At 41.9% G+C, this 61,406-nt stretch overlaps 1 protein-coding gene and 1 pseudogene across 3 annotated transcripts in view; both read left to right on the top strand.

Moving 5' to 3' along the window:
- FAM72A (family with sequence similarity 72 member A) overlaps positions 1–8,269 on the top strand; it is a 21,005-nt gene extending 12,736 nt beyond the window's left edge. For 2 of the 3 annotated variants that reach the window (XM_023186959.2, XM_023186960.3), the window contains one exon: positions 7,071–8,266. In XM_023186959.2, coding sequence (XP_023042727.1) covers positions 7,071–7,165 — 95 coding nt within the window. In that variant the 3' untranslated portion in view covers positions 7,166–8,266. Of the gene's footprint in view, positions 1–7,070 lie in introns of all 3 variants that reach the window. The other variant, XM_023186958.2, reaches the window with a different exon arrangement.
- A 17,650-nt stretch (positions 8,270–25,919) lies between these two features.
- LOC111522690 lies at positions 25,920–34,491 on the top strand (annotated as a pseudogene).
- The last annotated feature ends 26,915 nt before the right edge of the window (positions 34,492–61,406 follow it).

Genomic DNA, 61,406 nt, shown 5'->3' with positions numbered 1-61,406 from the left:
AAAGAAAGAAAAGAAAAGAAAAATCTGTTGTTTAGTGTAGCCACCTTCATCAATGATCTTAGCTAGATCTTCTAGATAACTTGCTGCAGCTTCTACATCAGTACTTTTTGCTTCACCTGCACTTGTATGTTGTAGAAATGGCTTTTTTCCTTAAACTTTATAAACCAACCTCCTTTATAAACCAAAGTTTAAGTTCCTTAAACTTTACAAACCAAACGTTCTTCTACAGTTTCCTCGACTCTCTTGCCCTTCATAGAATTGCAGAGAGTTAAGACCTAGCTCTGGATTAGGTTTTCGCTTAAGACAATGTCATGGCTGGTTTAATCTTCTATCTAGGTCACTAAAACTTTCTCCATATCAGCAATAAGGCTGTTTCACTTTCTTATTCATGTTTTCACTGGAGTAGCACTTCTTTTTTTTTTTTTTTTTCTTTTTTTTTTTTTTTGAGTCGGAGTCTGGCTCTGTCGCCCAGGCTGGAGCGCAGTGGCTGGATCCCAGCTCACTGCAAACTCCGCCTCCCAGGTTCACGCCATTCTCCTGCCTCAGCCTCCCGAGTAGCTGGGATTACAGGCGCCCACCACCTCGCCCGGCTAGTTTTTTGTATTTTTTAGTAGAGACCGGGTTTCACCGTGTTAGCCAGGATGGTCTCGATCTCCTGACCTCGTGATCCATCCGTCTCGGCCTCCCAAAGCGCTGGGATTACAGGCTTGAGCCACCGCGCCCGGCTGGAGTAGCACTTCTTATGTCCTTTAAGAACTTCTCTTTGCAGTCACAAGTTGGCTAACAATTGGGCATAAAAGGCCCAACTTTCAGCCTGTCTCAGCTTTTAATATGTCTTCCTCACTACGCTTAATCATTTCTAGCTTTTGATTTAAAGTGAGAGACATGCGACTCTCTTTCACTTGAACACTTAGAGGTCATTGTAGGAATATTAACTGGCCCAATTTCAATATTGTTGTATCTTAGGAAATAGGGAGGCCCCAGGAAAGAGAAAGAGAACAGCTGGTCAGTGGAGCAGTCAGAACACAGGAAATATTTATCGATTAAGTTTGCAGTCTTAAGTGGGTGTGGTCTTAAGTGACTGTGGTTCATGGCACCCTGAAACAATTATAACAGTAACATCAAAAACCACAGATCACCATAATATATATAATAATAATGAAAAAGGTTGACATATTGAGAGAACTATCAAAATGTAACAGACACAAGGTAAGCATATGCTGTTAGACTTACTCAATGCAGGATTGCCAAAACCTTCCATTTATATAAAGCCCAATATCTATAGTGTGCAATAAACTAAAACACAATTAATTGAGGTATGCCTATACTAATTATTTTAGCAAGGCCAGGCATGGTGGCTCACACCTGTAATCCCACACTTTGGGAGGCCAAAACAGATGATCACTTGAGGTCAGGGATTTGAGACCAGCCTGGCCAACATGATGAAACCCCCTTGAACCTGGGAGGTAGAGGTTGCAGTAATCCGAGATTGCACCACTGCACTCCAGCCTGGGCAACAGAGTGAGACCCTGTCTCAAAAAATATATATATATATATATTTTAGTAAGAAAGTACACTACCAATTCTTTTTTTTCTTTAGATTTTATTTTTAGTATAATTTTATTAATATGCACTTCAAATATACATTGAAAAGACATATAACAGATACACAAAATCTAGGCTTAACGACATGGTGATATTTTACTAGATTTGCTTCAGGTCTTTTTTATTCTTTTAAGATATCAAATTACCTACTAACTCTCATTATTTTATCCCTGGAACTTATTATTACCTTGAAGTCAGTATATAACATTCTATACATGTTTTTATGCTATTGTCACATACATATACTCATGAGCAACGAAAAATATTGTTCTGTAAAATTTAAAATACTACATGCATGGTTTTGCACTTTATGTATCATTTAATATCGTATATTAATTTACATTTTCAAATGTACTTACACTGATATATTTAATTTTTAAAATTTCTTCTAAGTATACTTTACTAAAAATTGCCCTCCAAAATGGCTGTACTAATGTAGTCTCAACAGTAATGTACAAGTGTCTTATTGTGTGGCAAGAGATTATGACATATTATACTAAGTCCTATTTTTTTTTCTTCTGATGATAAAGTTGGACTCAGTTTCCTAGTCTTCCTTGCAGCTAAGTGTTACCAAAAGACAATACTGGTGACATGAGAGTAGAAGAGATGTGTGGTCCTTAAGTTACAGTGACCAATAAGTGAATCTTCCCCATGTTTTATTTACCCATCTATCAACTGAATGGAGAGTTCTCTGAGGGCCATAAAGAAAGCTGAGCTTCAAGCTGAGAGAAACCGGGTTTCCTGAATGACCTCATCACTTTAAAAAAAAAAAAAAAATGACCTCATCATTTAAAAAAAAAAAATTCTTTTTCCTTGTGTTAAGGTGCTAAGGCACTGAAATAGTAAATCTTTTTTTTTTTTTTTTATGAGACAGAGTTTCACTCTTGCTTCCCAGGCTAATGTGCAATGGTGTCATCTTGGCTCACTGCAGTCTCCACCTCCTGGGTTCAAGCAATTCTCGTGCCTCAGCCTCCCAAGTAGCTGGGATTACAAGCATACACCCAGCTAATTTTTTTGTATTTTTAGTAGAGACGGGGTTTTACCATGTTGGTCAGGCTGGTCTTGGACACCTGACTTCAGGGGATCTACCCGCCTCAGCCTCCCAAAGTGCTGGGATTACAGGCATGAGTCACCATGCCTGGCCTGAAGTACCAATTCTTTTTTTTTTTTTTTTTTGAGATGAAGTCACTCTGTCACCCAGGCTGGAGTGCAGTGGCACAATCTCGGCTCACTGCAACCTCTACTTCCCAGGTTCAAGTGATTCTCCTGCCTCAGCCTTCTGAGTGGCTGGGATTACAGGCGTGCGCCACCGTACCTGGCTAAGTTTTGTATTTTTAGTAGAGATGGGGTTTCACCATGTTGGCCAGGCTGGTCTCGAACCCCTGACCTCAGGTGATCCACCCACCTTGGCCTCCCAAAATGCTGGGATTACAGGTGTGAGCCACTGCACTGGCCAAAGTACAATTTTTAAAGGGGATTTACATAATACTTTTTATATTGCCTGGAGCCATTGAGTTTTGTTATAAGACACAAGTTCTCAATGTCTAACATCTTTTTTTTTTTTAAGATGGAGTCTCGCTCTGTCACCCAGGCTGGAGTGCTGTGGCCAGATCTCAGCTCACTGCAAGCTCCGCCTCCCGGGTTCACGCCATTCTCCTGCCTCAGCCTCCCGGGTAGCTGGGACTACAGGCGCCGCCACCTCGCCCGTCTAGTTTTTTGTAGTTTTTAGTAGAGATGGGGTTTCACCGTGTTAGCCAGGATGGTCTCGATCTCCTGACCTCGTGATCCGCCCGTCTCGGCCTCCCAAAGTGCTGGGATTACAGGCTTGAGAATGTCTAACATCTATTTACACAACAGACCTAGTTGATTTTAAGGAACTTTTCCTTTTTTCCTTTTTTTTTTTTTTTTTTTTTGGAGACAGGGTCTTGCTCTGTCACCCAGGCTGGAGTGCAGTGGCACAATCTCATCTCACTGCAGCCTCGACCTCCCAGGCTCAAGCAATTCTCCCACCTCAGCCTTCTCAATAGGTGGGACCACAGGTGTGTGCCACCATCCCTGGCTAATTTTTTGTATTTTTTGTAGAAACTGGTTTTTGCCATTTTGCCCAGGCTGGTCTTGACCTCCTGTCCTCAAGTGAGCTGCCCACCTCGGCCTCCAAAATGCTGGGATTACAGGCCTGAGACACCTCGCCAGCCGACTTTGAGGAACTTGACAATCTAAGTTGACACTAGCATTCTTAGGTTCCTAAATGCATGTTTTAGTCTCCTTTAGAACTTAAATGTATTTTTAAATATATGATTTGCCTTCACAGACCAAAAGATCATGAATTGCAAGCTAGGTTTTCAAGAGTCTTTAAATCCTCCAATTATGCTTAGATTTTTATAGATTTGATTTTTTTTTTCATCTGAGATTCAACTGTGGCTCTCAATCTATCATTTATGGGGTCTTAATTTAAAACTTTGGTATGTTAAGAAGGCCATTTTCATGTAAGGACTTATCTGAACTCCCCTAAGTGGAACACAGTCTCCTAATTTAAGCCTCCAGTTTTATATTTGTATTGCCCATGGGACACATTAAAGGAAGTTTCTGCTTTGATAGTATTTTTCCTGCTTTACAGGATTCAAAACACAGGGTGGAGATTTTTCAAGTTTGATTTACTTTTTAATATTGGTCAATTTTTCAAAGATAAAAGCCCCGCATTCCTCCATTTGCACTGAATCTAATCCATAAGAAACAGATGTATCACAGGATTTCCTTCCTCCCTTCTTAACAGAGAAAGGAAGGTGCTGCTTCTGTCAGATCCAATCTCTTAGTTTATTTTTCCTCCTTTGAACCAATTGTGCTGAGCAGCTTCATGTCTCTGAGTACTGACTCCAAGAATATCAAGCTTCTGCTTTGTAACCCTAATATTGTGATTTCAAGCAAGATTTTCTAGATGCTTGGTATCAAAGCAAGTTTCTAATGGCGTCACAACTGTCCTTGAATCACCTGAGCCAGCAGTGTCAAAGGAATGCATAGACAAGCTTTATAAATTCTAGAATGTTTAAACTGAAAAGGACTCCCGGAGGTCCGTTTTCTAGGCTAGTCTTCATATGGAGACCTGATTTCCCAGGACTTTCTGGAGGAGCCTTGGGAAACCTCAGCTCAAATTTCCTGAAATTGGCAAATGCCCTCAGAGGCAAAATGGCTTCAGCCCTCCGTTTACGTTTATGGGTTCTAATTTTCACTTTGATTTTTGCCTCACAATTCCTTACAGCTCTTCCTGTCAGCTCTTCCATGACATTTACCAGGAGCAGAACACCATTCATTCTTGGGGTGGGGGTGGGGTAGCGTTTTTTATTATAAGCAATTCAAACACAAAAAGATTATAGAAAATAATAAGATACACATCTGTATCCCTGTCAGCATCAAATACATGCTAACTCCTTGCCAGATTAGATTACAGTATCTCCCTCAGTCAAGTTGATTATTTCTACTGTTTCAACAATGTCACATTACACATCCCTGTGCATGTCTCCATGAACCACCTATGCAAGATGGGCAACTGAGGAAGGGATGAGCAATGGGCTCTATTTGCAACATTTTTTTTAATTCATAAAATGCAATAATCTCCAGAAGTAAAAATAAATGAGCAAAATCTAAACAAGTCAACATAGATTAACCTCAAAAACATAATGAGTGAAAAAGCCAATTATAAAACAATGTGTAGTGTAATAACATTCTATACAAAATTTAAATCCTCAAAACAATAATATATATTATCTGTGTTACATGCATTTGTAGTAAAACCATGCATGGTGTACTAGCAGTGGTGAACACTGGATTCAAACCAAATCTCCAAACGCTGGCTCATTCCATTCCACCATGTGGCTGCTATCTCAATGTGTATGGAGTGGGTATCCTGAATTGCTGGGTCCTCTTTGTGCCCACACTGATAACTGGACAGCTTAAGATTTGTTTTTCTGGCCAGGCGTGGTGGCTCACATCTGTAATCCCAGCACTTTGGGAGGCCAAAGCAGGGGGATCACCTGAGGTCAGGAGTTCAAGACCACCCTGATCAACATGGTGAAACCCCATCTCTACTAAAAGCACAAACACTATCTGGGCATGGTGGCACTCGCCTATAGTCCCAGCTACTCAGGAGGCTGAGGCATGAGAATCACTTGAATCTGGGAGGCAGAGGTTGCAGTGAGCCAAGATTACTCCACTCGACTCCAGCCTGGGCAACAGAGCAAGACTCCGACTCAAAAAAAAATAAAATAAAATAAAGATTTTCTTTCCTTGTGAAGTTAATTGGCTATCCTAGAGGTCAGTTATTTTCCATTTAGTGCTTTTAACTTATAATTTATATATGCCCAGAGTAATAAACTTGTCATTATCCTCTACTGTATGTTTAGTCATTTACTGTATACCCGTGCTGCATTCTTCAGTATGAAATCTGACTATTCTTTCTCACTGAAGTTTTTGATTATTCTTTTGTTTATTATAGTGACTGCTGCAACCTGGCCCTAAAGTTTAGGTTACACCTCTGCCTGTGGAGGTGTATCAATAGGTGTATCTGCCTATCAAGATAGGTGTATCTGCCTATCTTGATAGGTGTATCAATAGGTGTATCTGCCTATCAAGGATTGCAGTTCATATTATAACTGGCTCTGAACCCTTGCTTTTTTTCTGAATCAGAAAAATGGCACCAGCTACTTCTCTGCTTATTGAAGGGATGAGGAGACTTATTCAGGACTTTTCCCTGAACCCTCCAAAGAGGCACTTAATCTAAAAGGATCTTGTGTGATCTCCATTCTTAAACATCATTAACATAGATCAGAAAATTATCAGTGTATAGTGATTATGGTATAATGCAGCTGGAGGCAGGGTTTGAGTAAATGGATTCCTGAGAGCCTTTTGAGCTGTAAAATTCTATATTTCAAGCCCTTGCTTAAAAGGATTTAAAGAATGTTTATGTCCTACCCCTTAAAAAAAAGTGTTTGCCAGGCATGGTGGCTCATGCCTGTAATCCCCAACAGTTTGGGAGGTCAACGAGAGAGGATCGCTTGAGCCCAGGAATTTGAGACTAGCCTGGGCAACATAATGGAAACCTGTATCTACAAAATAAAATTAGCCATGTGTGGTAGTACATGCCTGTAGTCCCAGCTACTTGGGAGGCTGAGGTAGGAGGATCACTTGAGCCCTGGAGGTTCAGGCTGCAGTGAGCTGTGATTGTGAACCATGATCCTGCCAGGCACTCCAGCCTGAGCAACAGAGAGAGAACTTGTCTCAAAATAAATAAATAAAGTTTATGTCCTAGATGGATAATATTAGATAATTTTATTTGCAGTACATTCTTTAATAGCTACTCTTTTTACTGCTAACACTATGGTTTACATAAGAATATTAACATGTAAAGTTTCATAATTTGTGTTCTGAGTTAGTAGTGAGCATTAAAGAATTTTATGACTTTTTATTTTCAGGTGTAAACGTCCTACTCTGGGGCAACTTGCCAGAGATAGAAGAGAGTACAGATGAAGATGTGTTAAATATCTCAGCAGAGGAGTGTATTAGATGAATGAAATTATGATATATATGATATACAGATTTTTTTCTATTTAAAAATATATTAATGGGTCAACTTTAAAATTGTTAGTTTGCCAGTGATCTTTTTTGGAAAACAAAAATGGGGTGTTTGTTGATTTATTTATTTTGTCTCTAATTAATTACCTCAGTTTGATTGAAGCCAGTGGAGTTGTGCTTTTCCTCTACTTCTAAACTTCCTCTCCCCCACCTTCTTCTGCCCAGTGTAGGTGTATTCTTAAATTCAGACAGGAGAGGATTCTTTCACATATCACTCAGTTACCTCCCAATCTGGGGGGAGTTTTTCTTACAACTTGATACCAGATACCATTAATTTTACATTCCCGAATAAAGGCCTAGTGCCCACGCATATTTCAACCATGCATATATCAAGCTCAACCGAATTTGAATAGGAGATTTAAAACACAAGCTGTTAGGTTTCCATGGGCACTGGTTCTCATAGGTTCTATTGGTGATAACTGCTTTAATATGGAGCAAGAGTTTGTGAATCAGGAAATAGAATAAATTAAAATTTAAAATATATGGAGGAATCCTCTTGACTGCTCAGCATGATGTTAGATAAATGAATTTGTCAGAAAATATCAGTGTACACTGTTTACCAATGTTATTTATTTACATTATTCTAAAGCCATTATGGATACTGTATGATGAGAGCTAAACCTAAATAAGTTATCCTGTTCCCTAGGACTTTCTCTGTAAATAGCAAATTTTAGATGAGTAGGCTGTCCTAAATCTTAAATCGAAAAAAACTAAAGAAGCGATTTGCTTAAGCCATTGTACATTATAAAGAGCTGTTTCGCTTTGCTTTGCTTTGTTTTGTTTTGTTTTTTTAAAGCTGTGCTCAGAGCCACAAAGGAATAGGAAAGTAGGGTAGTGTTGGATTCTGGTTTCATTTAAAGCTAAAATAAATGTATCTCTTTAATATCTCAGTTGTAGGGATTTTGTCAATACCAAAGCAGACTGAGTTGTGGTTTTGCAAATAAAGTTTTTTCTAAAAATGACCATTCTTCCTTTAATTTTTTATTATACCCACTTATCATATGTAAAAGTATAAAGAAATAGTACTTAAAGTATAGAATATAAGGCTAATGTTTATTGAATACTTACCATATGCCACATGCTGTTCTAAGTGCTTTAGACATTTAACTCCACACAACAAACCTATGAGGTAGGTACCATTATTAATCCTTTTTTTTTTTTTTTAACTGGTAAATCAGGTGAGACAGAGAGAAGTTAAGTAACTTGCTTAAGGTAGCATAACCGGTCAGAGTGCTCAGACAGAAGACTGACTCCAAAAGCTCCTGCTCATGTGAATTATTTATGGTCTTACATAGCCAGGATACCTGCTGGGTAACTAACTACATTGTTATGTGCCCTAGATGAGGGCAGAAGTGACTGATTTGAAGGTTGAATAAACTCATCAGGGTCTTAGGGTATAAGTGACCTGAGGGCATTGAAAGAATCATTTGCCACAAACCAAGATAAAAGGTGCTTCAGGAAATGCTATTACTCCCACCTGGAAAACTTTTCCAAAAGTCTTTCACACCAACCATTAACACTGACAGAAGGCCATCAAAAGAACCAATGAAATGAGTATGGAATAATTTGGTGATTTGGTTTTTTTTGGGGGGGGGTGTATGTGTGTGTGTTTTAACCTCAAGTTCTTAGGTGGGCATAATCTATAAGAGAAAAATATATATATACTTCTTTGGTTAACTTGTTCAACTAGAGAAGAAAAGTTTACTACTAGAATAGGAAATGTGGCAAGTTTAAAATTCAATAGAGTTCGTCTGGTTTCCGTTCAGCTCACGCCTTCAAAGGCTATGGTTGACCGAGGGTCTCTCTGAAGAGCAAAAGCAAGACAGAGGTGCACTGATTGAAGCAAGCCCCAAATGTGATTCCATTCCAGCTGGGGAATATTTCAAATTACTCAACTACCTTTGGCTAACCGGATTATGGGAAAGCCAATTCTAAACAGAAAACTGATTAATAAAGTTTTATCTAAAGAAATATATTCATGACACTAGTGTGGTTTGAGGGTTTTTGTTGTTATTGTTGTTGTTGTTTTCTTTAGAGACAGGGTCTTGCTTTGTTGCCCAGGCTGGAGTGCAGTGGTGTGATCACGGCTCACTACAGCCTCGAAGTCCTGGGCTCAAGCGATCCTCCTGCCTCTGCCTCCCCTGTAGCTAGGACCACAGGCATGCACCACACCTGGCAAAATGACACTGGTTTGTGGGGTTTTTTGTTTTTTGGTTTTGGTTTTGATTTTGTTTTTGAGAGAGGGTCTCACTCTGTTACCCAGGCTGGAGTGCAGTGATGTGATCTCAGCTCACTGCAACTTCCGCCTCCAGGGTTCAAGCAATTCTCATGCCTCAGCAGCACCCCTGAGTAGCTGGGGCTATAGACATGCACCACCATGCCCAGCTAATTTTTGTAGTTTTAGTAGAAGCAGTTTTGCCATGTTGGCCAGCCTGGTCTTGAACTCTTGGCCTCAAGTGATCCACCCGCCTCAGCCTCCCAAAGTGTTGGGATTACAGGCATGAGTGTGAATCCAACACTGCTTTTTGTTTTTGTTTTTTGCTTTTGTTTTGTTTTGGTTTTTTGTTGTTGTTTTTCGTTGTTTTTTGAGACTGAGTTTCACTCTTGTTGCCCAGGCTGGAGTGCAATGGCACGATCTCGGCTCACCACAACCTCCACCTCCTGGGTTCAAGCGATTCTCCAGCCTCAGCCTCCCAAGTAGCTGGGATTACAGGCATGCACCACCACGCCCAGCTCATTTTGTATTTTTAGTAGAGATGGAGTTTCTCCATGTTGGTTAGGCTGGTCTCGAATTCCCAACCTCAGGTGATCCTCCCGCATTGGCATCCCAAACTGCTGGGATTACAGGCATGAACCACCGCGCCCGGCCTGTCAACACTGTTTTAAATAAAAGCAAATTACATTCACTCTCGTAAGACCAAAGCAGAATCACATATGTGGATTTAGGATATACCTTCTACTCCCATTACAACTCCTAGGCCTAGAAGATCCATCTATTCTTTGGTCCTCTTTTAATATTTGATTCAATTCAACACACCTGTATTATTCTCCAATAGGGTGGCGAGAATTGTACAATGACATGCTCACACTTGCCTTCAGGGAGTACATAGTAAGTTGAGGAGAGGATAGAACTCTATGAGTCCATCTAATTCATTGGGTTTAGTGATTTAACAAAGGCTTGCTTAAAGTGCTATGACTCCAGAGATGAAAGAGCAATCATTCTGAGTAGCAGGGGAGAGTGGGAGTTGAGCAAGAGAGAATGGGAGTTGAGAAAGTTACTGAGAAGAAATGATACTTGAGGCAGGCTTTAAAGCAGTTAGGAGTTGCCAGATGGGATGAGAGTTTTGAGCAGAGGGAATAGTGTAAACAAATTGATGGGAATTTAAAAGTATCTTGCTTATTTGGGAAGTTCTAAGTTGTCCCCATATCTTCCAAGATATGTAATAAGAATTAATTTGGCCAGGCATGGTGACCCGTGCCTATAATACCAGCATTTTGGGAGGCTGAGGAGGAAGGATTGCTTGAGGCCAGAAGTTTGAGACCAGCCTGGGCAAGATAGTGAGAACCCATCTCTACCAAAAAATACAAAAATAAGCCCAGGGTGATGGCATAGGCTTGTAGTCCCATGTACTTGGGAAGCTGGGGTGGGAGGATCACTTGAGCCCAGGAGACTGGGGCTGCAGTGAGCCATGATTGGACCACTCTGCTCCAGGCCGGGTGACAGAGCAAGACCCTGTCTCAAAAGTTAAAAAATAAACAAATAAACTGTTTCTTAAAAAAAGAATTAATTACAAGGTGAGGTTAACAAGGAAGGTTATACGTTATGAAGAATATTCTATACGATTGTAAGTTTAGACTTGGTCCAGTAGCAATGGGGAGTTATTGAAGTTTTTAAGCAGGAGAATAAAATGATCAGATTGAGGATGATGGCTCTGATGGTAAAGTATAATCAAGTTTAGCTTTCCTAATGTCTTTTCTTTGATGCACTTAACAACTTGATCATGGAAATTAAACTTAACTGCCTTTACCCTAAGAACCCATGTAGTTCTTCAAGTTCTCGGAAATTTCTTGGGTTTCATGGAGCCTCTAGTCTGCAGTGAAGCATTGCCTTCCCCCCTCTCCCTTTTCCATTTTGTCATTCCTGCAGTTCAAGGAAGGGGCAGTGAGTCATCAGCTCACCCGCCATGACATTTCTGCTACTTTATCTTTCTCCTTAAGCTAGTTTCTCAACCTCAAACTTAGCCTCTGAGGAGGCATCTTGGGTGGGGCCTAATCTTAAAGACATAAATTTTATATAATCAATGGCTCTGAAAACCAGGTCCTTAAATATTAGTAATTTAGAGAGATTACCCAAGAAGAATGCTCTTTTGACCTCTGAGTCACATGTGGCTGGTCAAGAATAATCTATATTGTTTAACTTTAGTGAGGAAGCGACCATGATATATAAACCATGATCTAGAAAACAACTAACTAACCACAATGCAAATAGGGAGTGAGGGGAAGTAGGTGAGAATACGGATCATATAGTCTTGATTCAGTAGTGAATTGCTCGATGAAAGCTTTCCCTATTTAACATTCCTGCTTATAAAAGGAAATAGTTTCCTTTTCTGCCTTTTTTTTTTTTTTTTTTTAACTTTAAAAGCAGTCTAAACCATAGTTTCTTTCTTGCCTGGTATTGAGTGTATGCCAAATCTACCCTAAACTGCACAGATGGAAAGAATTAGTCTATGTCTGTGGTACCTCTGGGGTTGAATATTTTTAGTACTGAAATCTTTAGCTAAAGATTCCTTTTTCCAACACTCTCAAAGAATCCCTTTATTGTCATCCAATGAAAAAACTTACTGAGATATAAATTAGCAATATCATGTTTTTTATATATTCCTTTACGGTTTATTATGAGTTTTCACATACAGTGTCATTTACTCCTCAGAATAACCTTGGGAGCTATCTTTCCCATTTTACAAATTATGAAAGAGGCCAGGCATGGTGGCTTACATCTGTAATCTCAATACTTTGAGAGGCTGAGGCCAGAGGATCACTTGAGGCCAGGAGTTTGAGACCAGCCTGGGCAACAAAGTGAGGCCTAGTGTCTACAAAAATTTTAAAAATTAGCAAGGTGTGGTGGTGCATGCCTGTAGTCCCAGCTACTTGGGAGGCAGAGGTGGGAGGATCACTTGAGCCGGGGCATCAAGGCCGCAATGGGCTGTCATTGTGCCACTGCATTCCAGCCTGGGTGACAAAATAAGACCCTGTCTCAAAAAATAACAATAATAAGTAAATAAATAAATGAGCAAATTAAGAAAGAAAATCCTGGTTGCAATACCCAGAGAGTTGGAAAAATCTGAACTTCAATTAGGCTTCTCATCTTAGTTTAAGGTTCTCTTCTACCTCCCTCACTCTAAACTGCTATCTATTTTTCCCTCACTAGCTATGAAACTTAGGAAAAATTTTATTTGACTTTCAATCTCAAAGCCCAGTTATTTTTCATTAATCAATTAGTCCAACGAATATTTATTCAGTGCCTACTAGGGTCAAAATAGATGCTGCGGATACAGAACTAAGTAAAAGTCGCTGTTCTCACCTGGAGCCGACTTTCTAGTTGATGGTAAAAAAGAAAGTGAGTTACCATTGATAGAGCGTTTACTGTGTGCCAGGCATTGTTCCAAGTGCTTCACATTTAACCCCCAACTGATGGATCCTATCCTCCCCACAGAGATCAGGAAACTGAGACACAGAGAGGTTAAAGAACTTGTTCGTGGTCACCCAGCTAACAAATGACACCACTCTAAGATTTGGAGAGGCCAGAATTAAGTAGCTTAATGACTGTGCTTTCCTTTTCTTTTTTTCTTGTCTTTTTTTTTTTTTTGAGATGGAGTCTTGCTCAGTCACCTAGACTGAAGTACAGTGGTGTGATCTCAGCTCACTGCAACCTCCACCTCCTGAGTTCAAGCAATTCTCCTGCCTTAACCTCCTGAGTAGCTGGGTTATAGACACACACCGCAGTGCTCAGCTAATTTTTTTGTATTTTTAGTAGAGACAGGGTTTCACCATGTTGGCCTGGCTGGTCTTGAACTCCTGACCTCAAGTGATCCGCCCGCCTCAGCCTCCCAAAGTGCTGGGATTACAGGTGTGAGCCACTGTGCCGGGCTCTTTTTATTTTTCAATGCAGTTGTCTTCCATTCAAATAAATAAAATGAACTAATAAAAATTTTAAAATTAAATACAAACAAAATTTAAAAATTAAAGTTTTCCATTAGCAATCTTCCTGTACGCATCTTTTCCTATTAGACCTTAGTTGATTTTTGTTTTAAATTGAGATGGGGGCAACAACAAGTCCCTTTTCACTAAGGGAGATTCGGTTTATCTGTAAACAATAAAAATGCTAGTCTTATATACTATAGAGAAAGAAAAAAATTATGCAAAACTCCTAATTTGCAACTTTGCTGTTCTATCTAGAAACAAAGTCTTTTTTACTAGTCCAGATTTTTATCTTACAAGCAACAAAAGTTTACAGCAGAGTAAATAAGCTCTTTAAGCTATTTATATGTCTCAAATATTTCATAATAAAAAGTGAATTAAATGACTGCCTTTTGCAAATTGCTCTAATCTCAGCCTTCTTTATAAGCTTGAATTTAAAAATCTATTTATATGAAATTTCAGAAGCAGCCTTGCCTTAAATGAGCACTACTGAATCTTCCTAACAAGATTATGTATTTGTTATGTGGAAAGCAAAAATAGATATCTAATTCATATTCGAATTTTGCATTTTGAGGCTTACAGAGGAATGGGTCGACAAATAGCTGATGATTAATTGGATCTGCTAAATATGGGTACCATTGAAGTGTGCCCACCAGAATGCATCTCTACACCTCCGTTCACACGAATCACTTCCTCTGGAAAGGCGCCCATGGTAAAAGTAGGCATATGGGAATGATTCACTTGGGGAAAGTTGTACCCAGAATATCAAAACAGTTTGCTTTCTGTTGCTATATTCTTGCCATAATTTTTCTACCCAAAGGAACCACCTGCTATTATGGCTGTGACACCTGAAAAGCTTTCTGTATATTGCAGGAGATTGCTCATGTGTGGGTGGATTTTTAGGCTGTTCAGTGGTATTTTAAAAAATGGTTCTTTGGGGAAAATATTCTCAGAGACTGGAACATTGCCTTGTCTTATCAAAACTGCTCTGTAGTCATGTTCACAAATACCTTCAAACATTGAGCTACAGATGGAATTCAGTAGAAGACATACTGAGCTAATTTCCTTTGTGTGACATTACCCAGAGAAATCAAGCTGTCAGTATCCTGAAGAACAAGCCCTCAAAGGGAGATGGTGGCCAAAGCCATAGGAAGCAGAAATGATTGAAGGACTTGCCCTTCAAAACCTTCTTCCCATTCTCCCAAATTCAGCTTTTCCAACTAAAATGTATTACAAAACAAAACAAAACAAATAGACCCAGCATGTCTGACTTGGGATGGTTGTATACTGATAGTAAAGATGGTAAATACTAGGCTGAAAAAAAAAATCCTGAATCCTAGATCTTTCTTGATATTCCAGAATATATTTATAAAAGGGAATTATAGAAACAGAGTTTTAGGCATACAGAATTTCATACTTTGGGATAACTAGAGACAGTCATTTCTAAATTATGCTTTTGCTTTATCAAACTTTAGTTCAGTCATTTAACAAATATTTAATGAGAATCTCTTTTGTGTGAACACTATTGTGAGTGTTACATAGCGAACAAAGCATTTTTTTAAAAATTCTTTCTTCTGTGCCTTCCCACAGTGCCTAGGTCAAAAAGCTAAAAGTGGGCTGGGTGCAGTAGCTCACTCCTGTTAATCCCACATTTTGGGGGGCCAAGACAGGAGGATCGCTTGAGCCCAGGAGTTCGAGACCAGTCAGGGCAATAAAGTGAGACCCCAGTCTCTATAAAAAATCAAGAAATTAGCAGGGCATGGTGACACACACTTGTGGTCCCAACTGCATGGGAGGCTGAGGTGAGAGAATGGTCTGAGCCCAGAAGCTCAAGGCTACAGTGAACCATGTTTATACCAATGCACTCCAGCCTAGGCAACAGAGCAAGACCCTGCCACAAAAAATAAACATAAAGAATAAAACAGCTAAAAAGATTGTCTTGCAGCTAGAGGTTGATACATAATTTACTTTTGGCTAGTTATATGTATTTGCATAAGTCTTGATTTCAGAACGAACTTTAGTGGGGAAAAGGTGATCATGGCAGTTTATTCATTTTGCTATCTAAAATGGCTCTGTGGTATGATTCTGGAGCCAACAGACTTGTAGAGACTTCCTGATGTCCAGAGCATGACTAAGATAGTGTGTTTCTGAAGCTAGAAAGTGGTTGATGGCTTCTTGATCCTTAGTTTCCAGACCATGGCAGGAACGACGATTCTTCTAACAGGCCAGTTCTGCAGTATTATTCTGTGAGTCATTCCTGGAGGCCACATTTATAGCCTGCCCCGCCAACCCTCCAGTGGTTTTGCAATCCTTAAATTCAGTGACATTTCAGTTATCTCTTGCTGTGTAACAAGCATCCCAAAAACTTAGTTTAGCTGGGAAATTCTGCTGATCCTCCCTGGCCGCACATATATGGTTGTATTCAGCTGTCAGTGGGCCTATGTTGTCTCACTTGCATGTCTAGGATTTTGGCAGGGATGCCTTGAAAGGCTGAGCCCTCTCTCTCCTATGGTCTCTCATCATTCAGTAATCTAGCCTGAGCTTCCTTACGGGATGGCTGCCTTCTTCTAAAAGGGAGAGTGGGAGCCGTAAAGCCTCTAAAGGCTAGGTCTGAAAGTGACACAGCATCACTTCTACTTCATTCCATTGGTCAGAATTAAACCAAGGGCTAGCCCAGATTTATAAGGAGAGAAAAATAGACTTCATATCTTTTTTTTTTTTTTTTTTTTTGAGACGGAGTCTCGCTCTGTCACCCAGGCTGGAGTGCTGTGGCCTGATCTCAGCTCACTGCAAGCTCCGCCTCCCGGGTTCACGCCATTCTCCTGCCTCAGCCTCCCGGGTAGCTGGGACTACAGGCGCCGCCACCTCGCCCGGCTAGTGTTTTTGTAGTTTTTAGTAGAGACGGGGTTTCACCGTGTTAGCCAGGATGGTCTCGATCTCCTGACCTCGTGATCCATCCGTCTCGGCCTCCCAAAGTGCTGGGATTACAGGCTTGAGCCACCGCGCCCGGCCTAGACTTCATATCTTTATGGGAGTTGTGGCGAAGACACATTGCAAAAAGGTGTGTGAAACAGGAAAGATTTTTGTAACATCAATCTACCACAACTGTTTTGAATCCCTTTCTGCTTCAAATAGCTAGAATGGCTTCTGTTATCTGCAACTGAATTCTGGCTGATACAGAAAGCATGCAGTGAGACCAGATAAGAGGCTGCTATCAGAAGAGTGTACATTAGCTGATAAATGAGACTTACCAGTCCGTTTCTGGATTATCATCAGTTTATTTACTGACGATACCCTATTCCATCCCAATGTGTCCTTGTTTGAATTGATTGAAATCTTTCATTTATTTCCACTAATGCCAACTGTGTAGCTGTGAGTATACAATATAATATAATATATCAAGTCTATAATATAGTATATAAAATATAATCAAAATATCATATTTTGATAGCAGCCTCCTATCTGGTCTTCGAGATAGAGGAAGATTTGCGGCATATTTTGAAAGTAGAGCTGACAGTATTCTGATGGATTGGAAATGAATATGAGAGAAAGTGAGGAAGATGCCAAGGATGGAGTCAACAGTGACTTCAAGGTTTTATGGTAATCATGGTGCTATTTATGGAGATGAGGAAGGACAAGTTTGGAGAGAAAATTCAAGAATTTGGTTTTGAATATGCCTATTAAATGTCAATCAGGCAGTAAGGTATAGGATTCTGGAGTTTTAGGGAAGAGGTGTGGGCTGTAGATATAAACTTGAGAGCCATCTGCATACAAAAAGACATTTAAAGATGAGAGACTTGATTTGATTAACAAGGGAGAGGTGTAGGGAGGGAGATACTGAGCACAGCAATGTTTAGACATAGGGAAGATAGATGAGTACGCTCCGTTTCGGTGTATACAGGAATCCCTGGAGACACTTGCTAACAATGTAGATTCCAGGGTCCTAGTCCGGTAAATTCTGATACAGGCCTAATGAGGCCTGGCAATCTGCATTGTCAACAATGCAGGTTATCCTGAGGTGGGTAATCTGGGAATATCCTTTGAAAAACACTGAAAGAGACTACCATCATCTACGAAAACATTTACGGGTCCTTAAATTTCAGGATGTTTCTTTTCTTTCTCCCCATTTCCTCTCATCCATTATGCATGAAAGACTTTTGTAAGATGTGGAGAGGGGAACTTGGGCTTTTTCTTTTTTCTAATTGCCTTTTGCAGAGTGGTGGAAAGTTAACTACGAACTCCTGCTGGGAAAAGAAGAGACGACTTAGGCCTAAAAATCATGTCTACTCTGCAAGAGAGGTGTATTCTCCTTTAAACACCCAGTTTGATGCCCAGTGGTAACACTTTATGAAGCAAGACCAAGAGCAAAGTCGACATTTCTTTTTTCCTTAATTACAAGCAGCATGTGCGCCTTGCATATCTCAGCAAGTGATACAGTCATACTCCCCCAAATCCTGAATGGAGGGTTGAGAAGATTAGATGAAAAGCAAATGCTTAGCAGCCTGCTGTAGATTGTACTTTGCTATCTATCAAAATTAATGCTGATTAAGCCTCTATAAAGGGAAAAAGCCCCTCCCTGTTTATACCATCATAGATACAAGACTGAATTCTTACTGACAGTGAACCTGTATTTCTGAAATATATACATGTGAAAATACGTTCACTCCTATCTAGTCTGAGACAGTGAATCAAATGTTGGTGGTGGTAAAATTAGACAGACATAGTCTCCTCTTTTGCAGTTCAGTAGTTGCAAGAGGGCCTGAAGCTGCAGTAGCCATGTGCTGTAATAATGATTGCATTGATTAAGTGCCAATTACTTCTGGAGACTTTTCAAAGGCTCTGCTGCAGAGTTGAAACTAGGCTTTCTGTCTGATATTAGGTACATCTCTGTAATGCTAGGTGATGGCTGGTTTGGGATCTCTGGCAATTACTTCTGTCATGTACTTTAATCAACAGCGTGCCTACTATTATAACAAGTCCCCACACCCACTGTGAAGCATTACTCAGACTCTCTTTCCCTTAGCCCCTACCCTGCTCACATGAACCTGAGCTTCTGACCCACAGATGATTAAGTTGCTCTGATGAATCATCCTCAGTGGGATGGGGCAGCCTTCCAACCACAGCCAGATCTTTACCACAACCAAGTGCTTGTCTGGAGGGATGATGGATCCTACAGGCCCAGCCAGAGGTCAAATTACCTGTCTAGCTATTCTGCTGGGTATCAGTCTTCTGGCAGGCATCCTATTTAGCACATGCTTCCATTAGCAAATAATTAGGAAGGACCTATGCTTGCATATAGTTCCCCAAAAAATTATTTGCGACAAAGTTTTGGATCTAATCATCATCACTGGCTGATTTTGCCACCATCTTTGAAATAGTTGGCAGACTGTGATAGAACATTGATGGATTGAAAGTTGAGCTAAAAGAGTGACTAAGTCACCAATTTGCTGTGTGACTTTGGGCATTTATTTCAAAACAAGGGGATTGAGCAATACATTTTCTGAGATCCTGTCCAACTCTAGCACTCGGATTAATTTCATTTTTGCAGTGAGCTTCTAATTCATTTGCCAGAGGCAATTGAACTAATTCACTAGGGCTGCCATTCAAAGTTCTTCAAACTGGGTGACTTAAGCTATAGAAATTTATCTTCTCACAGTTCTGGAGGCTGGGAATCCAAGATCAAGGTATTAGCAGGGTTAGTTCTTTCTGAGGGAAGTGAGGAAGGAATCCATTCCAGACCACTCTCCTTGGCTTGTAGAGGGCCATCTTCATCTTCATATGGTGTTCTTCCTTTGTGTGCATCTGTCTCCAAATGTCCCTTTTTTATAAGGATAGCAGTCATACTGGAGTAGAGATGCCCTAACAACCTCATTTTAACTTGATTACCTCTATAAAGACCCTATCTCCAAATAAGGTCACATTCTGGGGGACTGAGGGTTAGCACTTTAACATATGAATACTTGGGGGACACAATTCAATCCATAACAAAAATTAAGTATCAAATATAGGTAAGGAATAAAGAATAATGCTTTGGTGACCTTTAAGGCTAGTAACTGACAGGGGCATGGTCAGCCAGAAAGTAAGCATAGATTGTCAAATTTATGTTGTACCTCTAATGGCTTAAACCAACATTAACTCCACATATGGATATTGTGTAAGAGTCAGCTCTGAATTCTCTTCTACCTGAAATTTTTCAGCGTTGCCCTGCTTTCCAATGTTATTTCATCTGTTTTTATAATTGGATGTGAAATTTCTTAAGAAAGAGTCCTATGACTCTTTAACCAATTACTTGTTCAAAGGAGTCCCCAAAGTGTTAAGTAGGTAGGTCATTGTTTAATTAAATGACCCTGTTGAGGTTTGATTGAGTTTGGCCCTCAGAGGATATAATTATAAGTGGAATATGCTTTCCTGTGCTGATATGGGTCTCCTGATTATATAATGTTATTGATATATTAAGAAGAGAGAAAAGGAACGCATTAGATTCTGATGACTCACAGCTACACATCTGGCATTAATGGAAATAAATAAAAGATTTCAATCAATTCAAACAAGGACATGTTGGGATGGAATAGGATCAGTAAAGAAACGGACGATAATCCAGAAACTGACTGGTAAGTCTTATTTATCAGCAAATGTACACCCTTCTGATCACTGATCTCTTTTCCAGAGTCTCTCTAGCCTGAAAATCCACTAGGTGGAGCAAAGGACCAGGAATTAGCTGCCCAAGAGCTCTCACAAGCAAATATCGACCAGTACTGCAGCTATACCTTTTCCTCTATACAATCTAGATAAAGGCTGGGGGAAAATTGAGTTTCTGAAGCTGCTTGAGATCGAATGTTCCCTGTTCATTAAAATGGACAGTAGCTCAAGGAATAAAGAGACTCAGATTTGCTGAGCTCAACATGATTACTAAATACACAGGAGGCACACCCATCTTGGACTATTTCCCCATGGCTTGGCTCTCATTACATATTTCCTTTCTGCTTTCATTGGTGGCAGATGGAATTTGGGACAGACCTCTTATCCATGCTCCTGTATTCGAAATATCCTATGCTTAGATCATACATCTTTTTCCCGCCTACTCTAGGCATCCCAAAGTTCTGGTATCAACCTGGTTTCTATTTAAATATATTCTCTTTGATTCCAGGCCCTTGGATTCTAACATTTCCTTCCTTGGATTCCAATCTTGTCTTTTTTCTGCACTTATGTGTCAGTTAGCTGAGCAGATGCCAAGTTCTTATTTGAGGATTTTTAAGGTGTAAAGGGAGACTGTCCTTGTTTCCCCATCAGTTCTTTGTCCCTTGTGCAAAGTATACTCTGTCTGCCTTTGCATTCAAACTGTAGTTGTTAACTGTCCTATATCTCAGTCAAAATCTGCTAGCAATAGAAGGCATGATTTATTTATTACAATCATCATTCCATAACATGCAAGTCCAACACTTGCAGAAGGAAACTTGAGATAGGAGGTAAGCTCCAAATCCAAAGTTACTCTGTTTTTCATGGCTATGACTCTGTGGCAGGATAATCTATTTAAATATTAATTTCTCTGTCTACTTTCTGTACTTTCTCTATCCCTTTGATCTAAGTAAGTTAGGTAGGCCCTTAGTAATTTCTTACCTTAGAGATATTTTGCAGAAGGATCTAGCTGTCTGTAGATAAAACCTGAACTCAATGAAGATAGTATTATCAATGTCTTTGAAGGCAGCAGGAAAAGGAAAGGAGAAGATTTCCCAAGAATATAAGAAGTTTTCAGTATATGAGTGAGGGTGAGTAGGACTACATATGGCCACAGGAGAGTACTGGACTGCAATGGACATGTCAGTTGTAACCAGTATGTATTGACAACTGGCAGAATCTCTGCCAGGCTTTGGCGCCATATAAGACTCCAGGACCTTGCAAAACCCTTGCAGTGGGGAGTCCAAATAATGACTGAGATTACAATTTCTGCCAATCAAGCTGAGTGGGGACTCAGAGTCAGATTTAAGTAGGTGAAAAGCAAATGAAGAAGTGAGATATTACTTGCATATCTGAGTTTATCTGAGTTTCCTATTGGCTACACTCTAATTAAGAGTTCATCATGGAGGTCTGTGATCTCAGAGCAGTATAGAATGGTGGATAAAGTATGGTCTCTGGAAACAGGCTGTCTTGGTTCAAATCTGAGCTCTGCTACTGATTAGGTATGAATCCTTGTACAAGTTATTCAGCCTCTCTCTACCACAGTTTTCCCCCTGTGAAGTGGGGATGATAGTGCGTATCTTACAAGGTTGTGGTTGAAAAATCAGTACCTGACATATAGCAAAATTAAATGAATGTAAACTATTATTTCTATAGGGTTTTTTGCATCACTATAACAGTTGTTGAAATTTAAATTAATTTTTAAAATACACAATACACACAAATGGTACAGAAGTTTTTAGAAGAGATACCATGAAAGATAAAGGTGTACAACAAAAAAACTCCTACTTTTCCTCCCCAGATGCAACCTGTGTCACTAACTGTATATTAAACAAATGAAACTCCTTACATATGTTTCTGCACCTTTCCCCCTACTTAACAGAGCATTGTGAAAATTGTTCTTTGATAGTATTCCATTATATGGATATGCTCTAGATTATTAACTTATTGTACTAGTCTTCTTCATGGACTGGTTTTTTGCTCTTACAAATTAATACTGTAATAAAATCTTTGTACCTACATCTTTGAGCATGTCTGGAAAATCTGTGGGATAAGTTCCTAAAAGTAGAATTACTAAATTCAAGGCTCTGTGCACTATAAAATCTGATAGACACTGTCAGATTGCCCTCCATACAGCAAATTAGAGTCCCGAGGCCAAGGCAGGTGAATCACGAGGTCTGGAGTTCGAGACAAGCCTGGCCAACATGGTGAAAACCCATCTCTACTAAAAATACAAATATTAGCGAGGCATAGTGGCAGGCGCCTGTAATCCCAGCTACTTGGGAGACTGAGTCAGGAGAATCGTTTGAAACTGGAAGGTGGAGTTTGCAGTGAGCTGAGATAGTACCATTGCACTCTAGCCTGGACAACAACAGTGAAACGCCATCTCAGAAAAGAAAAAAAAAAGAATGCCAACGGAGGAGGTTGTTCACTTTTCTAATGTTTGCCAATCTGTTAAGTCCCCTCATAATTTGTATTTGTATTTATCTTAATAATGAGATTGAACATATTTTTCATATTAAAAAATACCATTTCTATTTCCTTTTTGAGAAACAATCTGCTATAAAAAGCACTGTTCAGAAGTGACAATAACATATCTGACGGTTATATGAAGATCCTTCTAATCTCATCACCAGGAAAATATGTTTCTGCCATCACAAGCTTTCTGATAGTTCCATTATGTGATGTACTCTGAATTCTTTGTGGTTATCCCTCAATTCCACTGCACCAGGGAGCTAAGAGAAGATTTTTGTTTCCTTCGGTATATCTGGCAGTGAAAGGCGCCCAGGGATCAAAGGATGAAAGTGATAAGATATTTCCTTGGACACATTCTTAGATGCAGTCACTTCCTCAGAGAATATGGAGAATCCAAAAGCAAAAGAACTTGAATGAATCTTTACAACCAAAACACCCCAGGAACAGCTTTCAGAGGTGAGAGAAGCAGAATCACATTTTATAAAATGTCTGAATAATTTTAAAATGATTACCTTGTGCTGTTATACTCACTACAGTTTTTCTGTGGAAGTGAAAAATAAGTGAAATGAGAATAGTTCAATCAAATGTCAGCCATTTATCAAAAGAACCTCAGGAAACCATAAGCTCCTTTTTCTAGGCTGTTATCTGGAGAGGAAGAGACACCAGGAGAACTGCACAGTCAGAGCTAACAATAATGCAAGGAAGAAGGAAAAAACTGATCAGAAGGGGCTGTTCTGTCTGACACATACTATTTCTTTTCCAGGAAGGAAACACTGCTAACTAGGAAGCCAAATCCAAATTTAGAGATTTAATTAATTTTCCATTTGAAAGTTACAGTTAGGATAATCAGTGTCTACTTGCAGGACACCCTCTCTGCCACCCTAAGCATTAGCACATCTGTGTGTGTAATTGACCTAGAAGGTGGGCTGTTATTCCAACCATCAGATGGGCAGAATCTAAAATTTTGGGTATCATCTAGTTCGTCATTTTACAGATGCAGGAATATAAGATGAGAGTCAGGTGGTTTCTCCAAGGCTACACTGTGGAGAGTGGGTTCCACTGCTGAAAAGGAAATGTAGGCTCTTCACCTCATCATACTGTAGCATAGGGCTCTTTGCATCAGTAAAACCAGCTATGTGGCTTCTGCAAGGTTCCTATTCAAAGACATGTTTACATATAAATCTATATTAGTCTGCGAGATTACTGATAGCAAAATATCAACAAACTAAAATATACCAACGCACCAATACCAAAATATCAACTAATACCAGCAACAAACAAAATACCATAGACAAAATGTCTGTTAAACAACAGACATTTAGTTCTTACAGTTCTGTAGGTTGGGAAGTCCAAGATAAAGATGCTGACAGCTTCAGTTCCTGGTAAGGGTTCTCTTCCTAGATAGCAGTCAGCTGCCTTCTTGCTGTGTCCTCACAAGACACAGAGACAGCCCTGATGTGTGTGTCTCTCTCTTGTTTTTTCTTTCATTTGAGACAACCTTGCTCTGTCCGCCATGCTGGAGTGCACTGGTGAGAACCATAGCTCACTGCAGCCTCAACCTCCCACCTCAGCCTCCCAAGTAGCTGAGACTACAGGTGTGTGCCACCACTCTGGGCTAATTTTTAAAATTTTTAATAGAGATGGCGTCTCACCATGTTGCCCAGACTGGTCTCAAACTCTGGGCTCAAGCAATCCTCCTGCTTTGGCCTCCCAAAGTGCTGAGATTACAGGCATGAGCCACTGCACCTGGCTCTTTCTCTTCTTAAAAGGGCACTAATCCCATCACGAGTCCCCACCTTCATAACCTGTTCTAAATCTAATTATTTCCCAAATGCCCCATCTCCAGGTACCATCGCGTTGGCAGTTAGGGCTTCAGCATATGAATTTGGGAGGGGAGGGAACACAATTTACTCCATTGCTCTTCCTCTGTATGCATTCGTTGTTGTTGCTGGCCTCCTCCCCCAAGGAAGAAAGCTCCACAGATTTCGTCTGTTTCACTGACTTTAGCATTCTCATCAGCTAAAACAGCAGCCACACCTATATTCAATAAACATTTATTGAATGAATGAATTTACTGAGTGCTTGCTGTGTGCCAAACACTGTCCTAAGCTCTTTAGATTAACTTTTAGAATCCTTATAATGGCCTTCTAAGCTAGGTACTATTAGTCCCTTCATTTATACATGAGGAAACTCAGACATGGAGGGGTTAAATAGTTGCCCTGGTTTCATAGAAGACAGAGCCGAGGTTGTGAAATAAGGCAGCCTAGCTCCTTAGCTCATTTTGTTTTCTTTCCTTTTTTTTTTTTTTCTGAGGCGGAGTTTTTGCTCTTGTTGCCCAGGCTGGAGTGCAAGGGTGCAATGGCTCACTGCAACCTCCACCTCCTCGGGTTCAAGCAATTCTCCTGCCTCAGCCTCCTAAGTAGCTGGGATTACAGGCACGCGCCACCACCCCCAGCTAATTTTGTGTTTTTAGTGGAGACGGGGTTTCACCATGTTGGTCAGGCTGGTCTCGAACGCCTGACCTCAGGTGATCCACCTGACTCAGCCTTCCAAAGTGCTGGTATTACAGGCATAAGCCACTGCACCTGGCCCTTTAACTCATTTTCTTTTCCATTACGCCATGCACAGAGTATTATTTTCCCCACAACTACTAGGAGATGCCTATGGAGTTTAAAATCTGCATAAATGTAAAGTACAATGTTGGCTAATGTGTTGGCTTTTTTCCCTAATATTCCATAGTTTCTAGAAATGCATCTGATTATAATACCTAAATTCTTGCATATAAAAGCTGTCCTGGTGCGGACAGCGTTTCCCCTGCACTGTTGTTATCCAGGCTTATATTCTAGGTGTGTATTACTTGTTCTAGTCCTGTGTTTCTGGTAGCCAGGGGACGGGTTCCCTCCTACTCAGATCCTTCCCAACACAGTATTACCATTGACTTATTTTTCCATTCTCAGAGTCTTCTCATCATTGTAAAAAGTGATAATAAGTAAGGTTATTGATGGCAAATGGACTTGGGGTGGGGGCAGAGGGCTGTGGAGAAGATCTTTAGAGATGCACCAGTAGCAAAACATGACACAGCTGTGTTTTGAGATAAAATGTCATCTTACTGGTCAGGATGGACATTCCAAGAATATCACATAAATTCCATGTTTACTATGGACTGGGCACTTTTATATTGTATGTTATATAATTCTTACTCATAGCTAATAAGGGCTTATAGCTAATAAGAGGAAGAACTGGAATTTGAAGCCAGGTCTGTGTGACTTCAGATGTCTGCTATTTCACTGGCCTGTTATTGCCTTCTTTCCAGGGAGAGCACCATCCTATAAAAAAGTGAGATGGCAACGCACCTCTTCCACTCTTTAAGGTAAGTATTTGTAGTTCTTAGGGATAGCAAGTGTGTGTGACCAAATTAGGAAGCATATTATGCTACCATCATACCACAATCTGATCAAAAAGTAAAATTCATCAATGTACCAGTCATTGGTACATTGTACCTCTAACCAATCTCCAATTATTTTCTGTAGCACACTGCATAGACTTTCTCTCTCTCTCTGCCTCCCTCCCCCCCCCCTCCCCCCCCCCCCACCCCCCATTTAATAGTTATCCCAGACTGAAGTGCAGTGGCACAATGATAGCTTACTGTGTCTCCGAACTCCTGGGCTCAAGCAGTCCTCTAGCCTCAGCCTCCAGAGTAGCCAGGAATACAAGCACGTGCCACCATGCCCAGCTAGTTTTTATTTTTTGTAGAGATGGGGGTCTCACTATGTTGTCCAGGCTGGTCTTGAAATCCTGGTTTCAAGCAATCCTACAGCCTCAGCCTCCCAAAGTGCTGAGATTACAGGTATGAGCCACCCTACTTGGCCCTTTTTTTCCTTTTTTAAATAGCTTTATTGAGATAACTTACATACCATAAAGTCCACCCATTTAAAGGGTACAACTCAATTGTACCCTTTAATTGTGCGTCATCACCATAATCTAATTTTAGAATATTTTCATCACTCCCCAAAGAGACTGTGTACTCATTAGCAGTCATTCCCCAATCACCACCTCCTGAGCCCCAGACAACCACTAATCTATTTTCTGTCTTTAGATTTGCCTATTCTGAAGATTTCCTATAAATGGTTTCACGCGTTATGTGGTCTTTTTGTGACTGGCATCTTTGACTTAACATGATGTTTTTGAGGTTCATCCACATTGTGGCATATATCAATACTATATTTCTTTTTATTGCCTGCAGAGTCTCCTTTTAAAAAACCCTTCCTTTATCCATAAATGTGTTTTGAATTTGGGTTAACCTCTCCAGTGAGCCCAGCCTTAACCAGAGCCTGTTTCCTGGTGAACCAGCTTCCACATGTGACAAGGACAACATCAGAACAGGACAGACCGACCTTCAGTTCCTTTCCTGGCCGCTGCCAGTAGAAATCCCAGAATTTCTTCGAAGGACAAGGTGTGGCTCTGTAGATGGCAGGCAGGGAATGACATCAGGATCTGTCGTGGCAGGGGCCAATGGCACCAGTTCCTCACTCTGTTTTGTTTTTGTTTTGTGTTGAGTTTAGATTTTTAGATTAAAGGTTTTTACTCAAAAGCTGCTTCTCCTCCGAAAACCATTTGAAACTTTATACAGCTGGCTGGCTCCGGAAGTTTCTGCAACCAGAAAGCTCGATTCTGCTGCCACCTGCTGTCTAAAGCCAGAAACAACTTTGGATAAGAGACCTTGTTCAGAACATGTTTGAATAAGGCATGAGTTGCAGTTCTGAAAAGGCTTTTTTCCAATGTTATGCTTATATATTTAGGTCTCTTCTTTATGTCTGTATTTCTCCGTTTTCTGCCTAAAAGTTCTGATCCCTTGAAAACCCACCAAAAGAGTGTTCCACTAAAGCTTTGTCAATATGAAAAGACCCATATAAGCTTTTTTCCTTTCTTTAATCAGGCCTCAGGTGCTACGATTGTTCATTTCTTTGCTTCTTTCCCTCTCTTATGTCCTTCTTGCCTTTCATAGGCATTTGTTTAGTGTTTATTATGTAGCAGTTTTTGTGAGGGCTGTGAATGTATAAAATGTGAAAGACTTAGGTCATTGCCTTCGAAGAAATTACTCTCTGGGTGATGGTTCTGCCCCTATAGCCAGGATGGCCTGCTGAGCAGTGAATCCCCTAGACTTTTTTTCTATGAAAAAAAGGCGTAAGTCTGCACATATTTTTTACTTGTTTTTTTTTTTTAATCTTAAAATACTTTTTGGCGATCCTTCCATGCCACATAAATCTATTCCACTTTATATAGAATTTCACTGTATTTATGAATCATGGTGAATTAAACCTTTCCCCTATTAGTGGGCATTGAGATCATCATTGTTTTACTTTTACAAACAATGCATAAGGGAAATTCCTTGTACATATCTCTTGGAGGTACGTTTCTGAGTATTTCTTTAGGAATACACACCTGGAGGTAAGTTTACTGAGGCAAAGGTACCTATGTTTTTCATTGTAATAGGTACTGCTAAATCATTCTTTTCAAAAAGCTGCCCAATTTATGCCTCCACCATCAGATTTAGATTTCCCATTTACACACAGCAAGATGGACACTTTATGTTTTCAGGCTTTAGTTTTGGCCAATCTGATAAGTAAAAATTGGTATTTCATCATTTTAATTTGTCTTTCCCTGCTTACTTAATAAGATTAAGAATATATTTTCATATGTTTATTGGTTATTTGTATTTTCAATTACTTGTTGATATCTTTTGCTCACTTTTTGTATATTGGTGTGTATTTTTTTCTTTTTTTTTCTTTTTTTTTTTTTTTTTTTTGAGACGGAGTCTTGCTCTGTCGCCCGGGCTGGAGTGCAGTGGCCGGATCTCAGCTCACTGCAAGCTCCGCCTCCCGGATTTAGGCCATTCTCCTGCCTCAGCCTCCCGAGTAGCTGGGACTACAGACGCCCGCCACCTCGCCTGGCTAGTTTTTTGTATTTTTAGTAGAGACGGGGTTTCACCATGTTAGCCAGGATGGTCTCGATCTCCTGACCTCGTGATCCGCCCGTCTCAGCCTCCCAATGTATTTTTTTCTTATTGACTCTTAGGTGCTCTCTACATATTCTGGATTTTAATTGATTGTTAAGTTTGCTGCAGAATAGGCACTGTATCTACACTTTCTTGTTCTCACAGCAACCACGGAAGGTAGGTTTTGTCATCCCTGTAGCAGAATTGTCCTATCTGAGCCTAAATGTCCACTGGGCATGTGGGGCATGTGATCACCCCTGTCCCCAGCATATATTTGTATGATCTGAGGGACAAGAGACTTTTTTTTTTTTTTTTTTTTTGAGACAGAGTCTCGCTCTGTAGCTCAGGCTGGAGTGCAGTGGTGTGATCTCAGTTCACTGCAAGCTCCGCCTCCTGGGTTCACGCCATTCTCCTGCCTCAGCCTCCCGAGTAGCTGGGACCACAGGTGCCCACCACCTCGCCCAGCAAGTTTTTTGTATTTTTTAGTAGAGACGGGGTTTCACCGTGTTAGCCAGGATGGTCTCGATCTCCTGACCTCGTGATCCGCCCGTCTCGGCCTCCTAAAGTGCTGGGATTACAGGCTTGAGCCACCGTGCCCGGCCGACAAGAGACTTTTGTGTGTGCATATACGCATGTGCATGTGTGTGTGTGTGAGTGTGAGAAAGGAGAAAGTTCCAGTACAGGTGCATTGGAGGCAGTGGGAAGAAGAGAGGGAGGGAAGGGAGAATGGAAGAAGAGAAGGGAGAATGGAATGGTGTGGTGCCTAGTCTCCCAGCCCAGCCTTGGTTGGTAGAGGAAGCTGTGGGGGCATCAGGGGCAGGCAATGGTGTTTCAGGGCCCAAGTGACAAAGCACAGTGCAAAGTGAGAGGAGACTTTCTGCTTCTCCTAGAATACAGCAGAACCACTTGATAGGCCTGCTGAGCGGCAGCAGTGAAGTGTCAGGAAGGTGCCTCCTCCTGGCAGGCATGGCAGTGGTGACAGTAGCCAGGGGTCCTTCCCAAATAGCTTGTCAAGAGAACATGGGCATCTATGAGAGACCTCCTCTAGGCACCTGGAAATAACAGAGGAGATTCTGTGGTTATGCAGCCAGGAATCAAGTGGTCAGCATATTCTTGTGCTGGCCTCACTGTTACCCATGGGCATGGATGGCCCTGGAACATTTAGTTTACATGTATGGGGGGACACTGAAGCCCAGAGAGTTTAGGTAACTTGCCCAAAGTCTGCTAGCAAATAAGTATTGAAGAAGCCAAATGTCCTACATCTTTGTAACTTTATTTTTAATGAAAAAGTAAACTTTAATGTCAAAAATGCAAACTGTAACCTTTCAAATACGGCTCCCAAGAGGGATCATCACGCAAAATCAGAAGAAATGATGCCTTGAATATTTTTATGAAGCTGGACCTGAAAAGGACAGAGCATTGACAGATTCTGTTAAAATCAACTCCCCACAACAGGACATGTAAAGTCCCAGGAGGCCCCTTAGGGGAAAGTGTCACAATTCCAGATTTTTTATGGCTGTGCTGTAGAAGAGGCCTTCCCCACCCACTCTACCAGTCAAGCTGGGACTCCCACCTCTGCAGGTCACAGGGACTCAAGTTCAACTAGACTTTCCCCCAGATTCATTCAGATCCATATGTTATCAAGACCTGAAGATTACCTGCTCCAGGCTTCATTCAGAAATCTCACGCATCACTTATTCAACCTGTCAACCAATAATCACCGAGTTTTAGTTTGGGATCTCAGGTACTGTCCTAGGCTGAGAGGGATAAATAGATAAAACCTACTGGTTCTGCCACAAGAATTTTACAGTTCAGTGAGGGAGGCAACAGGTAAATGAATATTTACAGCACAGCAGTAAGTGCTATGAAGAGGGGAGCCCAGGACCATGAGATCCTAGAGGAAGGTCAAGTAATGAAAACTGGGGAGAGGTCATTTAAAAAACAGCTTTTTTTTTTTTTTTTGAGATGGAGTTTCACTCTTGTTGCCCAGACTGGGGTGCAATGCCACAATCTCAGCTCACTGCAACCTCCAACTCCAGGGTTCAAACGATTCTCCTGCCTCAACCTCTGAATAGTTGGGATTACAGGTGCACGCCACCATGCCCGGCTAATTTTTGTATTTTTAGTAGAGACGGGGTTTCGCCATGTTGATCAGGTTGGTTTCAAACTCCTGACCTCAGGTGATCTGCCTACCTCGGCCTCCCAAAGTGATGGAATTACAGGCATGAGCCACTGTGGTCAGCCAAAAAAATTTTAGATTGTGTATATTTGAGATTTATAGCACAATGTTACGGGATATATATAAATAGTAATATGGTTACATTTATGAAGCAGATTAATGTTTCTATCATCTCAAATAGCTACTTTTTTGTGGCAAGGGCAGCTAAAATCTGCTTATTTAACACAAATTCCCAATATGATACAATTTTTTTTTTTTTTTTTTTTTGAGATGGAGTCTCGCTCTGTTGCTCAAGCTGGAGTGCAGTGGCGCGATCTCAGCTCACTTCAAGCTCTGCCTTCCGGGTTCACGCCATTCTCCTGCCTCAGCCTCCTGAGTAGCTGGGACTACAGGCGCCTGCCACCATGCCCAGCTAATTTTTTGTATTTTTAGTAGAGACGGGGTTTCACTGTGTTAGCCAGGATGGTCTCAATCTCCTGCCTGCCTCGGCCTCCCAAAGTGCTGGGATTATAGACACAATTTATTTAACTTTAGTCTTCATGTTGGACCTTAGATGTTGAGACTTTTCATATTTTGTATCCTTTGACCTACAGTGCCTCATTTCCTCTCCCCACCACCCAATCATGGTAACCACTGTTTCATTCTCTATCTCTGTGTATTTGAGCTCTTTTGAAAATGCCATGCATAAGTGAGGTCATGCAAAGTTTTCCTTTCTGTGTCTGGGTTATTTCACTTAGCCTAATGTCCTCCAAGTCCGCCCATGTTGTGGCAAATGACAGGGTCTCCTTTTCTTTTTTTAAGACTGCATAATATTCCATTGTATGGGGGGAGCTTCAAAAGGTTCATGGAAAAATGGAATTAAAAGATAAAAATGGAAAGTATGAACTATGTCTCAACATAATCTCCATCAAGTTCAAGATGCTTTTGAAAGCAGTGATACCAGCCATTTAGTCCATCTCTGAAGAACTGAGGGTCCTGGGAATTTAAACACATCTGTGCAGTCCTTTTTACATTATTAGCTGAAGAAAAATGGGTGTACCTTATAGGGATTTTTAAGATTACGAAATCAAAAAATGTCAGAAGAATACAAATCAGGACTGTAAGGTGGATGCCTAATGATTTCCCAGTGAAACTCTAAAAAGATTGTCCTTGTTTGATGAGAGAAATGAGCAGGGGCATTGCCATGGTGGAGGAAGACTCTCTGGTGAAGCTTTCCCAGGGATTTTTCTTCTAAAGCTTTGGCTAACTTTCTCAAAACACTCTCATAATAAGCAGATGTTATTGTTCTTTGGCCCTCCAGAATGCCAACGAGCAAAATGCCTTGAGCATCCCACAAAACTGTTGTCATTAATTTTTCTTTTGACCAATCTACTTTTGCTTTGACTCGACCATTTCCACCTCTTGGTGGCCATTGCATTGGGCTTTGTCTTCAAGATCGTACCTGTAAAGCCATGTTTCATCTCCCATTACAATTATTTTGCTTTAGGAGCTTGATGTCACATCTTTAAACTTTGGATTGAAAGCTCTGCTCTTGCCTGCAGCTGATCTGGGTGCAACGGTTTTGGCACCCATTGAGTGGAAAGTTTACTCAACTTGAATTTTTCAGTCAGATTTACGTAAGTGGAACCAGTTGAGATGTCTCTGGTGTTGGTTATTGTTTCTGCTGTTAGTCATCAATCCTTTTCAATTAGGGCATGGACAAGATTAGTTTTTTCCTTGAAAATTGACGTGGATGGTCTGCCACTATGGGCTTCCTCTTCAACATTGCCTCATCTGTTTTTAAAACAAGTTATCCATTTGTAAACTGCTGATTTCTTTGGGGATTGTTTCCATAAACCTTTTGTAAAGAATCAGTGATTTGATCATTCTTTCACACAAGCTTCACCATACCTTTGATGCTTCTTCTTGCTTCAATTTTAGCAGAATTCATGTTGCTCTGACAGGGACTCTTTCAAACTGATGTGTTATCCTTAGTGTCTCTAACTAGATCCTGTCCAGACATGTTACAAACAAGTTAGTACTAGTTTATTTTGTTGCAAACAATTTTGAAATCCATATGTAGTTTTCGTTTTTTTGTTTTGTTTTGTTTTGTTTTTTGAGATGAAGTCTCGCTCTGTCACTCAGGCTGGAGTGCAGTGGTGTGATCTTGGCTCACTGCAAGCTCCGCCTCCCGGGTTCATGCCATTCTCCTGCCTTAGCCTCCCGAGTAGCTGGGACTACAGGCGCCCACCACCACGCCCGGCTAATTTGTTTATATTTTTTAGTAGAGACGAGGTTTCACCGTGTTAGCCAGGATGGTCTTGATCTCCTGACCTCATGATCTGCCCACCTCGGCCCCCCAAAGTGCTGGGATTACAAGCGTGAGCCACCGTGCCCAGCCACATAGGTTTTTTTTTTTTTTTTTAATAAAACAGACCTTCCATGAATTTTTTGAAAATACCTTGTATATACACCACAAAACCCATTTTCTTTATCCATCCTAAATGTCAATAGGCACTTAGTTTGTTTCCTTTCTTGGCTATTGTAAATAACATTACAATGAACAGGGGAGTGCAGACATCTTTACAAGGTGATGATTTCATCTCCTTTGGGCATATACTCAGGAGAGTGATTGCTGCATCATATGGTAGTTCCATTTTTAATTTCTTTAGGAGCCTCCATACTGTTTCCTATAATGGCTATACCAGTCTACATTCCCACCAACAGTGTACTATGGACCTGAAACCATAAAACTCCTAGAAGAGAACGTAGGGGAAAAACTTCTCCACATCTGCCTTGACAATGGTTGTTTTTTGAAATGGAGTCTTGCTCTGTCACCCAGGCTGGAGTACAGTGGCGCATCTTGGTTCACTGCAACTTCTGTCTCCCAGGTTCAAGCAATTCTCCTGCCTCAGCCTCCCGAGTAGCTGGGACTACAGGTGTGTGCCACCATGCCCAGCTAATTTTTTTATTTTTAGTAGAGATGGGGTTTCACCATGTTGGCCAGACTGGTCTCAAACTTCTGGCCTCAAATGATCCGCCTGCCTTGGCCTCCCAAAGTGCTAAGATTACAGGTGTGAGCCACTGCACCCAGCCTGATTTTTTTTTTAATATCATGTCAGAAGCTCAGGCTACAAAAACAAAAATAAATAAACGGGACTACATCAAACTAAAAAATTCTGCACAGCAGAGGAAACAATCGACAAACTTAAAAAGCAACCGACGGACTAGGAAAATATAATTGCAAACCACATATCTGATAAGGAGTTAATATCCAAAATATATAAGGAACTCTTACAACTCAATAGCAGAAGAAAAAATAACCCAATTTTTAAAATGAGCGAAGGACTTTTCTGCCTCCACTGCCACCAGGGCGCCCGCAAAAAAGCTTGCCGTGAAAGGGGACAAAAAGAGAAGCAGGTTCTGAAGTTCACTCTTGATCACATCCACCCCATAGAAGATGGAATCATGGATGCTGCCATGCTGCCAGTTTTGAGCAGTTTTTGCAAGAGAGGATCAAAGTGAATGGAAAAGCTGTGAATCTTGGTGGAGGGGTGGTGACCATCGAAAGGAGCAAGAGCAAGCTCACTGTGACACCGGAAGTGCCTTTTTCCAGAAGATATTTGAAATATCTCACAAAAAATATTTGAAGAATAATCTATGTGATTGGTTGTGCACAGTTGCTAACAGTAAAGAGAGTTATGAATTATGTTATTTCCAAATTAACCAGAACAAAGAAGAGGAGAAAGATGAGGATTAAATTTTATTTATCTGAAATATTTTGTATCAATTCTTGAATAAAACTTGGGAACCAAAAAAAAAAAAAAAAAATGGGCAAAGGATCTGAGCAGACGTTTCTCCAAAGAAGACACAAAAAATGGCCAACAGTTACATGAAAATGTGCTCACCATCGCTAATCATCAGGGAAGTGCAAGTGAAAATCACTATGAGATGAGATACCACTTCACACCTGTAAGGATGGCTATTATACAAGTACAAGTACTATTTGTACTTGGTGAGGGCATGGGGAGAGGTTTTCATGAATGTTTTCTTTGAAGAGGTGCCCCATAGGATATAACTTAAATGACAAGTGAGAATTTGTCACAAGGAGGAGGAACAGCAGTGTGTCTCAGAAATGTGAGAAGCTCAGCAGTACCAGCTGTGTGATGGTTGGAGCTGCAGGAGATGAAATTTGAAGGGTGGGCAGGATTAGATCAATCAGGGCCTTTGTGCCCTCTCTTTGAGCCTGGGTTCCCCCCAAGAGCAGAGCCTGAGACAAGAGCTTGCATTCAGGTAGTTTATCTTGGGACATTCCCAAGGAACTGGAGTGAAAAACTGGGCAGGTGAAACCGGAAGGAGGAAAAACCATTCCAAGGACATGCTAGTAAGCTGGTCATCATTATAAGCCACTGGGCCTTGATCCCACAGGGATCAGAATTGTCTTTCTTAGACATCAAACAGGATCTACCGGCTCCTGACCCTCATTGATTAAGGCTTGTTCGTGCGGTGATAATTTTCTCATGCTTCCAGGTGCACATGTATAGATTATCTGAGCCAGTTTCTGCAAGTGTCCCAGGAGCAGAGAAGTCCTGGAACAGAAAGCAAGGGATGCACAGCTGAGGAGAGCTGATGCTGGGTCACATCAGCTCATTGCTGCAGCAATGGTGGAGTGAAAAGGTAGGCCAAGGAATGTGAGCAGTACGTGGGAGGTGTCTCACATACTTTACTAGGGAGCTTGAAGTCTTCTCTGAAGGTAATAAAAAGCCAACAATGCAATAAAATTTATTTTTCAAGTTCACACTGCCAGCCCTATGGAGAAAAATTTAGAATGGATTAGGATGAGAGCTGGGGTCTGTAGATTAGCTTTTAAGGGTTGTCTGTTATATCTAAAATATTGTGCTTATGTGACCATGTGATTCTTCCGTGGAGAGGTTCAGAGTTATTGTTGGATTCTCAAAGTACTCCATGGCCCAAAATAGAGGAGGGTGATCATTAAGGCATCTAATGCAACTGTGATGATGAGAACATGAACCAAGGCTGTGGGTGGTATGGCCAGGTATAACTGGCATTTCTCCAGGCATATCAACCTGAGGGTATGGTTGGGGTACAAAATGCTGTAAGCAGGATTATAGTCAAGCACTGCATAATGACATTTTGGTCAAATGGACCACATATATGATGGGGTCCCATAAGATTATCATGGAGCTGAAAAATTCCTGTAGCCTAGTAACCCCATAGCTGTCATAAAGTCCTAGCACAACGCATTACTTATGTGTTTGTGGTGATGCTGGTGTAAACAGACCCACTTACTGCCAGTCATGTAAGAGTCCAGCACATACAATTATGTACAGTACATAATACTTGAGAATGATAATAAATGACCATGTTACTGGTTTATGTATTTACTATATATTTTGTTGTTTTAGAGTGTGTTCCTGCTTATTTATAAAAAAAGGTAACTATTAAACAGCCTCTGGGAGGTCCTTCAGGAAGTTTTCCAGAAGAAGGCATTGTAATCATAGGAGATGACAGCTCCATGCATGGTATTGTCCCTAAAGACCTCCAAGTGGGACAAGATGTAGAGGTGGAAGACAGTGACATTGATGATTCTGACCCTGTGTAGGCCTAGGCTAATGTGTCTTTGTGTCCTATTTTTTAACAACAACAACAAAAAAAGTTGAAAACATTAAAAATTTAAGATAATAGAATAAAGCTTATAGAATAAAGATATAAAGAAAAATATTTTTGTACAGCTGTACAATGTGTTTGTGTTTAAGCTAAGTATTATTACAAGAGTCAAAAAGTTTAAAAAATTAAAAAGTTTATAAAGTAAAAAATTTACAGTAAGCTAAGGCTAATTTACTATGTTAAATAATAAATATGTTATTTATTATGTTAAATATGTTAAAATAAATTCAGTGTAGCCTATGTATGAGTGTTTATAAAGTCCACAGTGGTGTATAGTAATGTCCTAGTCCTTCACATTCACTCACCACTCACTCGCTGACTCACCCAGAACAGCATTGAGTCCTGCAAACTCTATTTATGGTAAGTGCCCTATACAGGAGTATACGTTTTTATCTTTTATACTGAGTGGAAAAAACAAAAACTGTTTTTACTCTCCTTTCACATCACAACCACAGACGACTCCTGAGACCAAATGTATAGAGGTTTCTCGCCACCACCAAGCAAGCAGTCGATTCTACAGATGTGCTAGCTTGGTGTCCTCCAATTCAATTCATTCTGATGCTCTCTACCTGGAGATAGTGTCAGATCACACAGTCCCCAAGACTGCCCCTACTTCAGATATCTGTCACAAGTCTGACCTCTGGAACTTCTGACCAACTGGCTTCAAGTTGAGATTCCTACATCCTCCCCTTTGGGCTCAATTAATTTGCTAGTGCTGTTCACGGCACTCAGGGAAACACATTTACCAGTGTATTATAAAGAATACCACAAAGAATGCAGATGCAGAGATGCACAGGTGAGGTATGGGAAAGGGGCTCGGAGCTTCCATGCCCTGCTTCGGTGTGCCACTCTCCAGAAACCTCGATGTGCTCAGGTACCTAGAAATACTCTGTACCCAGTCTTCTTGAGCCTTAATGGATACTTCACTGGGTAGTCTTGATTGACAACCATGCAGAAATGGGCAAGAAGGGTATAGTCTAATACTAACAGACTGAGTGGAGAAACCCAGCAAGGCCTGTCTGTTCAGATTCTTCTTGGTGTCTCTGTGCAGCATTCTTTCCTCCTGGGTGTGGGGCAGAACTCCTTCTGAATTGGGGGTTCTTATGGCCTACAATCAGATAGGATAGGTAAGAGAATTTCTTTATGGTCAGCTCCAAGAGAGGTGAGAGAAGAGTCCTGCCTTGGGGAGAAAAAGGAGGGCAGGAGGTGGTCAGAAGGCCAGAGAGACAGATATTCGGTTTTCTGAGGCCTAAAGCTCCCCAACATTATATAACAAGGGCTATGGGAGTTATGAGTCAGGAACTGTGGATGAAAGCCAATATGTATACCAAAATATCACATATACCATATTTTTACTGTACCTTTTCTATGTTTAGTTATGTTTGGATACAGAAATACTTACCATTGTATCACAGTTACCTACAGTATTCAGTTCAGTAACATGCTATATGTGTTTGCCACCTGGGAGCAATAAGCAACACCATACCCGCTAGCTGTGTAGTAGGCTCCACCATCTGCATTTGTGTAAGCACGTGCTATAAGATTCACACAATGACAAAATCACCTATCACTGCATTTCTCAGAATGCATTTTTAAGTGGTGCATCACTGTATTTGGGGACTTTCTCCTTCCCCACTTATATTGCTAGAGGGCGAGGAGAGGCGGAAGTCCCTAGGGTGTCTTATAGCTGATGTCTTCCGTTCTGTTTCCATGTAGCTCCTGACTTTGAAGGTGCTGTTTTGGTATCCTCTCTCCTCCTGACATATCAGGCTGTCTGAAGCCACCACTGCCCCCGAAATCCACGAGCTACTATTCTGTCCATCAGCCTCTATACTAAAGCCTGGCCTCAGGGAGCCACCCTCCACCATGAAAATTTTCCACCTCTTCTAGGTACATGGCAGCACTATTCTTGTGCCTTTATTCTTTCACTCAAACAACAAATAAATGAGTGCCTACCAGGTACCAAGCAATGACAATGCACACTATAAATGCTCTGATGGGGGGAAATACAGGATCTGTCAGAGCACAGAGGAATGACATCTAATGCAGACTTAGGAGATCAGAAAAGGCTTCCTGGGAGAAGTAAGAAGTAAGATCTAATTTCAACCCCAAAGGTTAAATTTGAATTAGCTAGATAAACAGAGAGAGAAAGCCTGGCCCAGGGAATAAATAAATAAATAAATAAATAAATAAATATATATATATATACACATATATATATATTATATATATCTTGCTACATTGCCAGGGCTGGTCTTGAACTCCTGGGCTCAAGCGATCCTCACACTTTGGCCTCCCAAAGTGCTGGGATTATAGGCATGAGCCACCATGCCTGGTTTGCAGCTTTTATTTTACTCATTTTATGCATCCTTACCCTAATGGAAGCGTAGTTCAAGGGGAAGGAGCCTGCCCTAGTGCTGTTGTTTCTAGGTGCAATTCACAGTATCCACTTCCCTCTAATCCTGTGTCCTCACTCCCCCACATCAGCTGGTACATCCTAACTCCCTCTCCTCAGGATAAGGCCTGTGCCAGCAGGTAACACTGCTTTGGGGCTGAACCAGAATGAGACCTGCAGATACTCGAGTTGTATTTTCTTTAAATATGTCCTCAGTGCCCAGTAGAAAAAGGATAAAGAGGAGGACCGCTAGCTGCAAAGCCTCCAAAATCCAGGGGGCTTTAGCTCTGGCCCCAAACGTACAACCTCTCTCCAAAACAACAGCTTCATAGTTCACTTGACTATCCTTTTTAGAAGGACCATCTATTGTCACCCAGGCATACCCCTTGGGGTCTTACCTTCCACCCCCATCCCCAAGTGGCTCATCAAGATATTTATTCCAACCCTATTGAGTACTCTTTGTGAGAAGATTTCAGATTAAAAAAAAAATTACTCTTTGAAGTTCTGTTTCCAGTGGTATTTTAGTACCCTAGTGATATTTTACCCCTTGTCATAGATTGACAGTAAAGGCAATTGTGGAGCTGGTTGGTTACCCCTTAATGTAGGTTCTCCTTGAGGAGTTTGAGAAATGAAGAGGTTAAAAAGCAGCACCCACATGTCCAACACTATACTCTTCTTAAAGGTTCCTCTACTTGTGATATAATTAGCTCTCCCTGGTGGGTCCATCTTTCCCCTGCACCCAGACTGCACCCCACGCCAACCCCTACAGGCCTAGACCTGTCTGAATTAGTTGAATAAGTATAGATGAGGCTTACATGCTGGTGCCTCAGCTGACTTATAACCCAATCGAGAAGGGACAGGGTTTTATGATTAAGAGACCAGAGAGGAGGAGCTAACAGCTCCTGGGTTTTAAAATATCAACAGTACTAATACTAATACTAATACTAACACTAATACTATAACATTCCATTTTAATGTTCTCTGTAATGTTCAAAGATCTTTGAATCTTTTTTTTTTTTTTAAAGACAGGGTCTTGCTCTGTTACCCAGGCTGGAGTGCAGTGGTGCAATCACAGCTCACTGCAACCTCAACCTCTAGGCTCAAGTGATCCTCCTGCCTCAGCCTCCCATGTAACTGGGACCACAGGTACCTGCCACCGCACCCAGCTAATTTTCTGATTTTTTGTAGAGACGAGGTCTCACTTTGTTGCCCAGGCTGGTCTCGAACTCTTGGTCTCAAGGGATCCTCCTGTCTTGGCACCCCAAGGTGCTGGGATTACAGATACACAATTTGGTGAGTGAAAGAAGTGAGGTCCTCTCAGCCACTTGAGACACCATCTACACCACCACAGGCACTGGCTGCTTCAGGTTGGGGACCTTTTGAGGATGAGTTGTAGATAAGATGGGCTCCTTGCTAGCATGTTCATTCATTGCTTCAGAGGGGTATCTATTCAACAGTAGGAGCCTCTGCTTCTTTTTTTTTTTGGAGAGAGGGTCTCACTGTGTCACCCAGACTGGAGTGCAATGGCGCAATATTGGCTCACTGCAACCTCCACCTCCCAGGCTCAAGTGATTCTCCTGCTTCAGCCTCCTGAGAAGCTGGGATTACAGGCCTGTACCACCATGCCCGGCTAATTTTTTGTATTTTCAGTAGAGACAGGGTTTCACCATGTTGGGCAGGCTGGTCTTGAACTCCTGACCTCAAATGATCCACTCGTCTTAGCCTCCCAAAGTGCTGGGATTATAAGCGTTAGCCACCGTGCCTGGCCCAGGAGCCTTTGCTTCTAACTCCTATAGGGTTGCTGAAAGTTTAGTTCCCTGTTTTAGTATTTAACCTAGTCTCTTGTCTCCTTTATAGGTTGGTAAAAGGAAAAGTAACAATCTCAACCTGCTGTTACTTTCCTTTAACTAAAAGGTTGCTGATTACAACCAGAATACCATATGCACTAAGATAAGGTCTCAACGGTTTCATTTCTACATGAACAAATAAGATTAAAAGGTTTCAGGTTGCTATTTCTAAGCACCTTTAAGCAAATAATACATTGTGGTGTGTAAAGTCTCCATTCTCTGTAAATGAGAGGCCAAATCAGATAGGCTATTACAGGGTCCACCTGAGTCCCCTTGCACTTGAGTTTACAGCATAGGTCCAGGGTTGCTGTTCCAACCTGCGTGGGACACTCTAGGGCCAATGTGGATTTCTTGCGCAGGGATTCCTCTGGTTTCTTGGTTTGGATTAGTTTTATAGTTTTGTTGTGTTTTGTTGCAGGACTGGGAGGCAACCAGTCAAAATGGTCTCTGGCTATCCAATTGTTGATCAGTTCAAGCATGTAATACAATTTCAACATCAAACAGGCAAAGATGAGGTGGAGGAGTGACTGATTAGATGATCTCAAGCCGCAGGGACAGTCCGGGATTAGCTACTGCCACTCCAGTTGTGACTATGTCACAAGTAGATTCAGGAAGCAACAGGAAGTTGAGATTCACCTACCTCCCAGAGAATAGTAAAACAGTGTTTCCTATCCAGTGGGTCATGATCCCTGACAGGTTTATCATGTTACCCCAGGGGCTTTACATCCTTAAAAATGGGATTAGTGTCTAGTTTGTTTTGTAAAATTATGTGAAAGTAAATGGGTTTCTCAAATACAAGATGGAAGAATCGAATATCAGGCCTTGAAAGTAGTTTTTTTCTTGTTATATCATGTAGTAAATTTCAATGTGCACTTTAATATGAAAACCCCAAACCAAACACTATAGAATATGTCTTTTCAAGACTTATTTGTTGACTAATCTTCCTTTTTCATGCAATTAATTTAAAGTGAATTGAGGAGCATGCATCATTTATTGAATGGGGAAAAACATAAAACTGGCTCAGTGTTATAGTTATTAGTAAACATTAGAGTAAAATGAACATTATAAATGCAATCCTCGATCATATAATGAACTAAAGAAAATATTTGTTTTTAAAATCATGTGTTGTTACATACTTTGTGTGATAGCATTTGTCATTCTTTTTTTGTTTTGTTTTGTTTTGTTTTCTTTTAAGCTATCTAGATGCTTTGAACACTCTTTATATTTGGGACTCTCCCATCTAGTGAGTCTGCCTTTTGAAAATAGAGGCCAAATTTTCCCAGATTCCCTTGAAGTGAGGCAAAATTGTGGCACAGACTCGGCCGGGCGCGGTGGCTCAAACCTGTAATCCCAGCACTTTGGGAGGCCAAGATGGGCGGATCACAAGGTCAGGAGATCGATGAGGAACAGCAGGAGAATGTGTCCATCCTGGCTAACTCGGTGAAACCCCGTCTCTACTAAAAAATACAAAAAACTAGCCGGGCGAGGTGGCGGGCGCCTGTAGTCCCAGCTACTCAGGAGGCTGAGGCAGGAGAATGGGGTAAACCCAGGAGGCGGAGCTTGCAGTGAACTGAGATCCGGCCACTGCACTCCAGCCTGGGCGACAGAGCAAGACTCTGTCTCAAAAAAAAAAAAAAAAAAATTGTGGCACAGACTCCACCAATCAGTGCTTCTGCATGTGATTTCAGTGTGGAAGGCTGAAGTCATGAAGACGGGGTCCTCAGGGAATCCATTCAGGTGACAGCACAGAGGCAGCAAAGATACATCCAGTTTCCAGAGGGAATCAAGGCAGGGGCTTGGCATAGCATCCCTGCCCACTATTTGGCCTGTGTTGAGTGACAGGGACGGCGGTAGCGGTACTGGTTCTGGCTACTCAGCCTCTAAGCTTGGTTTTCTGATTGTGTCTCCTAGAGATTATGCTAATAGTCTTTTAATATAGTGGTCCTTCAACATTTTATGTGTGCGCTCCCAAAACAAATTTAATGAAACTGGCTTTCTAAAGTGTTCAGGTCATTACACAGTAGTTTACATCTTAGGAACATTTTGTTCTACATAAGTAAATGTTCTGTTGTTAAGAATGTAGTTTAATCTATCTTGTGGAAATAAACAGCAAAAGGAAAGGCAGGTGTTGAACCTCTGGTAAGTGTGCTGATTACAAAAGATACATCAATTATTATTTAAGTGCATTATTTTCAGTTGAATTCACAACATATCTCCATGGAATTAATCTAAATCTAGTAAGTACATACTGTGAATGACTAAACCCACAAAGTGGTTGATGAGGAACAGCAGGAGAATATGTCCAAGTAAAAACTGAGTATGGTTTTATGACATCAATAAGCTTTTGGCCAAAATTTATGACAATTTTTTACAAGTCTAATAGAGCATTTTACAAGTCTAAAGGAAATATAAAGTGCCACTACCGTATACTTTCAATTTCTTTTCCTAACTTGAAGATATAATGTTGATCTGTTGGAAGTAAATGTGTGACCTCACCTTCTCTTTGAAATAATGCAAATTAGGCAGGGCATAGTGACTCATACCTGTAATCCTAGCATTTTGGGAGGCTGAGGCAGGAGGATTGCTTGAGCCCAGGAGTTTGAGGCCAGGAGTTTGCAACATAGCTAGACATCATCTCTAAAAAATAAAATAAAATAAAACACAGTAAAATAAAAATGTAATAATGCAAAATACTCAACTGAGACATGGGTGAATGCAAATGAAATTTCACAGCATGTTGTTATTCTCTGACATGCTTCAGACAAAATTTAAATACCTTAATTCTAAGATGGACAAAAAGACAGGAAGGAAAGGAGGCAGGGAGGTGGATAAGGCATAGAATCTTGTCATAAGTTTGTCTCTTGGATGGAATGAGCTCTGATAAGTTCTGTGTTTTGTACTGAGCCTCTCTGCTTTGCTCTCTGAGAACTAGCAATGCATTATTTGATCATAATTAGGCGATGCAAAAGGCAAGACCATTCAACAAAATTTGCCATAACTCCTGCCACTTCACTCCTCAATATACATGAATTCAGGATGTCCCTAAATACTTTGTTTCTATATTATGCTGCACCCTTATCAAAAATATAAAGACAAAAACACATAGCCCTAGTGTAGGATTATAATTTCTTGACTAAAGGAGGCTTCCAAATATTGAGTTGTTCTATAATATTATGCTGCAGGTAATTACACTCCTGAATGCCCTATAATTACATTCAGGAAGCCTTCAACGTGTGATAATCATCTATTCATTCATTCATTTTTAATAAAATGGAGAATGGCAACTGTGAAAGAGGAGGTGGAAATGATGAGACAGTATGACACCTTGACTTCAGACATGCAATAAGATATTAATTTTAAGAAAGAGGCCAGGCGCAGAGGCTCACACCTGTAATCCTAGCACTTTGGGAGGCCAAAGTGGGCGGATTATGAGGTCAGGAATTTGAGACCAGCCTGACCAACATGGTGAAACCCTGTCTCTACTAAAAATACAAAAAAAATTAACTGGGTGTGGTGGCACACACCTGTAGTCTCAGCTACTTGAGAGGCTGAGGCAGAAGAATTGCTTGAACCCAGGAGGCGGAGGTTGCAGTGAGTTGAGATTGCACCATTGCACTCCAGCACTCCAGCCTGGGCAATAGAGGGAGACTCCGTTTAAAAAAAACAAAAAACAAAAAACCGGGCGCGGTGTCTCACACCTGTAACCCCAGCACTTCGGGATGTTCCAGCTCAATAAGAGAGAGCAACTTTGTCTTTTCTTAACCTTTGTGTTCTATTGGGCCGTTGTGGTTTGGACAATGCCCACCCACATTGATGATGACAGTCTTCTTTACTCAGTCTATCAATTTAAATGTTAACCTCTTCCAGAAATCTTCCAGAAATGCCCTCACAGATACATGCAGAAATAATGTTTTATCAGCTATCTGGGCATTCCTTAGCTCAGTCAAGTTGGCACATAAAATTAACTATTGCAAGAACTTTACCATCTATAGGTAAAACCTGTCTTGCAGAGTGTGGAAATGTAAACTTCCAAGCTATTACTTCATCCTCCATTTGTAAAACTCTACCTCCAGGTATAGAAATTGGCACACCATGACTATTATCTCAACCTCCAAGAATGGATCCTGACTATACAAGCATGGAACCTAGCAATCCATATTCAGAATCAAAATCTGAAAGCATGGAAAGTAATCTTAATAGGCTGAAACCTGAAATTACACACACAGAACTTGTGTGCCATTCACAGAAGTTGGATTTCCTTGCATGTAATCTGTTATGCCAGGCATAGAAACAGGGACTCCATATGGGATCACAATATCCATGCATAAAATCTGGCCCTACAAATATATATATATATATGTATTTTTAGCAGAGACAGGGTTTCACTGTATTAGCCAGGATGGTCTTGATCTCCTGACCTTGTGATCCACCTGCTCTCTCTTATTGAGCTGGAACATCCATTTTCTCCTGCCCTTAGACACGGGAGCTTCTGCTTCTCTGGCCTTTGGACTTTGGGACATAAATATGTATCCCATTGGTTCTGTTTCTCTGAAGAATTCTAACTAATACAAATCCCAGCATGAAGAGTAAGATTCCACTTCTGTAGATTAGGATTCATTACTTTCTTGGCCATATTTCATGCCTAGAAATACAGATGCCATACTTGGAATGTCAAATTCTAGACCTAATGCCCACCACATTGTATAATTGTAGGTCCAGATGTTTGCCTTATGATTCAGGTTCTATAGAACACGTTTCATGATGACTAATCCTTGTTTTATACTTGGAAGTCCATATTCCATATTTGGAGAGCAAGATTCCAGGCCTGGATGGTGAGATTCAATACCTGGTAGGCCAGATGACATTAAGGTTCTACCCAAATTCCACAGAAGGCCAGGCCAGGTTACAAACTGAAAGAGAAATTTCACACAGTTTACAATGCATGCCATGCTTGAAGCCTAATTTCATGTCTACATTGCCTGAATCCAAACATAAAAGCACTGGTTCCATGCCTACTGTACAGATTACATGCTGGGAAACCAGTTTCCATGCTTTGGAGAACCAAATTCTATGACAGAAGTGCCACGCTCCAGATCTGAGGCTCCAGTCTCCAGTGTGTATGGTCATGTTCCATGCTTGAACATTAAGATTCAGGTTCATACTTGGAAGGCTAGTCTCCATGCTTAGAGATTGAGATTTTACACATGGAGTGCTAAGTTCCAGTTTTATGAGTAGAGTCTCAAATTACTTTGATGTTTACCTTTCTGCTCACAGAAAACCAGGTTTTTCCCATCTTAGGCCAAGCTCCTTACTTGGAGAACCAGATTCCTCTTCTACAGATCAGTATTTCCTACTTAAAATTCCAGGTTCCATACTTGGAAGGTGAGATTTTTGTGCCAAGTTGGCTAGGTTCCATACCTGGTGGGCCAGGTGACATGCCATGAGGTTTGAGTTCCAACCCAGAAGGTCAGGTTCCAAGCCTGGAGAGAGGAATTTCTCACAGGCTCCCATGGCATGCCTGGAAGTCCTAATTCCATGCTTAAAAGGTCAGGATCCATATCTAAAAGTAAAGGTTTCAATCCTAGAGTATCGTATTTAATGCCTGGGGAAGATCACAACTGGGGAGACTTTTCATGGCTAGACATTCAGAATCCATGTGGGAAGGCCAGGTTCCATGTTTTAAGGCTACATTCTACACAGAAGGAGCAAGTATTTATGCTTAGATGTCTAGATATCATGCCTAGAGGTTCAAGTTCCATGCCTATAGGGTTGGGGCTCATGGATTTCTACATTATATACTTGGAAAGGTAGACTTCACATCTAGAACATGTAAATCAGTTCTAGATTTCATACATGGAATGCCATATTCCATGCTTTTGGGGCCAGATTCCATGCTCAGAGGTTGAGATTTCTTTCATGGAATGCCACGTTCCATGATTGTTGCATGTTTCCATTCTTGGATATTCTTAGATTCTATACATGAAGTTCCATCTTCCATGCATGGGGAGCACCAGATTTCATGTCTTGGGCGACCAGCTTCTATGACTGAGACACAAGTTTAATATCTGGAGTGCCAAGCAACATATTTATTAAGCCATGTTCCGTATGGGGAGATTGAGATTCCACACACTGTGTTCCATTCCATTCCTGAAAGTTTAAATTTCATGCTTGGAGATAGAGATCCTTACATGGGGTGCCAGGTTCCATGTTTTTAGGGTCAGAATCCATTCTGGAAATTGAGATTCCACACATGCAGTGGCAGATTTCATGCTTGTAGGGCCAGCTTCCATGTTTGGATATTGGAATGCCACACATAGAGTGGCATTTGAGTCACAGAAGCCAGCTCTACATGCATGGAACCTGGTCTCCCAGATCTGGCACTCTGTGTGGAATATCAATCCCCAGCCGTTGAACCTGACCACATAAACATGGAACCTGTACTCCATTTATGAAACATGGACTTTCAGAGATATATTTAGCTCTCCCAGGTGTGAATCCTGCCTTTTTATGCATATGTAATCTGCTCCTCCACAAAAAACCTGGCTCTATAAACATGGAAATTGGGTTTCCAAGTGTGAAACCTGACTTTCCAGGGTTGGAAAGTAGCTCCTGATGTGAATCCTGCCTCTCTAGGTATAAAACCTGATTCTTTAGTTGTGCAATCTGGGCTTCTACGTGTATGCCTTGGTGATCTAGGTATTGAATTAGACCTTTCGAGCATAACATGAGTATGAAATCTCTCTCTCCAAGCTTGGAATCTGCCTTGTGAGGGTGGAACCAGAACCTGCTGAAGTACCATCTAGCCCACAAGTAAAAAAATTCAGGGTAGTGTTAAGTGACTTTTCCAAGGTTAAACAATTGATTTTCTATGGAACTGGGGCTGGAATCCAGGTCTCCTGATTCTCATCCAGTGCTTACTACAGAGATGGTTGTTCTGCTTATCTTTCTCGCTAATGGTGTAGCGAGGGAAAAGAGAACTAGACAGGTGGACAGGAGTCAGAACATGCAAAGTCTGTTGACAGCATTGCCCTGTCTGTTCTGTCTGCCTCTGTTGCCCTTAGACAGATGGCCCAATCCCACTGAACTTTACCACCTCCGTTTTCATGCAAAGGGGGAGTCAGACAAGATGGTTGCTGAGACCAGTTCCAGCCCTGGCATTCTGTTCTCTGCCTCTATGTTATGCTTCTTTTTATTAAGAGCCTCTTCTTGTCTTTGAGCAGTGTGAGACTGAATTGGTCTGGGGCATACCGGGCCATCTAAGTAAGGAGCAACCAGGAGATTAGCTTTGATCCTGCCCTGACCCCCTCCTCCCTCCTGTGGTTTCCTCCATTATTTCAGCTGTTGCCCATGGAAGAGATTTTTTTATTTGGTTGAAATGTACCATTCAACCCAGAAAATCAAATACCCTTTTAAAAGATCCTGACTTTGGAAGTTAGCCTCACAGCTGCCTGGGGTGCCTCACGATCCCTCTTTATTCAAAGGCCTGTTCTTGTTTTCCATTTTACAGCTCCTGTCCTGGCCTCTTCTTTCTGCTTCGGTGGGGTTGGCTGCCTAAGGGACTCAGGTCCTATTGCCACTTGGATCTAAGCAGGGGAGGCTATTAGGGCCGAGGGAGGGAATTAGACTAACCTAGGAGTGGGGAGAGTTAGGGCATCTCCTGTCCTTTTGCCTAACGGTGACCACTGACTTTTTTTTTTTTTTTTTTTTTGAGATAGAGTCTTGCTCTGTTGCCCAGGCTGGAGTGCAGTGGCACAATATTGGCTCACTGCAAGCTCCGCCTCCTGGGTTCATGCCATTCTCCTGCCTCAGCCTCCCAAGTAGCTGGGACTACAGGTGCCCGCCACCATGCCCGGCTAATTTTTTGTATTTTTAGTAGTGATGGGGTTTCACCGTGTTAGCCAGGATGGTCTTGATCTCCTGACCTTATAATCCGCCCGCTTCGGCCTCCCAAAGTGCTGGGATTACAGGCATGAGCCACCGCGTTTTAACTCTTTGTCCTTCATATGCCCGACACATAAACTTCTAGTGCTTTTTCTTTACTTATCAATTTTGGACATTATCTATTTATTTTCCAAAATGGTAGGTAACTCTTCCACACACTGACGCTTCTCAGCTCTTCTGTTCCATCTTCCTAATATATAGTGTCTGGGCTTTTATGACTCTGAACTATTGTTGACCCCAGAATAAGTATGCACTATGCCATGATTACATTTCTTTTCCTCTCTAGCTTTTCTCTGCCCCTAGTTTCAACATTTCTTTCTTTTTCCTCATACTATTTGCCTTGATCCTTGCCGCATTCTTTTCTCTCCAAACCTCCATCATCTCACCTATTTTATCTGCCACCTTTTCCCCCAGAGATCTTGTACACAGAGTCCTTTGTAGAGGAAACACATTTATTTGTTTAAAAATAGACATGGAGTGCCCACTGATAGCCAGACCTGCTTCAGTTAATTTATTAAGTCACTAAGTCATTGCTTTCAATAACCGTATGCTGAATACCAGGCACGAATAATACAGAGATAAATAAAATATAAACTTTGTGCCCAAGTAGCTACCCTGTCTCTTTCCCTCACCTGGGTCAGGATCTCTCTTGTTCCTGGCACCTAGCTCAGTACTTAGCACATGGGTGACCCTTAGTAAATATTTATTGTTGAGAACATTATTGGACCCATTTTTCAGGCCTATCTTCACTCATCTCCCCTGAATGTTGCTTAAATAGGGATGACCCTGGTGTCATCCCTATTTAAACCCAGTGCACAGTGATTTAATCTCAGAGGTGCTCAGTGCAGGCTTCAGGTTCTCTTCTGCCTTAGCCGTATTATTGCATGGGATGCAATCCTGCCCCACTTCCGGCCCCCGATACGGTTTCTTGAGCTGCATCCTCTGGCACAAAGTCCTTCCTATCCCCAAGGGAGGCAATGTATGGGTCCTAGGATAGCATTGAGAACAGGGGCCTAGGCATCTTCTCTGATGTCCTCATTTTCTAAGCCTAACACAGTCTCAGCCCTCCTCCAAGTCTCCATTTCCCTGGCAGCCCTGCACTTCCTCCCCATTTCTGTTTCCCTGGCTGTAAAACTCTGAAGCAAGGCCTGCCCTTCTCTCCTTCCCCTGCATGCAGTTTAGGACAAGGTGGAGGTTCTTAGCTGTGAGAGGCCTCAAGGGGACTATTGTAGTCTTTAAAAGGATTTTGTTTCAGCTCAAATGCATTCTGCAAGGATTTTGCAGTGACAAAGAGTTTGTGTATGTGTTGCGAGACAGCTCCCTTCTCTTGCCCTGAGGGAGTTCGCACCTGCTTACTCAGGACAGGCTTTTCCACAGACTGTCCTCCCTGCTGTCCTCCCACCTCAGGTGTCTGGTTACTGCCAGAACCATTTATTCCGACCCTCCATCTGGCCAACAGATTAAAAATCCCCACACAATGCAAAGGGCCACTGCAGATGGCCGTGCACCTGGGAGTCCCGAATCCCTGGGTCACAGGGCCTGGCGTTGGACTTCGCTGCTTGGCTGACAGCCTTGGAACCTCCAGTTCATCTAACAGGGAACTGTAAAGCCAGCCCCTCATTAGAACAGCCTGCAGCCCAAGTCCACACTGAAAAGAGGTGCAGGTGCTAAACTGATGCCTGTAACTTAATATCTGGTGAGTTCGCCCACACAGTACACAAGAGACGCGCATTCAGCCACCATATGTGACTGGCACTCAGAGTTCTTCTCCTCCCCAAAGCTACAGCCGCACACTGTGTCCCCGATGCAGCCCTTCTCAGCAACCCTCGGGAGACATTCTCATGATTTGTCACCATCTAAATCGCTAGCTCTCATCTGTCTCTGGTGAAGAACCTGGGTCCAGAGGCTTTTAATCTCTTTTCCACACGGCAGCCTTAAAAATGTATATACTTTCAAATATAAAATGCAAACAGAAATGTTGTTCTCCCTCAATGCTTGCCGGTGCACTTAGAATATGACTCCAGATCATTCCCATGGTCTAGGAGGGATGTGGCCCTGTCCACCCCACCCATGACCTTGTCTCAAGTCGCCCTGCCCAGCTCTCCGTCCTCCAGAAGCACTTCCCTCCCGACAGATCTGATAACTTTTTCTTTTCCTTGGAGTGCTTTTCGTCCCATACACAGGATGACTGACCTTCATTTTTCTGGTTTTGGCTTAAATGTCATCTTGGAGACATCCTCAATAACATCTCTGTCCAGAATAGTTCCCCCCACACCCTTATTCCCCCAGATCCCTAGCTCCCTGCTCTTTTTTTTCCAGGGCTCTTTATCTCAATTTTTTTTTTTTTTTTTTTTTTTGAGACAGAGTCTCGCTCTGTCGCCCAGTCTGGAGTGCAGTGGCCGGATCTCAGCTCACTGCAAGCTCTGCCTCCCGGGTTTACGCCATTCTCCTGCCTCAGCCTCCCGATTAGCTGGGACTAATCCAGATGCCCTCCACCTCACCCGGCTAGTTTTTTGTATTTTTTTTTTTAGTAGAGACGGGGTTTCACCGTGTTAGCCAGGACGGTCTCGATCTCCTGACCTCGTGATCCACCCGTCTCGGCCTCCCAAAGTGCTGGGACTACAGGCTTGAGCCACCGTGCCCGGCCTTTATCTTAACTTTTAATTGTGTATTATTTTTTGTTGACTTGTTTATCTTGTGTTTCCCCTGAAACAGTAAGCTCCTTGAGGAAGGGATCATATATAGTCCAACCACACAGCCTCTGGCATAGTGCATGGCACATAGTAGTTGCTCAACAAGTACATGTTGAATGTCAAATGAACAAATGTCAGGAAACAAATGTTAGTCGAGTAATTTCCTGAATTCAGTGTCTTTTAGGGCAGTGGTCTCAGACTTTGTTGCACATTAGAATCACCTGGAGAGGTTTAAAAATACCCCCATAGCTATTAAATCACAACCTCTAAGGGGTGAGACAAAAGCACCCATTTTTTATTTTTATTTTTTTATTTTTATTTTTATTTTTATTATACTTTAAGTTCTAGGGTACATGTGCATAGCGTGCAGGTTTGTTACATATGTATACTTGTGCCATGTTGGTGTGCTGCACCCATCGACTCGTCAGCACTCATCAATTCATCATTTATATCAGGTATAACTCCCAATGCAATCCCTCCCCCCCCCCCCCTCCCCCCCCCATGATAGGCCCCGGTGTGTGATGTTCCCCTTCCTGAGTCCAAGTGACCTCATTGTTCAGTTCCCACCTATGAGTGAGAACATGCGGTGTTTGGTTTTCTGTTCCTGTGATAGTTTGCTAAGAATGATGGTTTCCAGCTGCATCCATGTCCCTACAAAGGACGCAAACTCATCCTTTTTTATGGCTGCATAGTATTCCATGGTGTATATGTGCCACATTTTCTTAATCCAGTCTGTCACAGATGGACATTTGGGTTGATTCCAAGTCTTTGCTATTGTGAATAGAAAAGCACCCATTTTTTAAAAAGTCTTCAGGTGATTCCAATGTGCAGCTAAGAACCCAGTGTTTACAGCAGTGGTCCTTACATGTAGTCCTGGACTAGCAGTATCAGCCTCATGTGGGGACTCATTAGAAACGCACATTCTTGGGTCCTACCCAGATCTACTGAGTCAGAAACTCTAAGGTGGACCCAGCAAGCCACTTTCCTGAGCCCTCCAGGGGATTCTGAGGCAGGCTAAAGTTTAATAACCACTGCTTTAAAGAAGGGGTCATGCTGTCTCTACTCTTCGCCTGGTCACCTTTTGTTGGCATCAACAATAGGAAAATGGGACACTCTTCAGCAGGATGACCACTGTCCCAGTTTGTGGGGGACTATCCCTGTTTTACTGAAAGTTCCACATCCCAGGAAATCCCTCATTCCCCAGCAACCAAGACAGTTGGTCGCCCTACTATTTAGAACTCTTTTGATTGAAATACCAGATCCACTGGACAAGTTGAGTAAAGTGTGATAAGTGCATTGGTAGGTTTTAAAATGTTAATGTGATCTAATATCCCTGTGATGGCTCCTCTGAGTGCTGGGGGATAGCTGTGTGGCCATCAGGTATGCCTGGTCACCATAGCTCCCACTTCAGATGTCTGCAGAAAGCAAACATTGCTATGCCTTGCTCAGGTCCACCTCACTTAGTGCTATATGTGGATAATTTGGTTTTGTTTTTCAAAGGAGGGCACCACAGCATTATAAAACAATTCTTAGAGACCCCCACTACCACCTTTGTACTCACATAAATGGCTTAGAAGAAAGTGCAAATAGACCTTTCTATTTCTTGTACAGGCAACAAAACGGTGACATCATTCACAGATTGCAAAGGCCTCATCGGAGAGCAGCAGGAACTTATACTTTTTTTCTCTCTCTCTCTTCAAAATGTATTTACTTTTAGATTTTCCAGTTAGCTGGGTATGCTGTAGGAAAGCCCAGAAATGTGGCTTCGGATTAAAGTTGCAAACCTGGATCTACCTAGACTTCTTTCCAAACCAATGTTTACAAATGAATTTAAAACCTAAATGCCCAAGGAAGTCAAAGAAAGAATCCCAAGTTCCTTTTAACTCAAAGGTTGGTTTCAAAGTGAGTTTAAGCTTTCTTATGGTCACAGCTAGGATTATTTGGAGGTGGTTTATGACCAAGGGAGAAAGTGATGACCTGCCTAATTCTCTGCCCCCTAGAAAATCAGTCTATCAGCTGAGACCACTTAAACAGATGAACTGGGAGAGTTCCCTGATCCCCCTCGCAGGATGTGTGATGGGGGGTGGTTCGTATGTTGGGTTGCTGCGTGCTCAAACCCCTTACAGGAAGGGGAGCATGCAGACAGTCAGGTGCAGGAGTCAGGGTGAGCGCTTTTTGGGCTCCAACCCCATGGTAGTGTCTATGGGTGGGTGTCTGCGACTTCCAAAGCCCAAGTGGGCATGTGTTACAGTGCTCTCTTTTAGCCTTGCTGTCTAGGGATGGCTTAAGTGTTAGATAGCTCAGTAGACACTCTTGGTACCCAGGTCCTTGTCTGGTGTCCAGGAAGAATCAGGTCACACACAGACTTGAAAGATGAATGGAGGGGTTTTACTGAGTGGTGGAGGTGGCTCTCAGTGGGATGGATGGGGAGTTAGAAGGGGAATGGAGTGGGAATATGATCTTCCCCTTTAATTTGAATGCCCAGTGGCCAATCTCCTCTCGATGTTCCTTTCCTTCTTCCCCCAGCTGAATTCCTCTCGATGTTCAGACATTCCTTTCCTTCCCTCTGCCGCATTGTTCTGCCCTTCTTCTGCTCTTCTGTTTGTCTCCTCATCTCCCTCTGGAGCCTGGGGTTTATATAAAGGCAACTTTGGGGCATGAAAACAGGAATGCCTATTCCCATTTAGGGCCATGGATTTCCAGGATTGAGGGTGGGGCCTCTGCCAGGAAACCACCCTCTTCTACCCAGTATTTCCCTGTCTCCTCTCTACATCACAAACACATTGGCAAGTTCAACCTGGTCCAAACTCTGGGCCTTACCCTGCTTCAGAAAAGGAAAGATGAGAACATTTGATTCAGTTTCAGGTCAGTCTTGTTGGCAAATCCTGACCATTGGAGTGGGTCAACATTCATCAAGTGTCTGTGTTGGGGGTTGCCGATGCTGCATCTGATGAAATTCTCACAGGAATTCTGGGAGGAGTGCACAACCAGTGTGAACACCCCCACTTGACAGGTGAGAAAACCAAGGATCAGAGAAGTTCACTGACTTGAACAAGATCACATATCTAGCATTCAGCAAAAGCAGAATTGGAATCTGATGTCCTGAATTCCAGTTCAGTGCCAACTGACAGCTATCTTAATTCCAGCAATCAGATTCTGGAATATTTCCTCGTTACTACCACCATCACCACTCTTACTATTACTTCTACTCCTGTTAATTCCTTCCCCATTACCATTACAATTGCAATGACTATTTTAGTATTGACTATGAACCAGGCATAGTCCTAAACCCTATTCACACATAATCTCATTTATTCCTCTCAACAGCCTCATTTCATAGGGATGTGGAGACTTAGAGAGGTTAAGTAACTTGCTTGATCAAGCTGAGGTTTGAGCCTTGGTCCATTTGGCTGTGAAGGCTGAGCTCTAAAATAGCTATCATATAGTGCCCTCCTCACCAAATGCCATGCCTGAATCTCCTCTCTGTTTCTCAAGGTTGAATTCCTACTGGGGTTATTTGTCTGGTACTCAAGTTCCTGGAATTTTGGACCTGCTTGGTTTATCCCATTCCTTCAGGACATTCTCATCTCTGACTCTGACTAGATCCCTGCTGCCCTCAGCTCATGACCACAACCTCTCCTTTACTAGGAGGCCTGTTAGCTAAACCCCTCACTATCTGTGGCTGCCAGAATTATCTCCCATGGGTAAAATTTCTACCTTCTCAGTTAAAATTTTTCCCTACCCACTACTAGTGGTTTCTTTTGAGATGTATCCCCCTTTATCTAACAGCCAGTACTACCTACTACTACCATCTTCCTTATTTCTCATAATGCGGAATGAGGACAGCCCCAAGTCACTCTGATGGAGGTACCCAACCTCCAGGCCTGTAGTCTCCAATTATGCCTTTTCCCTTTCACAAAGGTCTAGAACACTTTCTTCTTGTTGTTGTTATTTTTTCCTAGTTCTTTTTGAGCTTTATTTATTTATTTATTTATATTTTTTAAAAATTAAAAAAAGGTTTGTGGGTACATGGTAGGTGTACATATTTATGAGGTATAGGAGATGTTTTGATACAGGCATGCAATGTGAAATAAGCACATCATAGGGAATAGGGTATCCTTTCCCTCAACCATTATCCTTTGAGTTACAATTCAATTACACTCTTGAAGTTACCTTAAAATGTATAATTGAACATTTTATCCTTAACTTCTCAGGAAAAGGGTTGGGAGGACCATCATTCATATGTTTACATGGAGTGGTAATTTTGTGAATGTTCATTTTTATGTCTCATTCTATCAGGAAAAAGCCTGCTGGGCACGTGCATTCTCTATTCTCTCTCCATTCAAGAAACAGGGAGCAGCTGTCTCCCTGGGAGGGCTTGGGAACCTTCTCCCCTTTCCTCCAAACACCCAACTATTTATCTGAGGGGAAGCAAGTAAACTAGTCATTACAGTAACTGTGCTAAGTTGTATCCATGGTCTTCGCCCAATGGTGTGGACTCAGAGAAGAAAGGGTCTAACCCTGCCTGAGTAGTTAAGGGAAGGCATCATGGAGGAGGTGACATTTGAGTTTTGAGTTTTGAAGAGTGGGCAAGAGTTCTTAGTGTTTTAAGATTTCTCTGTGTTGAGATTTTACTATCAATTTATAGCTTTTCACATTTACTAAAAGTTCCACTCAGCCTAGCCCCTCAAACTTTATTCAATAAGTTCTAAGGACAAATGTTAGCTGGTAAGGAGATGGCAAAAGAATGTAAGATATGATCACGTCCTTTCAGGAGCTTACAGTTTTGTTGCCAGCATATCTACATATGTAACAGTTACATAACTTTTCAAGATCCTTGGTTTGTTAAGTCCTTGAATAGGAACTGTGGCTGTCTTGTTCACTGCCCTGTCTCTGATTCCTGACTATTGTACCTGGGATTCAGTAAGGCTGACCGAGTACAGGAAAGAATGATAAATGCTTAGTGAGTGGGGAAGATTTTATTTGGACCTGAAAAGCAGGGTCATATTTGGATAAATAGAGGAAAAAGCATACACTATCTTGCCTTCCTTCATGTTTTTTGCATGCAGGTTTGTGTCACCAACAACATTACATGGACCATATTTTATGCATCTTTTATAGCCAAAGTGATATGGTGTGGATGTGTGTCCCCTCCACATCTCATGTTGAAATGTGATTCTCAATGTTGGAGGTTGGGGCCTAGTAGGAGCTGTTGGATAATAGGGGTGGATCCCTCATGAATGACTTGGTCCCCTCCCCGTGGCCATGAGTGAGTTCTTGATCTGTTAGTTCATGCAAGAGCTGACTATTTCAAGGAGCCTGGCACCTCCTCCTCTCTCTCTTGCTCCCTTTTTTGCCACAAGACAGGCCAGCTCCTCTTCCCTTCTGCTATGACTAAAAGCTTCGTGAGGCCTCACCAGAAGCTGAGTGGATGCTGGTGCCATGCTTGTCCAGCCTGTGGAATCGTGAACCAGATAAACCTCTTTAAAAAACAAATTACCCAGCCTCAGGTATTCCTTTATAGCAATGCAAAATGGACTAACACAAAAAGAGAACTAGGCACTTACTAAATGATCATACATGTCAGTTAGATTCAAGGGCAAGCTAGGGTCTTATCCATCCTTACTGAAAAGCTACACAAATACTGGTGTTGGGAGAGGATGAAACTCATGTGAAATGTTCCCAAGTTTTTTGTCTTCCCAAGCAGAGCTTATTTGTGTATAATCTGCACATTAGTGGAAAAACATGTGTTCATTGATTATCTACAGGGCACGTGTGTGTGTATATTACATAGACATTGTCACCATGTTTATGGAGCTTTCAATTCTGCAGTTGAACAAGACAGACAATAGAGCCAAGCATTATTAGTTGATGATAATTTCAGTTGATGAACTCAAGAGTCTCGAAAGCATATTGAGTACTTTGGCAGATTAATCTGGGCACGTTCCCCAAAGGAGGAGAAAGGTCGCTAGCTATTATTATTATTATTACTTGAGACAAAGTCTCGCTCTGTTGCCCAGGCTGGAGTTCAGTGGTGAGATCGCGGGTCATCGCAACCTCCACCACCTGAGTTCAATCAATTCTCATGCCTCAGCTCCTGAGTAGCTAGGATTACAGGTGCCCGCCATCATGCCTGGCTAATTTTTGTGTTTTAGTAGAGACGGGGTTTCACCATGTTGACTAGGCTGGTCTCAAAACTCCTGACCTCAGGTGATCCACTTGCCTCAGCTCCCCAAAGTGCTGGGATTACAGGCATGAGCCACCGCACCTGGCCTCTATTATTGAAAGCTGTGATTATTAAGGTTCCCTGAAAAGGTTAGAATTCCCTAGAATTTCTCACTTTTCTTGTTATCCATGCTTTTCTTTTTTGGGTTGGTATAACAATAGCTGTAGCCCCTTGCTGGGTCAGATTGCTGATTTGTTGCATTTTGGAAGAATAACCCTTGCTTTGCTACTGATAGGTTTGTGGATACTCTGTGTTATTATTTGTTTTGGTAATATCAAACTGTAATGATTAGAATTTTGGAAGACCATTTCCCTCAGGTCAGGTTCTTTGGAGTATACCTGGGAAAGTGGAAAGTATAAACAGAACAGGGGAGGGTTTAAAAATTCTCTGGACTCAGATTGTACAACTCTGCCCTATGAATGAGCAAGAACTAGGTGGGATTCTATAGAATGGGATCTAGGTAGCTAGAAAGGGCAAAGGTGAAGCATTAGATGTATTAGCAGTCAGGGAGAAACTACCCAGCAGATCCAAAGTATTCCAGGTACTGGAAAAGTCTGTTTTGTGAATCCAGACTCATCCCCAACAGGAATAAAAGTCTTCCTTTTATAGCCATCCAACTCTCTCCCAAATCCTTTCATTCCATCCCCACTCTGCACTGGCAAGCGCTCCCACTGTCCCACCACTAGGAAGTTATCCCTCAGGTTTAAGGCATTTACAGCACTGGCCATTCTCTTTGAAAAATATGAGAGAAATAGTGCCTTATAGAAATGATTTTCTGTTTTTTCTTTTAACAGAAAACTCCTTTTTTGTCCCTAATAATAAAAACTGCTCTGGCTGAAGCAGGGGCAGGGGCCTGGGCCTTCCCCCTTAGCCTCACCCTTGCTGGCCCTTGAGACACTTGGGTGGAAGCTGGAGGCTTCCAGGAAAGCTGTTTCAAAAGCTCTGCTGCAAACCAACCAACCACGCAAACTCATTATCGGGGCAATTGGGGAAATTTGAATATTGACTGGGTGTTAGAGGATGTTTAGGAATTATTGTTCATTTTGTCAGATGTGAGACTGCTATAATGGTTATGTGAGACAACATCCTGATTTTTTAAAGCTTCCTATTTCATGATGCTTGAGATTTGCATAAAAATGAAGTGAATATGGGCTGGGCACAGTGGCTCACACCTGTAATCCCAACAGTTTTGGAGGCCGAGGAGGGTAGATCAGTTGAGATCAGGCACTTGAGACCAGCCTGGCCAACATGGTGAAACCCCATCTCTAGTAAAAATACAAAAATTAGCCAGGTGTGGTGGTGCGCACTTGTGATCCCAGCTACTTGGGAGGCTGAGGCAAGAGAATTGCTTGAACCTGGGATGCAGAGGTTGCAGTGAGCTGATATCATGCCACTGCCCCCCAGCCTGGGCGACAGAGTGAGACTTTGTCTCCAAAAGAAAAGAAAAAAATGAAAATGAAGTGAATATGGCAAAATGAAAATAATGTTAAGTTGAAGTGGTGGGTTATGGTTTCATTATAATCTTCTCTCTGAAAAATTTAAAAGCAATGCTTCAAGCTGGTAGTCGTAGGTATCCTAGGAGGTATAGGTTTATTGGCGCAGTTTTTCTTTGAGACTTTGGGTGCCAGTCTAGAGCAGGGCACAGAGGGAATACACGGGTCAGCTACATTCATCTGCTCACTCACCACCCATGGGTGCTGGCAGGGCATCAAACTACACCCTAAAACTCTCCCGCAGTGTAACTCTTTGCTCAACCTTATTAAAGGATATGTAACATGGTTTAACATTAGCAGCAGGGCTAACTCCATGCACATCCACCCCCAAACCCTACAGCTGTCTGGCCCATCCTGCCTGTCTTATTTGAGTGGGCAAAATCCTTTCTCCCTACCCAGCACGCCCCCATTCCCTATATGCCCTCCCCTAAGCTAGCACCTGCTGCCTCAAAGGAATACTGAGCTGGTAAAAGTCCTTCTCTCCTTCCCCACCTCATCTCCCTCTCCTGGGCATCCAGGGATCTGAGGAGAGCACCTCTGGTTACTAGGAAGCTGCTAGATGCGTACTGGGCAATAGTACTCTCTTCTCATTTCAGACACCCACCCAAGACTGCTCACTGGCCGAACACCAGCACTGTTCTCACATCTCCTTGCTCTGCCCTCTGCCACCAGCCAGACCAGGAAGCTGAGATGTAGCATCAGAGAGGGAAGAGACTTCTGAAATCAAGAAGTGCAGCCTCCCAAGCAGAGCAAGGATCCCTGCAGGCATCTGTGATGGGTGGTCACCTGGTCCCTGCTGAAATGTTCCCATTGGAGATTGTTTCCACAAACATTTGCATAGTACTCCTCTGGGTCAGGCACAGAAGAAGGCACTAATCAGGGTCAGAGCCCAGGGACAGTGAGAGTTCAGTAGCAAACTGCACCAGGACCCACCGGTCTCCTATTGCAGACCCCTGCAGCGGGGGCTGGAAGCCGCAGCACCCAAAACTCTGGGCAGGCCCATCTCCCTCTAGCAGCCAAAAGGTGGCTGGCTAGCAGATGAAACTATATCCCTTGGTAAGGATGCCACTGTTTGAGTTTTGCCTGATCAGCTCCTCAGTTTTATAATACCAGGAACTCACTTTTATTAATGGTCCTGGGAGTTATAGACCTGTGATAACCCAACCTCATAAGAAACATGCATGCTGGCCAGGTGCTGTGGCTCACGCCTGTAATCCCAGCACTTTAGGAGGCCGAGGCAGGTGGATCAAGGTCAGGAGATCGAGACCATCCTGGCTAACACGGTGAAACCCTGTCTCTACTAAAAATACAAACAATTAGCCAGGCGTGGTGGCATATACCTGTAGTCCCAGCTACTCGGGAAGCTGAAGCAGGAGAGTCACTTGAACCCGGGAGGCAGAGGTTGCAGTGAGCTGAGATTGTGCCACTGCATTCCAGCCTGGGCAGCAGAGAGACACTCTGTCTCAAAAAAAAAAAAGGAGAAAAAAAGAAACATGCATGCCAAGAGGCCAATTTACAAATGAGTCATGAACGAGCACAGCTGTCTAGCAACCAGAATATTCACGTTTGCTTTCCAAGACACACATTTCCTGGCATGGAATTTATAACTAGGAGGTTGCTTGGTGAGCATGAAATTAGCTCAAAGGGTGGGGAGGCTATGGAAGAAGCTGAGGGAGAGCTACCCTTGGACTTTACAACAAAATACCTGTTTCCACGAACGGGGTTTCCCTTGAGTGGACTCTTTTCCTTGATATGCCTTTTCTGATAGCCACATAACACCATCTCAAAAGGTTACAACTTTCTTCATATCAGCTATATTTCTCATTGTGTTTTCCTGAGATACTCTGGGGGAGGGTAGGTGACTGTACCCTGGACAGCACCGTGGCCCAGGGCTTTCTTCAGTACTAGTTCTGGTATTTGTATACAGATGTATAGAGGTGAGGGTGGGGGCAGAGGAGACAGTTTGGCAACTCTTCCCTTTTTCTGGTTCTGTGTGATGTTGGCAGGTGGTATAACAGGGCTCACAAACATAAATGCAATGGGGTCCAGGTATGTAGCGTAAAGGAAACAAGCTGAATAAAACAATCTCAATAGCAACTTGAATATAAATATGATTCTTTGTGCTCTTTTTCTTTTCTTATGTATGTATGTATGTATGTATGTATTTATTTATTTATTTTGAGATAGAGTCTCACTCACTCTGTCACCCAGGCTGGAGTGCAGTGGCATGATCTCGGCTCGCTCCAACCGATACAATACCATTAATGGTATTAATGATATTAATACCATTAATACAATTAATGGTCCTGGGGATTATAGACCTGTGATAACCTAACCTCATAAGAAACATACATGCTGGCCGGGTGCTGTGGCTCACACCTGTAATCCCAGC

This window comes from Piliocolobus tephrosceles, chromosome 1, assembly GCF_002776525.5.
Source record: "Piliocolobus tephrosceles isolate RC106 chromosome 1, ASM277652v3, whole genome shotgun sequence".
In the NCBI taxonomy this organism is placed as follows: domain Eukaryota; kingdom Metazoa; phylum Chordata; class Mammalia; order Primates; family Cercopithecidae; genus Piliocolobus; species Piliocolobus tephrosceles.
Note: the sequence above shows the minus strand (reverse complement) of the source record. Positions and strands in the feature narration are given on the sequence as shown.